We start from the raw sequence: 72,089 nt of genomic DNA, 5'->3' as shown, positions 1-72,089 counted from the left end.
ATTACTTTCTTTTTGCATCTGTTTTTGGGACAACAGACCAGAACAAGCAAAGCTGACAGACACAGAAATACCCCAAAATAAATACTGCCTAAGAGATTGACGATGTGAAAGAATACTGCCAGAATATAATTTTGCACAAAGCATTATAAACCCCAGTGCAGCAGACATGTCAACTGATTGACTACCTAACTCATCAAACCCCAGAACAGAACAAACAATCACCACACCTACAACCTTGCCCATCACACTAATCAAATGGCTAGACAGACAGATGTTTACCTCACATCACATCAGACCATAGCCAGACAACTTAATTAACCTTGCCATGCTTATTCATGTACAAGGTGATGTTGTCATTGATTGATCATGTCCTTAGTGAACCCTATCTGTCCCTGGTATCTGCCTGCCCTGCCCTTACCTTGCAGTTTCTTTTTCATAACAGCAGAGTGGAATTTCATCACAAAGGGTGATATATAGTGCAGGAGAAGAGAAAGTGGCAAAGGTCACAGGGATTGAACCCACAACCTTTGAGGTTCTAATACATGCTTGTATTAGTGGCGTTACCACTTAACCACACAGACACACAGCTGTACGTGTGATTGTGTGTTACTGCTCAAACACATAGGCCCTTACCTTGCAGTTTTTTGAGGACAGCCACCTCCATTTTGAGGACCTGTTTAGGCTGCTGGGCTGACTCTACCTTGAGAGCCACATTCTCCCTGGTCAGCAGGTCCAACGCCTCGTAGATCTCCCCGAAACCTCCCCCACCAATTTTCTTCAGCTGGGAATGGTGGCAGAGGAGAGACAAGGGTGGAATAAACAGAGTAGAAAAGTGAGGATTGTGGATGCCTGCTTCTTACTGTTTGCTGCCTGTTCTTTGAAGTGAACATTTAGAAAATGCTAGTTCTCCACTAACCTGGTCCCAGATCTGTTGGTGTTGTCTTGCCAACTTTTATGGTCACTGTCACGCCTAACAATGACCATATCATTTGGCAAGACAGCACCAACAGATCTGTGACCAGGCTAGTTCTCATCAGGTTAAGGAACATTCTAAATCAGGGACTCTCAACTCTTGCATTATGTGTTTCATTTTAATCAATTGCTTAATTATTCCACCAGTCACTCAGCTGAGAGTCAATTACATGGTCAAAATGTCTCTGAAGATAAAACCAAACTCACCACTTTCCATCGGTCCTTTACCAAGCAGTTTGGGGGCAGGATGTCCACCTGCTCCCCCGCTCCGTTCATGTTTTCGTCGGGCTGGGCGGCCGTCCCTACGCACTGCATTGGTCGGCCAGACAGAGACACAGCAGCTCCCAACTTGATTCAGCCATTTACCTGTGAAGAAGAACACAGTAATGTAAGCTACAACATACACAAATAGAGTATACAACACATACATTATGAATAAAAAAAAGCATACTCTAAACTGACTAACTCATTTTAAAACAAGGTACAAGCTTGACAATACAATGAGGCCACAAAACCAATATGTCAGGAAGAGCAGCAGATTTAGCCTCAGCCTTCAGATTTAGCCTCGGTCTCCTGGTAAACTGTCGACATGTCACTAACGTCTCTGAACCCCAAATATGTCTATGTGGTCATAAGTAAACAATTTGGCACCATGGACAGCACCGCTATCCGTGCTTAACAAAAATTCCGCACCACAGGCAGCACCGCTATACTCGCTTAACAACAATTCAGCACCACGGAAAGCACTGCGACCCACGTTTAAAACAAATGTGTTGGTCACAGATTCAGCACTAGGGACAGCAACAGTTAGCGCTAAAATATTAGATAGATTGCATGCAATTTTGCTACAAATGGAATCCATAGGCATAGGTGTGACTGAAGCTGTCTTTTCAGCACATTGGACAGCACCACTCATTACAGCACTGTGCTGGCCAAGGACAGCGCCGCAGCACCCCTCATTTAACACACTTGCTGACATTCTCTAGGCCAGTGTTTCCCCACTCCAGTCCTCAAATACACTTTTTTGTTGTAGCCCCAGACAGGAACACCTGATTCAACTAATCATCAGGCCCTCAATGAGTTGAATCAAGTGGGTTTGTCCTGGGCAACAACAAACATGTGTGCTGTTTGGGGTACTAGAGGACTGTAGTTGGGAAACACTGCTTTAGGCTTGTGCTGCCTGCCAGACAGCATACCTACAGGTAACTGCTAAAATAAAGGAAACACCAACATAAAGTGTCTTAATAGGGTGTTGGGCCACCACGAGCCAGAACAGCTTCAATGTACCTTGGCATAGATTCTACAAGTGTCTGAAACTCTATTGGAGAGATGCGACAATTTTTCCACAAGAAATTACATAATTTGTTGTTTTGTTGATGGTGGTGGATAATGCTGTATCAGGCACTGCTCCAGAATCTCCCACAAGTGTTCAATTGGGTTGAGATCTGGTGAGACAAACACATAGACACCCTTTAAATCCCTTATGCTCCTTTGAGACCCCTCTTTCAAAGTCACTCAGATCTCTTCTAGCCATGGTAGCCAAAATAATGGGCAACTGGGCATTTTTATACATGACCCTAAGCATGATAAAATGTTAATTGCTTAATTAACTCAGTAACCACACCTGTGTCGAAGCACCTGATTTCAATATAACTTATATCCCTCGTTTACTCGTGTTTCCTTTATTTTGGCAGTTACCTTTATTAGAACAGCTGGGCTAAAAGCATTCCCAAATCAAATGCAGAAGCAGGAGAGAACATCCTGAGCCTTACACTAGTGTGGAAGCTTCCCGCTGCCATAGACAGTTAATGTGCGGAAGGTACACTCAATGCAACAATGCAAAGTAATAAAGCAATGTTCAAGTTAATTAACTCTGTCATGCAATTACCTCGAGGTTCAATAATGTAAATTTACACTTGGGTGATTAAAGTAAAGTGCACCTGCATTGGGGACTTTGGATTGAACGACTCCAATACCATACACCCAGTGTTGGCAAAACACTTTTAGTAGGCCAATATTTAAACCATGTCTTTATATTCTTCTAAATCTATAACGAACCCCATCACAAAAAATAGACTGGTCAATTGCAACACCCAAAATCCATTATCATAGTAGGCTACTAAGAAAACCCTGTGATCATTTTCAAGTATGTAACTAGGCTACATTTTACAGCTACATTTATATTTAGAATTAGGAAAAGGGTGTAACATTTTAGTAGGCCACTGCACTGTCTAATGTTGGGCCTATGAATTACTTGTAATTTGCGCTCTCACCTTACTGCTACAATCACAGGGTGGGATCCGTTCTGTTTCCAATAGGCTTTCCTTAGATATCATTCCATAAGACACAACCTCTCCTCCATCGCAACTAACAGCAGTCCCCAGGCCTATAAACTCTACTATCATTCTCCTCCTACTGTTACATTTTCTCCGCACTGCAGTTTCGGCGCTCTCTCAACGGATAGGGAGGGTTACCATCCAAGCGGCAGGCGGTGCGCACAGCCCATACAGAGTTCTAATTCTAGGCTTGACGTTTTCCAAGTATCAACATTCACCATCGCCCTGCGCCCCTGGCCCAATGGACAGGTTGTGTACCTTTACTCCGCCCCTAAAACATATTTCAGGAATCACCCATTGGATCAATATCAGTCAATCAGCCGCCATGCAACGTTCCACTGCGTGGCAATCCGCGAGTTGCACTTTGGGAAATGTCGTTTATAGTCGGGAAAGCCGATGCAAAGGGACCCGACTAGATGGTTGTAAAAGACTACACCTCATGTTGTGAGCGACTCAAATCACTGACGTAAGTCTGCATTATGATGATTCTTTCTAAATTATTCATGATTCTTGTTATATAGATGTAAAATATACTAATTGCTTTGTTCAAGCTCCTTACGTCATCTGGCATCATTGCCAATAACTGTGTTGTGGAGTGACACTGCTTTATTCTCTAGAAACAGCGCATCGAAGTGGCGTTGCTCTCCCAAGTTATCATACCAAAGCGAGCGACCTTGTATTCAGCATTATTGACAAAGTGCCAATGCCTTGGATGTTCTTTATGTCCGCAAGATCATCTACATCAATTCAACAAAGAGCAAAACATTGTATCCAGACCTGATCTTCTGACGTCGTTGTAGGGCCTCGGTTCGCGAGGCATTTGAGAGGTGCATCAGTCCTTGTGCGAGGTCGTGTTAATGACATATGTGTCGGTTATCGTTGCACCATTCTCCATCCTCCCCGTTATACGCCTCTACTCCTCTGAATCAGCATCACCGAGATTCTCCCATTACGCAACGCGCGCGGTCTTGCATGACCATGGATGGTTGTTGCGTGGTAACGTGAGGAGCGCACGGCGCTCGATAAGCGCCTGTTGAGAAATTATGAATTGTGTGAAATGTTCCATAAATAGCAGATTCAGTAGCAGCACCAAACGAACAGTGTGTCTGTAGGATATTAGGCACTAGTGCACAATGGTCTCACTGAGTCACTAACCATGGCCTCCTCCTTTGTGTAGATTCATTTTACACGCAAGAGGGCACTGTTTTTCCACAGATAAATTCCAGTTCTCATTCGTACATTTAACCTTGACGTTTGGCCTTCAGGACCGAAGCGCCTCTGCCTATATGCAGATTACCGACTTTTTTTTTTGGAGGGGGTACTCAATTTACTGTTGAGTGTTAGAAAGGTAGAATAAACAAGGTGCAATTTCGACATTTGGTAGTGCATCAGCAGTTTTCCACTTGTTATGTCAGTCACTGATAGTCACTCAAATCTAAACCGTGTAGTTGACCTAATCATCAACAACCAGACACGTACAGTAGGGCATGCGCCCAGGGTCCTTGACCCCCAGCGGGCAGTCATTGATTTTGCTAGTCACACTCATTCAGATATCATGAACCTGGCATAAGTCATGGCAAAATGTGTAGAATTGCAGGAAATTAGCTTTAAAACTGCCAAAGTTTCTTACCACCACATGGGAAAAATATGTAGAATTGGCAGATATTACCTTTGAAACTACAATATTTTTGCTCAGCCCCATGGCAGAATGGGTTGAAATGCAAGCAATTTACTTTAGCACTAGTTATGTTTCCATCCAATTGGCAACATATTTTCATGTGAATATTCTAAACTCTGCATAAAAACAATATGCACATTTTCCCACCAGAGATGGACTTCTTGCAGATAAAAAGCTGTGTGTGTTTTTACTGGGTATTTTACTGGGTAACGTTCACTTTGACTTGAGTCATTTTCTGTTAAGGCATCTTTACTTTTACTCAAGTATGACAATTGCGTACTTTTTCCACCACTGCCGATATGATGATATTATTATGGATAAAAGTATGAGGTTATTTTTATTTGTCAAACAGCAGCCAAGCATCGATCATCATGTCACCAGAATAAGACCCTTGATATTTATTCAAAGGAGCATCAAGCTCATCACCGTGCACTTTCACCACCCTGTGAAGTTCATCATAACTTATTTCATCTGTAGCCTAATAACCATCATGCTATGCTTTAACCATCATGCTATGCCCGAGTCGTAGTGGGAAAACCACACAACATATCATCAAGTGACTCCAAGTTTACTTTGATATGATGGTTATTATGTCAATATTTGCACATAAAAGCGTTTCCACCTCCATTTCTCACATCATTAATTTCCCCGACACAAAAAGATCACATTTTGTCTCATTTATTTTGTATTTTGGTTAATGTTAAGACATTTTTAGGGATTCTGGAATTATATTTTGGATGTACATGCACATGCCTACAGTAGCCTAGTCAGATTAAAACATTGTGAGGGGTTGTGTTTATGCCACATAAAAGGTAATACATGCTAAAAGTTAAATTAAAGCATTTGGTTCTAGGTACGCGAGGAATAGCAGCTCAGATTGGAGAGGAGGCAGAGCCTGCATTAAGCTTGGCTGAATAACTGTCATGACAGTAAAATAGAGACATACGTGTACAAGCATGTATGATCTGCACATGTAAAATACAGAGTGCATTCGGAATATATTCAGACCCCTTGACTTTTTCCACATTTTGCTTTGTTTCAGCCTTATTCTAAAATTGATTAAATCGTTTTTTCCCCCTCATCAATCTACACACAATACCCCATAATGACAAAGTAAAAACAGCAACAACAACAAAAATTCTAATTTATAAAAAAATATATAAAAAAATATCACATTTACATAAGTATTCAGACCCTTTACTCAGTACTTTGTCGAAGCACCTTTGGCAGCGATTACAATCTAAAATCTTCTGGATGTGACGCTACAAGCTTGTCACACCTGTATTTGGGGAGTTTCTCCCATTCTTCTCTGCAGATAATTTCAAGCTCTGTCAGGGTGGATGGGGAGCGTTGCTGTGCAGCTATTTTCAGGTCTCTCCAGAGATGTTCGATCGGGTTCAAGTCCGGGCTGTGGCTGGGCCACTCAAGGACATTCAAAGACTTGTCCCAAAGCCACTCCTGCATTGTCTTGGCTGTGTGCTTAGGATCGTTGTCTTGTTGGAAGGTGAACCTTCGCTCCAGTCTAAGGTCCTGAATGCTCTGGAGCAGGTTTTCATTAAGGATCTCTATGTACTTTGCTCCGTTCATCTTTGCCTCAATCCTGACTAGTATCCATGCTTCACTGTAGGGATGGTGCCAGGTTTCCTCCAGACGTGACACTTGGCATTCAGACCAGAGAATCTGGTTTCTCATGGTCTGAGAGTCCTTTGGGTGCCTTTTGGCAAACTCCAAACGGGCTGTCATGTGCCTTTACTGAGGAGTGGCTTCCGTCTGGCCAGTCTACCATAAAGGCCTGATTGGTGGAGTGCTGCAGAGATGGTTGCCCTTCTGGAAGGTTCTCCCATCTCCACAGAGGAACTCTGGAGCTCTGTCAGAGTGACCATCGGGTTCTTGGTCACCTCCCTGAACAAGGCCCTTCTCCCCGATTGCTCAGTTTGGCCGGGCGTCAGCTCTAGGAAGAGTCTTGGTGGTTCCAAACTTCTTCAATTTAAGAATGATGGAGACCACTGTGGTCTTGGCAACCTTCAATGCTGCAGAAATGTTTTGGTATCCTTCCCCAGATCTGTGCCTCAACACAATCCTGTCTCGGAGCTCTACGGACAATTCCTTCAACCCTATGGCTTGGTTTTTGTTCTGACATGCACTGTCAACTGTGGGACCTTATATAGACAGGTGTGTGCCTTTCAAATAGTGTCCAATCAATTTAATTTACTACAGGTGGACTCCAATCAAGTTGTAGAAACATCTCAAGGATGATCAGTGGAAACAGGATGCACCTGAGCTCAATTTTGAGTCTCATAGCAAAGGGTATGAATACTTATTTAAATAAAGTATTTCTGTTTTTTTATTTTTAATACATTTGCAAAATATTCTAAAAACCTGTTTTCGCTTTGTCATTATGAGGTATTGTGTGTAGATTCATGAGAAATAAATTGTATTTAATCCATTTTAGAATAGGGCTGTAACATAACAAAATGTTAAAAAAGGGAAGGGGTCTGAATACCTTCCAGATTAACTGTATTTAACACTTGTTCATATGCCTTTTGATTAGATAATAGTAGATAGAGATACTGTATGTGACCAATGCCACAATTTCAATAAGTGGGTCTGGAAAAGTAGACACTGATGCATATACAATAATTTCCTAACTCTATTAACAGCACTGATGAAGGCTTAGAAGCCAACATGTATGCTCCTATTTTTAAGCACCTTGCACTTTTACCCTTTGTATTCTTTCGACCATGGTTTAAATTAAGTATATTATTTTTGTATTTCTGCCTCATTGCAAGTACCTTTTGAACTCTATTAACACACATTCTTCCCTTCAACAAACAGTTTGATACGGTCTGGAAATTGCGACATCCAGAGTTTGGTTTTAGATCAAGATTTCACAGATTTTCACAAAACAGAAATCACCATGGCCCAACAAATGTTCAAGTACTATGGTAACAATTGCCAGCAGAAATTACATCACATATTACTTCTGAAAGTAACCGGGGTCATCATTCACTTGCCACAACTTGGATGAAAACGGATAAAGTGTGCCATTGACTTCATGCACTCAGAAAACGTACTTACTTCGCTGGTATACTAGAACTAGAATTATAAACCGGATCATTCAAGCCCTGAATTCAGATTTTTCTGATTGGCTGAAAGCTGTGGTATATAAGACTATATACCATGGGTATGACACAAACTACTTGTTTAATGTTCTAATTACATTGATAACCAGTTTATAATAGCATTAAGGCACCTCAGGGGTTTGTGGTATATGGCTGTATCCAGGCACTCTACGTTGCGTTGTACATAACAACAGTGCTTAGCCGTGGTATTGTATATTGGCCATATACCACACCTCGTACCTAACAACACCCATGCCAATATATCCTCAAAACACTGGCTTCTCTGGCTTCTCTGGCATTATCAATTAATTATATGACGAGTGGGTCTTATCCTGGATGCTGATAGGTTAAAACTGCGTTTCAGCCAGTGTCCATTCTACAAGTTACCACCAACTAAGGCTATGCCATCGAAAGGCCTATTTCCATCTCACTGCGCAATCCACTGTCTCGTCAGCCCAACCAGGCATTTTATACACTTGATCTCCACTGTAAAAAAAACATCTAGACATTCTCTCCCATTTCTTTTAGACTATTATTTGGTTTGCAACAGTGGAGATTTGTATAAACCTTGCTGTCTGTTTCTCCGACCTTTGCAACATTGTTAAAATATTGAAATTCGATCTCCAATGTCCTTTTGAGGATTAACGTGTCAGGAGGTGTTGTCACTCATCATAATTGAATCTCTGCTAGCTAGCTACATGCATATGATTTGTTTCGCAACACAACATTGAACATAGAAGTGCCAGGACCATGGACAGTTCTTCCATTCCTGTGCCATCAACGGAAACGTCATTATTAACTTCACCAACTAGCTTGGTTGGCTCGGACTTGCCAACCATCATAGTTGTTGCCTGTGTAGGCCTATGTAATATTTACAAATGTGCTCTTTAACCCATAGGAGTTGAAATGTCATCTGTTGATCTGTTGGGGTGGTTTTCGAATTAGATTGGGTCCAGGGTGTCTGGGATCAAATCAAATCCAATTTAATTTGTCACATGCGCAGAATACAACAGTGAAATGCTTACTTTCAAGCCCTTAACCAACAATGCTTTAAGAAGTTTTAAGAAAAAACAAGTGTTAAGTAAAAAATAGATAAGTAAAAAATATAAAATAAAAGTAACAAATAATTAAACAGCAGCAGTAAAATAACAATAGCGAGGCTATATACAGAGGGTACCGGTACGGAGTCAATGTGCGGGGGCACCGGTTAGTCGAGGTAATTGAGATAATATGTACATGTAGGTAGAGTTAAAGTGACTATACATAGATTATAAACAGAGAGTAGCAGCAGCGTAAAAGAGGGGTCTAGGTAGCCCTTTGATGTTCAGGAGTCTTATGGCTTGGGGGTAGAAGATGTTCAGAAGCCTTTTGGACCTAGACTTGGTGCTCCGGCACCGCTTGCCGTGCGGCAGCAGAGAGAATAGTCTATGACTAGGGTGGCTGGAGTCTTTGACAATTTTTAGGGCCTTCCTCTGACACCGCCTGGTATAGAGGTCCTGGATGGCAGGAAGCTTGGCCCCAGTGATGTACTGGGCCGTGCGCACTACCCTCGGTCAGAGGCCGAGCAGTTGCCATACCAGCTAGTGATGCAACCAGTCAGGATGCTCTCGATGGTGCAGCTGTAGAACCTATTGAGGATCTGAGGACCCATGCTAAATCTTTTCAATCTCCTGAGGGGTAATAGGCTTTGTCGTGCCCTCTTCACGACTGTCTTGGTGTGTTTGGATGATGGTGTTGATGTGAGCCATGACCAGCCTTTCAAAGCATTTCTTGGCTACAGATGTGAGTGCTACCCTGGGATGATGGTGTTGATGTGAGCCATGACCAGTCTTTCAAAGCATTTCATGGCTACAGATGTGAGTGCTATGGGGCAATAGTCATTTATACAGGTTACGTTGGCGTTCTTGGGCACAGGGCAAGGATTCTTGGGCAAGGGTTCATCCACAAGTTTGCCTTTAAGCGCTTGGTACGAGTCTATAAAAAGTATTTGCCATTCTTAAGTAGTACTCCTTTCTCACAGTACACTCTGAATTACATCATGCATGCATACCCAAATATTAACAATCAAATCTCTTCATCTCCCTCTGTTAATGTGAAGTGAATTCATTCCAATATTTCTAGAGTAAAGAGCGATGCCAGTGGTCCAGTCGCAGCTGAGAGCAGAACACTTATTAGATGTGGCTGTTTTATGGGGTATTCTGTGTAGATTGATGAGGGGAAAAAACTATTTAATCGGTTTTAGAATAAGGCTGTAACGTAACAAAATGTGGAAAAAGTCAAGGGGTCTCAATACTTTCCCAATGCACTGTATACTGTATCTATGTACTGCCCACTCACAAACTACTGCAACAATTACATCTATTTCTTACTCATTTAACCATTTAGAGAGTTTAAAACGTCTCTCAAACAGAATTGAACTGGGTGCACTGACTAGAGCTTATAATATTATAGAGTATGTGCAGCTGCCTGAACGTTCGCCATCCCTAATTTCACAATACAACTTCTATTCCACTCAAATAGACATGATCTCTTTCACATTTTTCCTGTCAATTGTCAGAAAAGTTAAAGCTACAATCTGTAGTTGCTACATCAATTTTTGGACATATAACTTAATGATATAACCTACAAATTGAATAAAACGGCATTGATTCTTGAACAATATAACTTATAAATGCCTAGTTCAAATATAAGCTTATTATACTCTGTTTGTAAACAAAGTAATTATAAACAAACACTGTATAGCCTCAAAACATGGTTAGAACTGGAATTTTGATATTATGGATGGTCAGTCATAGCTCTCGCTTTGAATTTGAGAGTGGTTACATTTCTCCAAGCCCATCCTTCAGCTTTTTACCAAAACACAGGCAGGGTGGCCACTTTGTTATTGTTTCAATTAAGGATTGCAGCTTTAACTTTGTAATCAGTTAATTTTACACATGTAATGTATGGTCATTTTAGTGCCAGATGATAGCCTCATCATAGCATAATATGTAGATGCCACTTATCTAAGTGCTACATCACAGAAAGATCATCATTTTATCTAAAGATTGGTGATAATGAAAGACAATGGCTGTCTCTTTTCTGTACTTTACAGACATTTGTCAGTCCCTTGTTATCACAGAATGGTTCAAATGAATATGCTCTGCAGTAGAAGTTGCTTTAGATAAGTTCTCACTTCTTTGAAATGAGTACAGCAGAGTTTATATATACATCCAATCAATTATTATTACTACCTGGTTTTCAGTTGGAACTAAGAAGACTGACTGAAGGGGGAAAGAGTTGAATTCACACCATATTGCTTTTACCTCTCCAGCCATAACAAATCAGTGATCCCCAACAAGAGTAATTGAAGACAATTGGGACACAGCCTTGCACTTGATGTCATTCCAAGTCAGTGAAGGCTTCAGGAGACCTTTGTAGAGTACAGATGAGTAGTATGGACTGGATTGTTTTGATTCGTTTTTGAGCAGGCTGTTGTGGTTGTGTGAGTGTTTGTGTGTGTGCGTGCGAGCGAGCGAGTGTACAGATATTCGGGGGTCTGGTGTGGATCCTGTTGGCATCCACCCATGTAAAGACAGAGAACACCACAGGGCTGTTTGTGTCTGTGTTCTGCTTCATTATGACCTTCCTCTGGCTCGTCATCTTCGCCGCCAGAGGACACAAAAACAAGGGCGGATGGGCGGCAGCGGTAAGCTCTGAGGCAGGGTGTGTGTGTGTGTGTGTGTGTGTGTGTGTGTGTCTGTGTCTGTGTGTGTGAGTGGGTAAGTGTTTTGTAAGTTTGTCAGTATGTTTGTCAATTAATGTGATTTTGTGTGAGAGTGTGTATGTCGAAGGGTCTCATTTGTGTCTATCCAGGACTTTGCAATCCACGGACTGGCAGCCTTCTTTTACCTCACTGCATCAGTAGCTCTGGCGAAGGTCACCATTGATTTTAAAGACAATACAGACAACTTCAAAAACTACCAGATAGACATTGCTGCAGTGATAGGTTCTATATAGATAACACCATTATATACATTTGTTAATAGACCAATAACAATAACAATGGGAGTTCAATTGCTAATAACAGCTAGTTTTCACTCAGACCACTCCCAGACAGTCCTTGCTTGAGAAATAGTTTTTAGCTAAAAATATACCTTTGCCCATTTTAATGGAAATCTATTTTAGTAAACAAATTAATTGTTAGCCAGAAATTATTTTTGATAATGATATAAAAATGGTTTGGGCCTTTAAGGAACTCATCATCCTGTTGTTTATTCTTGTTTTTTTATATGCAATATTGTCACATGTAGTCCATTGGTGATATCTGTATGTCTGTAATTCCTTTTTTTAAAGTACACTTGACTAACCAAACAGCCACTGTCTGGGCACCCCATCTTTTACCATCACTTTACATACCAGTTCACATTTATACCAATGATATATGCTTTATAACTATTGCACAATTAATTTTATCAAGGCTATTGTATGTTTAATGTGATATGGTACAAAATGAATGAAAGGTATAGTCTTGCAACTGAAATTACTCTTTAGTTTAGCAATTCTTTATATGATATTCATTAGACTGCATAAAAAAACTATTTCAACATGCCATGCTCTCTAACTGGTTTTGTTAAATATGCTTAATTATCTTGATTGCATTTATATGATGTTGGTCAATTGTGTTATAAGTCATACTTGTGCTAAGTGTCCAGGTTTGTTAGGATAAATGATGTGTTTACTAAACAGAGGTAATGGGCTGTGCTATTTCTAAGCTAACCCTGTCTCCAACCATGATCTACTGTCTACTCTAACCCTAGCCCCAGCCTTCTCTCCAACCCCGAACTTAACCCTAACTCCAGCCATTTCCATGAGAGAGCGGGCATGCTGGACTGTATGTGGGGCCCCAGGGCCAAGTAAAGGTGTATGTAAATATTTAAATGGTATAAGTATAAGTGGGCCTCTGTAGGGCCTCACCCAACACAAAAGACCCAGGGGTAGAGTAAACATACCGGCACTGCTAGTGAACCATGGATCCTTTACACAGTCTGTGGTATCTGCTCAGCTAGCACTACACAAACTCAATCAGAGAATGGATATAGTTCCCACTGTTAACAATAAGTGTGACATATCTGCTTTTAGTCACATGTACTCCCTATAGGAAGCAACCTAGTCCCTCTGATGATACAGCTATTGTAATTCTTTACAATACAATACATCTACAGATTTTCCATGAAAGCCAAGGAACTTGAGCTATAAGATAATTCAATAGAGACATTTACGTTGTTTTTTTACATATCACTCATGACCAAAAAAAGAATCCTATCTGCATCTACAAATAAAGACAAACAATAATGAGAAGCCTGAATATCAGATATACTAGTAGTAGCACCCCCTGGTGGTGGAGAGGGCACATGACACAATGCACCTGTCCTGTGTAGGGTTGCAAATGGAAGGTATATTACCAGTAAACTACCAGAATTTTGGTAACTTCACAGTTTATTAGGAATTTATAAGGTGACATCTACTGGCCTTTTTTGGGTACTTCAGATTATCACAGGTGTCTGTAATCATATCTGGTCCTCTGTGGCCTTATCACATTTAAGATATGAAATAATTAAATAAGATGATTTAAAATTATATATAGAATGACAAAGCTGTAAAACATTACATGGTTTTAGCAGTGCCGGTATGTCTACTCTACCCATGGGTCTTTTGTATTGGGTTTAGGGCTCCCGAGTGGCACAGCAGTCTAAGGCACTGCATCTCAGTGCTAGAGGCGTCACTACAGACCCTGGTTTGATTCCAAGCTGTATCACAACCGGCCGTGATTGGGAGTCCCATAGGGCGGCACACAAGTGGCCCAGCGTTGTCCGGGTTAGGGTTTGGCCGGGGTATGTCGTCATTGTAAATAAGAATTTGTTTTTAACTGACTTGCCTAGTTAAATAAATGTTAAATAAGAAATGATATTGAACCATATGGAAAAGTGAATAGCTTAGTCAATTGAAAGTGACAAAATTAGGTTACTTCCCCTTGTCTATAGGTTGTAGCGCAGCCTCTGAATGTCAAAGAAATTAAACGTTGATATCCTGTTGCAACCTGGTCTAAGAGCATTTCATATTATTCTGTACATAAATCCGAAACACCCCATTTAGTATTATATGTTACGTTTGTAGGATGGTTGGTCGGGGTGGATGGGTGAGCGTATAACGTGAAAGTCTATCAACCCAAAGCTTGTGAGTTTGAATGTCATCATGGACAATTCTAGCTAATTAGCTACTTTTAAACTACATACTACTTTTTAGCTACTTAGCATGTTAGATAACCCTTCACCTAACCCCTAGCCTAGCTAAAGTTAGTGAGCTAGCTAGTAACATATCATACATTTTGCAAATTAGTAACATATCATACCTTTTGCAAATTCATAACATAATGTACGTTTTTTCAAATTCGTAACATACAATATGAATTCTAATTCGTAACATATCATTAGAAATGGGTGATGTACATCCAAAAATTAATACATACCATACGAAACCTAACATATCATACTAATTGGGTGTCTCGGATTTACATACAGAATATACTAAATGCTTTGAGACCAGTTTGCCCCATATGCATCGAGTCACCTCTTTCCCATGTATTTTACAGCTTGTTTCGAGCATAAAGCATCACGGACCGAAGTTACATATATCATTTATATTATTTTATTCAAAATCTTAAGTTAAGGAGTAGACCTGTGTAAATTTTTTTGGGTGGGTTGGGGTTTAATTTAACAGCCTTTCACTGACATGGAGGTAGGCTATTTAAAGAGTGCATGGTGTGTGGTGGAATTGACCGACATATCTATGGATATAGCAGCTTATAGCCTAATTGCATCTGTCAAACAGGTAGGCCTACCTCTTATTTCTTAAATAGGAAGTAACAGGCTCCAATGCAAAGCCCCCTTGTTGTTAGTCAATTCTAATTAAAATGAAGAGGTTTGAAATGAATTATGCCTACTCACATGTGTCTACTTTCAGCACCATGGGCGGTCCTTTTCCCATTTATTTGTGCCAAAGCTGCTGCTTCAAGTTTCAGGACCACAATGCAAATTACTCAAATCTGGCTTATTGTGAGGTCAATAACTCTGATAAATACATCATGGGCAATAAACATGTTTTTAAAGCTATCAAAGTTGACCTCCGGTCCTCCTCATCTTCGCGCTCTCCTTCTCAAACTGAATAGAACATAGGCTATAGGCTAGTCCGCATGCAAGATTTTTTGGACTAGGCCTAATAGCCCAGAAATAGGCCACCAATCCCGTAGAGATTAAACGTGTAAATGAGTAGTGTCCAGAAGAAGAATAAAAAGTATGACGAAGATTTAAAGTCCCACCCAATTACCAAAGTCACCATAGACATTTCTGTAAATGACTGGTAGCTTTGCAACCCTAGTCCTGTGCTACCCTACATTTTCAGCTGAAAGAGTTTACTACTTGTTTGAATCCAATGTCAACCACCAAGGTCAAGACAAATTCAAGATCACATTAATAGGACATTATTGAAATGCCTGTCCGGCTTAATTCAGATGGCACTATTGGTAGGATCCCTTCTTTGGAGAACTTCTCATTTGTGAATTAATGCTTCTTCATACTTCAAACCAAAGAGACTCCCTGCCACACACACACAGAATTATTTATAACTTATAAATTGACTACAGGGGCCATTAAAAGAGAATAATTATACATATTAACAGAGTCAGATTATAGTCAAGGAGAAAGAACATGGAAAGCCAGAGTAGGGTAAAGTATGGCAGAACTTAATACTTTGTGTTTACCAAGTCATTCACTGTTAAAAGCACTAGAGTCCTTTGAAGCCATTTTCTTGGTGCATTGTTACCACTGAGTTTCGTTGTCATGTTTGTAAAATGTGGCGAATACGTTAGAAGTGGCATACTGGAGTGTAGGCCGAAATCCCTGAAAAGCTAAAACATCAAGAGCCTCTGGGGCGAGCGACAGACAGACGCTGGGGAGAAACGGTATACACAAACAATCACTACAACTGTCATCTTAGCATAAAATGTCCCGACAGCTCTTTCAAAAGCAATACATCACAAGCCATTTTGGAGAGTTTCAATGTTTAATTAGACAGCTCAGATTTTCAGCAATGTCACATGAACAAGTGATTTTGAAACAACACTCTTCTTACAGTGCAAAAAAGATATAATCCATTGGTTGAGTTAAACTGTTTAGATGTGAAACTCTTTTGGGCGAATTTCACAACCTTTGGTGAAATACTAAGTCATGATGCTATACATATGCATACAGTAAATGTCTCGGTTTGATGATGTTATTTCCACTGGGGTCCAATCTTACGAGTCTTATGATGCCTGAGAGACAGGCTTCCTTCCTAGTAACACTCTCAACCCGAACCCAGCCAAACATCGCCCCAACCTATCTCAACCGGTCCACTGTTATGGTTGTGTTGTGGTCACCAGATGGTCCTCTTGACCCCGGCCCAGACGGAGCGTTTCATGCCCTGAGAGGCACGGACGTCGTCCCAGTTGAGCCGTGTGTTGGGGATCTCCTCCTCAGGTTCAGGGTCGGGTCGCACACCCTTCTTAGGGGTGGCCACGATGAGGGGCAGGGGCCCTCGCTCCGGCTGAAACTCTACCACGTGGAGCTGCTTCTTTTCAGCCAGGGACTGGTGGGTCTCCTACACAGAGAAGGGGAGAGGGTTAGTCTAAAGCAGTGTTTGTGTGCGTAAACACGTGTTTAGAGCTCGTCTATGTTTTTGCAGGAAGATTTCCTGCGATTGGCCCGAGAGCCAGCAGGTCTCCCTGACGATGTTGACAACGGCTCACCTGATTAGCCAGTCCGGTGAACAGAGCCCTGGTGATGTTAAGCAGGTTGACGGAGCCCTCTACCTTGGCGTACATGTCCTCTACACCAATCAGCTTACAGATGGTGATGACCGCGCGGTGACAGTGTAGTCCGTAACCTAGAGAGAGACAGACTAGCCAGACTAGTAGCCAACCTCCATGCCTATCACGGTGTTGTCAATCTTCCATTGCGAACAAATGACATTCACAGAAGCACATATACCCATAGACATGAAAAACATGCACGGTTAAGAGTATTAACTGACACCRAACTAATCTCTGATAAGTGATATATTTAGGAGAGGTTGTGCCTACATCGCTTGAGTCTAAGACTGTGGAACAGACACTAACACTAGTGTTGTGTGTGAGGACAAAGGTCTGAGTGGATACTACTCCAAAAGCCAGTGTCACAACTACAACTGCCTCTTAGGTGGTTTACATGACAGGGGGTAAATGAGAGAGAGATGTGTGGGTTCCTTTGTGTGAGTGAATAGATTTGTGACTGTGTGTGTATGTGAACATTATCAGAGAGACTGTGTGTTTGTGTATAGGGTATGAGAGCAGCATTCTCAGTGCACTGTCAGTTCAACTCTCATCAACTTGTTGCTCTTTTAGGTGGAACACATCCTGTTAGGGGCAGCCCTGAAAACAACACCCCCCTCCCCACTCTACCTTTATGCTGTTTCTTCATGAGTAGGGTGGTCCTCTTGAAAGTGGAATTGATATCATGGTAAACTGTTAAAAACAGAAGAAAAAAACCATCAAAGTCAACCCAGCTGTCAGTTCATCCTAGCCTGTCCTGCACTTTACCTCTCGCCAAAAAAGTGCACTAAATAGTGAATAGGGGGGCATTTTCTGATTTCTTCTGATTAGGGTTGTAAAACTACCAGTGACTATTGCTAATTTTGGTAATTAACAAGTAATCTATGGTAACATTGGTAATTTATACTTGAATAACTATATATATATATATATATATATATATATATATATATATATATATATATATATATATATATTATATCTGTCCATGAGTTTCAAGTGGATAGACTACAAGGTTCAAGAGATAATAGCATAATTAATGAAAAAAAGCATCTAAACAATATTTTTTTTTTTACTAACGCTGCAACTCTTCCAATTATTGACTGTTTTTATGCCAAAACATTGACAACAAATACATATTAACATAGTACAGATTATAAAAGTTTGTAAAAACAAATAAAGGATATTTTATGCTGAAACACTCATACACCAATGGTATTCACTAAGTTGATGGTTTATATTTAAGATAATGTTTTACAGCTTTGTCATTCATTTTTTTTGTAATCATCTTATTTTATACATTTAATTTTATGTGATAATGTCAGATAGCGGGCCAGAGATAATTACAAACACCTGTGACAATCTGAAGTACCCAAAAAGTCCCCTAGATGCCAGGTGATAAAATACAATAAAAAAACTTGAGTTACCAAATTCAGGTAGATTACCGATAAACTTTCAAAGTTACCAGTAATATACCCTCTGTTTGCAACCCTACTCCTGATGAACCTTGGATGATGAGTCAGAGCCTTGAGCAAATGTAACTGTGTGGGTTAGTGACGGCAGTCAAAGAGCCAGCCTGTGTTAGACTGGGTCACGAACCCATCACGAACCTTGATCATGAACCCATCACCCACAGAACAGAACATTTACAGTAGCTGCTGCAATAGGTCTGAGTCTGTTAGGAACAGCCTCTTACAGTGTGTGTGTGTGTGTGTGTGAGACACACTCACACAGACACAAACTTACAGCAAGAGAAATATGCACAAACCCCTAGAGTGAAAACACTTCTCTTTGATCTACCGATTTGTAGCAACAGCTCCTCTGCAGAAAGCCTTTAGCAACATGACTACTGTTGACATAGTTTGATTAGTCTATGCTGACGGAATAGCAAAGATATGATTTGAGCTCGCTCACCTGCAGTACCCGGGTTTGCATAGAACAAGCCTGGTTCGCTGTTCAGACAATAAGCACAAAAATCATTTTAGCCAGAACAGACCCCTATTCAACAGCCCTGTGTCTGAATGGGCCAAGAGGAGATGGAGTGGAGGAGTAAGAAGGATGAGAGAGGAAGCCTCAAACATTCTGATCTCACACTCAAACTCAATGCACGCAGAGACCCTCCCACAAAAATAGTGACTTACTAGTGTGGTCGTTGTATCTCTCAATGTAGTACAAATAGTGCACTGCTCGGTTCTTTGCCTGTTATGGTAAGAAGACCATTGTCAGTGTATCCACATTTCAACACAGCCACTTCCATTATTGAATTCGTACTGTATACCAGGGCTGCCCAACCCTCTTCCTGGAGATCTACAATCCTGTGGGTTTTCAGTCCAATCCGAATTTAACACAGCCGATTCTACTAATTAGCTGCTCAACAAGACCTTAACTAGCTGAATCAGATATGCTAAATTAGGGTTGGACTGAAAACCTACAGGACAGTAGATCTCCAGGAAGAGGGTTGGACTGAAAACCTACAGGACAGTAAATCTCCAGGAAGAGGGTTGGGCTTCCCTGCTGTAGAGTGCCCGTATGGGTATTTTCCAGGTAACAGGGAAACATTTTACCTTTCTCAGTGCAGTTTGACGGTCTGCCGCTTTACCCAAGGCAAAACCTGCAGGAGAAAAGATGGAAATAAGTATACAAAAATATATAATAATCTTAAGAATTATGTTTTTGGTTTCATCCACATCAGCTTCACTGCCTGTCATAGTTTCCATATCTGATTGCTTTATCGTTCATCTTTTCATGCTGCTGTAAACTTGTTAGGCGGAACCAGGCAGATTTCTTTTTAAATAATTCATTAAGCTGACAGCTTCTACAGATAAACCAATCCCATTCCAATCCATGAAAAGACACTTCTGGCTCGCTCATCTGTCTCAGTGAACTGAAAGCTTTCGAGTGCCACACGGAGGAAAAAGTAGAGAGGCTTTGCACCCTGAGAGTGTAGCTAGCTCAGGAGTGGCCACCACTTCTCCCTGGAGCTACTCTTCAGCAGGGTTTTGGACTCACCTGCTGCCCCGTTCCCATTGCCAACAGCTACCAGGCAGCTGATGGACCTCTTCCGGCCCTCTTTGGCTGTCATGTTGAACACGCTCTTCACCTGTCAATAATAAAACTTGAAACTCAAACAATAGCTTAGACTGACCACTAGAGGACAGTCAGAACAAAAACCACCCATTACTGCAGACCAGAACAATGTGAAACATGTCTTTATGGGAGGCAGAATGTCCGTGAATTCCATATACATCCTATTATAAAACAGAGGATGGGCCCTGGGGGAGAACTAAAGGGAGGCAGGCCCCAGGTTCATTGGATTTGGTGATAAACTTATTCCCTCTCTTTGTAATTGCTTTCCTCCTAAAAGTCCTATGAAAAAAAAAACAGACCAGAGTATAGTCAAACGAACAAATTATCAATTGTTACCAAAAATAATGCAGGTAGCACCTTATTAAACCTTTGGCTTTTTAAGAGGGATTGACCTTTCCTTCAAGGCCCCAGTCGCCACTTTGTGTCCGATGTTTCGACTGAGTAAAGTTCCTGCCGGTGTCTGGAGACGGTCTGTGGACTTGCTCCTGGGGAAATAGCCTATCTCATCCCTCCTAGACACCCTCTCAAGATTTAATTGCCTCCCATCGATCGGTATAGACAGACGAGTGCTGCCCTTCCCTGTCCATTCACTCTGTTCCCCTCCCTCCGGACAGATTTACGAGCTGCAGTGTGACCTGGGAGGCAGCAGAGGGCAGTGTGAGCATATGACAGGACCAGGGGACAAGACGAGGGTTAGCCATACATACAGCACTGGAGGAGAGACAACGGCTGCTCTACACACATTCACACCTGTAACACACAAACACATTGACATAGAACATACATTTAACACACACACACACACACACACACACACACACACACACACACACACACAGCAAACATACTGAGACAATATCCTCTGATATAGACCATCACTGCCACCATTTTAGGTTTTATTTATTCGCACCAAAGAAAATAAGTGAGACAAAACTGTACAGATTTTTTTTTTTAAATGCAAAAACGGTGCGCAGGTGAGATTAGAAGCCCAAAAGGTTATAGGAAAACCACACCACAGATGCAAGTAAAACCAATTTTAAAAAGTGTGTTCAATCAGTTAAACAAAGCAAATGAATTATAATTGTACATAATATAAGCAGTTAACAAGAATAAACATGTTTGATAATGTGCGTGTGCATGTGAGTGTGAGGTTACACGGAGGGGATTTTTTTCTGGAGTTTGTTTCACTGGAGAAAAACTCCTGGCACCTCCATGTGGTAGACTGGATGTGATACTAGTATACTCCTGGGCTTCCTACATCCAGAAAGTGTGAGTGTGTACAGTAAGTGTCAGTGCTCTTCAGTGTGATGTGGAGGAGTTTGATGAGACATAAAGAAGCCATGACAGCTTTCCCCCTGTAGGAGAGGCCAAACCCAGAAGAGGGAAAATGAGTGGCAAGATGGGTAAGAGACTCTTTAGAGGTTTAAGAGACAGGATTAAAAGAGAGACCAGTGAGAGATGAGATTGAGAGGCAGATACATAAGCGAGAGAGGGAGAACGAGAGAGGTACAGCATAATTATCATGCACCAACTCCCCTCCTCCAACACACACACTAAATCACATTGTATCCAGGCTGTATCACATGCGGTCGTGATTGAGAGTCTCATAGTGCGGCGCAGAATTGGCCCAGCGTCATCCGGGATTGGCTGTCATTGTAAATAAGAAATTTGTTCTTAACCGTTTTGCCAAGTTAAATAAGGTAAAAAAATGTGCGTCATAAACAGGCGTAGACTAACCGTGAAACGCACACACACACAGCTTATTCACCCAGTCCTAGCCTACCCCGTCCACTACTACTAGGTTACTGACCCCACCACACCCTAACCTATCCTACCAGTACCCTTATCCAATCTCTCCACTCGTTCCCTCCCCCCATGGGAGCTGGTACAGCTGGACAGTAAGAGATCCTCCCAGGGCTCACAGCAGTCACAGACAGAACCAGGACAGAACAGATGTAGAGCTGGTACCGGTCCAACTCTGCTCCTAACTCAACAACACTGACTTCAGAAGTTCCCCTTTGTGCCCCTCTGTCTAGGTGGGTTATGAGCCTTTGCGGGTCAGCTGTTCCCTATGTGACCGGAAACTGCCAGTGCCAGTGGCCTGCCAGAGAGACAACCCCATTGCAGATCATGTCTGTTTGAAGGTGTGTGTGTGTGTGTGTGTATGTGCGCATGAGAGAAAAAGAGCTCTCATTACAGCAATACATTAAAAGCCTGCTAAAACCTAAACCCAACATATTATGACTCCATTTAAAAGGAGGAAACCATAACAGCTGGGTATTTCACTATAAAAACATGTTGAGACCCACAGAGGGAGGGAGAGAGGGAGAGAGAGAAAGAGAGGGGGGAATAGCAAGAAAGAGAGTCAGACAAAGAGAGCTCCAGTTGCAAGCTGTGTCGTTAAGCCACTTTGCCATTATATTCTTGTTGAAATTTGCTGCTTATTTCGAAGTCGCAGAGAACTGTTTTCTATTCACCCGGATACAATTAGGAACCAACATTGTCTCTAGAACCCTCATACTTATTTAACTCGAGTTAGCGGGTGCCCCGGCAAATTGCATCGCAGAAAACATAATTGCAATAGTTAAACATGCATGAAGTCATAAAATGAAAGTTTGCCAGTGCAATGCGAGGCAGGGAGGGAGTGTTGGGAAGTGATATCTTAGAGGAGCTGGTGCTGAATGTCATGGCGAGACTTATCAGTGGTGTTTTAGGGAAACCGTTTACTGTTTAAGAACCAAAATGGAAGCAAACTATTGGAGAGCTTCTATTGGACAAATTCCGGTAGGTCCCTACCCTTTCGTTTGCTTCCATTTAAGAAACATTTTGCAACAGAAATCGTTGGAATGAATACATCCCTGGACTGTGGAGGAAGATTTAACTAAACTCTACTGCTGTGCGTTGATTAAGCCTGAGGAGGTGTGGTATATGGCCATTATACCACGGCTAAGGGCTGTTCTTAGGAACGACGCAATGTGGAGTTCCTGGATAAAGCCCTTAGCCGTGGTATATTGGCCATATATCACAAACCCCGAGGTGCCTTATTGCTATTATAAACTGGTTACCAATGTAATAAGAGCAGTAAAAATACATTTTGTCATACCTGTGGTATACGGTCTGATATACCACAGCTTTCAGCCAATCAGTATTCAGGGCTCGAATCGCCCAGTTTATAATTAACAATATAGTACTATAAACAGTGAGCCGTGTTGGCTGGCACAGGACTAATGGACCACACACAGTGCACCACTTCACTATGTGCATACTGGAGAAACACTGAGCTACTGTATGGAATGGATTAACGACCATGGGTATATAAAACAGAGCACACATTTCATTCTACTGCAAGAGTGGTGCGTCTTTTAAAACAAATCTTTGACTTTTGGGGATACTTTGAAGGTTGTGTAGCTCGTAGTTATACAATACATCCGTAATGGTATTCATCCCCTTTTAATGAAATGAGTTGTGAGAGGCCCGAGTCTCCGTGCCATTGGAGCCAGGCCATCTCCTATGGAAGTGCACTCTCCTGTCCCAACCCACTGACTAACTAATGACATGGTGCTATTGTCCTTGGGAAGAAATCCTCCCCCTTTCCAGGAAGCATTTCATATAATTCATGTATATTTATAGGGAGATGGAACTCATAAACTGATCCATCAGTTTCCGGGGGACACGAGTGTCTGTGGCTCTGTATTATTTATGTAAAGAGGAGCACATGCAGAGGCTGGGGAGGATTATCAGTGCAACGCATGCAGGACATATTTAATTAGTTGATTGCTGCAGGCCTGGGTCTATGCTGACCGCATTACGATATACGACAGCTGGGCACTGGGCCCAACCTCTGAATACAGCTGTCATAATGCTGTCTAAACAGAACATACAGCAACAAAACAGAACAGTAGGCCGACGTGGACCTCTAAGGCCATTCCAGCAAAATCTCTTACGCAAGAGAAACATCCATTGCGTTCCTTCACATCCCCTCGTTTCATCTTAACTCTGTATTTTCCCAACACTTTCCCCACTGTTTTTCTCTCTGTCTCCAAGTGCCCCTCTGAGCGGGACTCTCCCTCTTTCAATAGGAATCTATAGCGGTACCTTTATGGTGAAGAAGATTGTAAATACTGTACAGGCAACCACAGCTCACATGTTAAGGAATGAGTGCTTTAAATCAGCCTGCCAGGCTTTGAGGGGAATGTCAAGTACTCAGCCTAATGTTCAGATTCAAAATAAATATCACCACCATGTTAAGAAAACAATCACAGCATTGCGCTATCTTGGAGAAACAGAGATATAGGGACATCGCCACTCTGGCTTTCATCCAAATGCCTCATCTGCCATCTAAACATCTGCCAGGTGGCTTGCTACAGCATTCAGCCGCTCACTGGTCAATCACAGCTCAGGGACCTGATTGACAGATTGGAAAAGGGAGGTGTGTGAAACCTGGTCAGGCAGTAGTGTCTTTAGAACAGAACAAACACATAGATGTGGTAAAGGAGACAATGGAACGCAGACGTTGACCAGATTGGCACACATTCAACAAACCTGATCTAACAAAGTGGATATTCGTCAAATCCGTATTGATTTATCTATTATAACAAGCCCACAATGTGCTTACGTTTTGCTGAATAACATGTAGAAGTTCTCACTTTTCAGGTTTAGAAGAAGTAACTGAAAAATGCTAACTCCCGTTCGTATAAGATGGTAGCATAGCTAGCATAAAGAAATCATTGATGTAGTTAAAGTTGTTTTTAACTGTAATGCAGTTAATTGGCAACAATGACATGAACATGTGTTAGGGTTGACATCCATACAAGAATTATACTCAGATTTTTACCTCAACATAGTGAGAAATACACATATAAACAATAGCCTAAAATGTCAACATTCTAGGGCCTCCCGGGTGGCGCAGTGGTCTAGGGCACTGCATCGCAGCGCTAGCTGTGCCACCAGAGTCTCTGGGTTCGCGCCCAGGCTCTGTCGCAGCCGGCCGCGACCGGGAGGTCCGTGGGGCGACGCACAATTGGCCTAGCGTCGTCCGGGTTAGGGAGGGTTTGGCTGGTAGGGATATCCTTGTCTCATCGCGCTCTAGCGGCGGGCCGGGCGCAGTGCGCGCTAACTAAGGGGGGCGGGTGCACGGTGTTTCCTCCGACACATTGGTGCGGCTGCCCGCACGGGAGTTGTAGCGATGAGACAAGATAGTAATTACTAGCGATTGGATACCACGAAAATTGGGGTTGAAAAGGGGGTCAAATTTATTTATATATAAAAAAAAAWGTCAACATTCTTCTGGGGGGGGGGGGGGGGRGGGGGGGATGAGAAGACTCGGTATCTTTCCCCCACGTCTCTTTTCCTCCAGCGTTTCCATGGCAAATTCCATTGTTTTGGTCGAGTTCAATTGACCTCTTTACCGCATCTATTAGTGGCTCAAGGGTCACGGAGATGAACATCTAATGTGGACTGTAGCATCATGCTGAGAGTAAGGGGTCTAGCACTCACTTTGGGAAAAAGAGAAGGAGGGAGGGGAGTGCAATGGAGAGGACTGAAATGGAGAGGGCTGCAGCCTTCTCAGACCCATGTTATCCATCTTAAACCTGATACCCGCAGAAATGTCAAACCGCAACAACGATCCACAATGCATTATGCACCTGAACTCTGGGATGAAAAATTAAATGGCAACCAATTCGTCTACCCCTTAGGAATCACTGTGGAATTACACAGTAAAAAGGAAATGCGGTGCAGGTCCATTGTGGCAGGTATAAATGGACTTTATTACAATGGCTTAATGCCTTGAGGTGGATTTCAGTAGCTCTGTGTATAACATCCCTAGGCCCAGTTTTTAAACATTTTAATGATCTGCATTCTGTAATCCTCTTTTTTTAAATTCAGGATCAGATCAATCTGGCTGTTTTTGAGCCGGTTTTTCAGAAAATATTCAGATAAGATGATTCTGATCCATACCAAAATATTAAGCTCACAGAATGCGTATTTTCAGTGCTTTGAACAGTCCTACACCTTGCCATCTACTGGACAGGTTATGGTAGTACTTCTACACTGTCACTGGGAAACAGCGATGAGTAAACCACAAAAAAAGTAGCTAGATTAAAAATAATAGAGCCTGCATACATCCCTTATTAATACACATTTGACACTGCTCATTATAACAACTGACCTTATACCCATACTGCGGTCAATTTAACATAATTAACCTTTGGATTACCAAATCCAATTCTTCAGTTCTTTTGAAAAACTCTATGGATGGTCCCTGTTTGTTTGGGCCCTCCACAACATACATTTTTATTAAATTAGCCTAAATGGAAAGACCATCATTACCATGAGATCTCTTACGACAGGATGGGAAAGCTAAACGTAACCCTGAATCTCTGTAGCCCCTCTCTTCTCTCTCTCCGCCACATAATGAGGATTGATGAGGATGGCGAGGAGTTTGTTTTGGGGGACGGTTGGCTTGTTAATCTGTTTATCAAAGTGTTTTGTAATCGACTACGTCTATATTCCAATATCCTCTCAGAGGGGTGCCCCTGATAACAACGTGTTAGTAATATCCATATCGCCGCCATATTCATATCACCGTACTATCCTCCATTTACCAAAATAGAAAACGACACATCATTTCCTCGGTGGGTTGAGTTGCAGTGAGACCTCGGTGTTGACAACATGGCTATGTCTACAGTCTCTCTAATGCAGCCATGGCATAGAACAGTCCTTTGGGAGACAGAGAGCATGCAAGTGGAATCATGTTATGCTCTATGTTTGGAGGGTGGAAGGTGGGTTGACATTCCCTGTAGCCCCCCCCCCCCAACCACCCTTCAGTTTGTGCCCGAGTAGGAGTGATGCATGTCGAGGTGAGACGTATCGGTGAGTGTAAACATACGATTCTTTTGCCCTTTTTCACACTGTGTCTAATACACTGACTATAGCATGACTGTGGTAGGGCTTGTGTTTGTGTGCGTGCGCTCCATGGTCGTATCCTCTCCTGTTCATCTCTGTGTCTTAGCCCGGTGAGTTCCGCCGTGGGTCATGTTCTTCGATCAGGGAGGTTCAGAGGCCCGTCGGCACCCAGCTCCTCAACTAAGTGCTGTTCCTCACCGAGCAAAGATTTACGGCAAGCAGCAGAGGACACTCAAGAAAGACTCCCAGCCAGCCCCCGCGGATCAAACCCAGCTCTCCCAAGTCCCGGGAACATCAACCATCAAAGGGATCCCACCCACTTTTCTTCAAAGCCACCAAATAGCACTACGCTACTGCATTGTGTCTGCCCTGCTTTTTCAAACTACAGACTTTGCTAGATGCGTCGACATACCCTTTTGGGCTGGGTTAATACCATGGTAACCGATTCCAACATTTTTGGTTAGTATTTGATGAGCACTCACCTCGATCACTCGGGAGTCAAAGTCATCGTAAGTCTCTAAAAAAAAGAAAGGAAAATAAGGTAGTAAAAAACAGAGTAACATGGAGGTAAAAGGTGACTTCCAGTGGCATGAAATTACACGTTAACCCAGGTTACAGTTTCCAATAAACAATACATGTAATTAAAAATAAAAAATAAACACTTTATATGACCTTTATGAGAATAATTATTTGGACTGATAAAGTCCCTGTTTCCCCAATGTGAATACCTCTGATTGTATACTGTTAAACTGCAACATCACCTTCTATCAGACACTAAACATGACAAGGTTCACCTGTGCTGATTGGGTTTATGAGGTAAATTCAATCCAAACAAATGGGCCGTAGATTACGTGTAATAGGAGCCATAGAAGCAACTCTCAGAGCTAATCAATGCAAATTAGCAGTCTGCTTTTAGAGAGACAAATAAAGGGGTGATGAGGCAGATTTCTCAGAGGGAGAGAGGATAAGGTTTATTGACTTATTTGATGGCATGGGTAAATCGGACTTGCTTATTAGTGTACTCAATCGCTAAAACAGTAGGGAATGTCTGTGGTAAACCCATAGAAATCCAAAACAAATTGTTAACAAACACATGACATTCACTACATGGGGCTAGTTTAAATGGAAGGTTTTACGGTAGGTCACCATAACAGTATTCATTTTTCCACTTTTGATGGCAGGTAAATAAATCCAGTAAGGTAAATCTGTCAATGATTTAGCTCAAGTTTGCCTACAGCAACGTGTCAGTCATTCCCTCAATACACTCTAACATGGGATTCTAACAGAGACAGGGGGCGACAGGACATTTCCTGGATTTAAGAGCGAGGCTTGGTGAAGGTATCTGTGAGGAGGTGGGGTAACCCTAGCATGAGAAAGAGGAGGGTGAAGGTCAAAGGTCAAGCATTCCCAGCTCCTATCCAGAGCTGTGATTTAGGTTCCCGTCCACACCACTGCATGGTAATCCATCACTGTGGTGACTAGCAGACAGAGAGAGCGCAATCAGAAGGCAGGAAATGTAATAACCAACCCAGCCCTGCCCAGAAGAGTGGAGGAAATAAATATACTCTACCGTTAAAAGTTTGGGATCACTTAGAAATGTCCTTGTTTTGAAAGAAAAGCACATTTTTGTCCATTAAAATATCGAATTTATCAGAAATACATTGTAGACATTGTTAATGTTGTAAATGACTACTGTAGCTGGAAACGGCAGATTTTTTTTATGGAGTATCTACATAGGCATACAGAGGCCCATTATCAGCAACCATCACTCCTGTGTTCCAATGGCACGTTGTGTTAGCTAATCCAAGTTTATCATTTTAAAATGCTAATTGATCATTAGAAAACCCTTTGCAATTATGTTAGCGCAGCTGAAAAATGTTGTCCTGATTAAAGAAGCTATACAACAGGCCTTCTTTAGAGTAGTTGAGTATCTGGAGCATCAGCATTTGTGGGTTTGATTACAGGCTCAAAATGGCCTGAAACAAAGAACTTTCTTCTGAAACTCAGTCTATTCTCGTTCTGAGAAATGATGGCAATTCCATGCGAGAAATAGCCAAGAAACTGAAGATCTCATACAACGCTGTGTACTACTCCCTTCACAGAACAGCGCAAACTGGCTCTAACCAGAATAGAAAGAGTGGGAGGCCCCGGTACACAACTGAGCAAGAGGACAAGTACATTAGAGTGTCTGGTTTGAGAAACAAACGCTTCATTGGTCCTCAACTGGCAGCTTCATTAAATATACCCGCAAAACACCAGTCTAAACGTCAACAGTGAAGAGGCGACTCCGGGATGCGGACCTTCTACTTTTGAACAGTAGTGTATGTATAAAAGAAATCCTGGCCGTGCCGTGTGAGGACGACTTCAATTCAACAGAGATTGTTCTGTCTGTGGTGTTACCTTAATAACAGTGGTAGTGGGAGGGTGATGAAGAAAGGTTGGAGAGGCAGGTGAACAATACCCATTTGATACCAGTGTTACATTTACATTTAAGTCATTTAGCAGACGCTCTTATCCAGAGCGACTTACAAATTGGAAAGTTCATACATATTCATCCTGGTCCCCCCGTGGGGAATGAACCCACAACCCTGGCGTTGCAAGCGCCATGCTCTACCAACTGAGCCACACGGGACCAGTGTTCATCTCACAGGGAGATGAGGGGATGCAGAGACAGTGTGAAGACATAACTGAAAGAGAACTCTATGACAGAGGAACACCATCAATATGTTACTCAGGCAACTTACTTATATTCTCAAGTTCTGCAGTTCTGAATGTTTAAGCTTTTTGACTACTTTAGTATTCCAAGCCCTAAATAAGATGCCCCTCGGAGGGGTGAAGGGCCAGATGGACAGAGCTGAGAAACGAGAGAGGAGGGAAGGGGTGAGTGGGTGGTAGAGGGATTACTTTCTAAATGTGGTCAAAGCCGCACTGTCCCTTCTGTTAAATCTTGCTCTCCATCAGTCATGAGGTGCTAATGGGCCTGCATACAGGGCTATCCCTCAGACCTACAGACAGCCCCACTCATCCTTCCTCCTTTAAAATCACTTTTACACGTTATCTAGAATCTATCAACAGGCCTTGATCTCAAACATAATTTAAAAAAATGTCAAAGACCTAATATATAATTTTAAATGTCAAAGACTTGATCAAAATAATCTCAAAGTTATTTGATAATTTCATAGAAATATTATTTATATATAATGAATTTAAATCATCACAGGTTTTAGTTAGCCTTAGTGTTGCAAAGGGTTGGTGGGAGGGGAAGGGTCTCTAATGGGAAAGAGACCTGTCAGTCTGTCTGGCCTTTCATTGTGTTTCGCTAGGCTCTGTTGGCTCTCAGGACGTCAAGCAGGAAACTGCTAGCGCCAGGTGACATTTGCCCTTTCCAGACAGAGGTACGGGCTGTGCTCTCCCCAGTGGATTGAGCCTTTACCGTGTGGTGCAGCGTTTGAAAGGCGCCGAGTTGTGGAGGCTGTTGGCATTTGGAGCTTTCAGAAGGAAAAGAGTGACCCAACCTGCCATTTCACTACCACCAGGGGTATTGATTACCAGAGCAGATAGAATGCTGGGAGAAATGGCCCAGTGTTGTGAATATGTCTGGCTGGAGGAATACTCTCGGTCATTACTATAGTACAGCTAGGCCAGAGGTGAAGCATGGAAGCAAGTCAGAGTGTGTATGATGAATGCAGAGCTCTTTGCTTCAATAATATAGCAACAATATTCAATCTGATCCAAAGCAATGCTACTACACAATAATAGTGATTGATGTTTGATGGAAAAACAGACCTTCAAAGTATGTGCAATAGGAATGTGCATCTTTCCCTTTCAAAACGATTTGATACGTATCTAGAAACATGGGCTTCCATACAATACAGGAACGATATGTTTTAGTTGGAAACGATTGTGTAATTCGATTTGATTAGGGAAACGATTCAATGCACTAACATTTGTTGCATAAACACATTCATTCTCCATTCGAAATGTAAATCTGCTGCTGATGGAGCTCATGAGCTGGGCCTTTGAGCAGGATCTTTCTGAGCGGACGTGTGTGTGTGTGTGTGTGGGGGGGGGGGGGCATCTACCACCCCACTGTCAGTTAGGGGGCAATGTTTGCCTTTTGCCCCCCCGCACATACACTTTTGATCTGAAATCACCATCACCCATTAATTTAACATTTTTGCAGATTAAAAGTTTGAGCTAGTAATATTTATCTTAAAAAATGCCATAGCCAATGAATACAAAGCACAACTTTGGATTTCACCCCCATCTCATAATCGAATGGTTAAGACCGTATGGGAGTGAGTGTCTCTTCTTCCACTTCGACCACGCAGTGCGGGCAACAAAAGTGATTCCGGTCCTCGTTAATAAATTATCAATCAAAGGATCTCTCTGTGCTCCGTTCATCTTTGCCTCGATCCTGACTAGTCTCCCAGTACCTGCCACTGAAAAGACATTCCCACAGCATGATGCTCCCACCACGCTTCCCCGTAGGGATGGTGCCAGGTTCTCCAGATGTGCCGCTTGGCATTCAGGCCAAAGAGTTCAATATTGGTTTCATCAGACCAGAGAATCTTGTTTCTCATGGTCAGAGTCTTTAGGTGCCTTTTGGCAAACTCCAAGCGGGCTGTCATGTGCTTTTACTGAGGAGTGGCATTCGTCTGGCCACTCTACCTTAATGGCCTGATTGGTGGAGTGCTGCAGAGATGGTTGTCCTTCTGGAAGGTTCTCCCATCTCCACAGAGGAACTTTAGAGCTCTGTCAAAGTAACCATCGGGTTCTTGGTCACCTCCCTGACCAAGGCCCTTCTCCCCCGATTGCACAGTTTGGCCAGGCAGCCAACTCTAGGAAGAGTCTTGGTGGTTCCAAACTGCTTCCATTTAAGAATGATGGAGGCCACTGTGTTCTCTGGGACCTTTGATGGCGCAGACATTTTTTGGTACCCTTCCAAAGATCTGTGCCTCGACACAATCCTGTTTCGGAGCTCTACGGACAATTCCGTCGACCTCATGGCTTGATTTTTGCTCTGACATGAACTGTCTACTGTGGGACATTATATAGACAGGTGTGTGCCTTTCCAAATCATGTCCAATCAATTGAAACACGATGCAGATGAGCTCAATTTCAAAATTGAGTCTCATAATAAAAGTGTCTGAAATGTTATATAAAAGTATTTCTGGATTAAAAAATATATTATAATAATACATTTACAAAAAATTCTAAAAACCTGTTTTCGCTTTGTCATTATTGGGTATTGTGTGTAGATTGCGTCGGATTTTTTTGTATTTAATCCATTTTAGAATAAGGCTGTACCATAACAAAATGTGGTAAAAGTCAAAGGGTCTGAATACTTCCTGAAGGCACTGTATGTGCCAGATCAGGAATAGGCCTACCTCTCGTTGGTCAGCGTGGAGTTTGACTAGGCTATTGATATTGCCTGGGGTTGTTCAGCATGCAAAATTACTTCTAGATCAATGACTGTCAACATAATGACATGCTTAGTTTGACAGTGAAGGAGGGGACGCGGTCGTCACAGAAATGAGGTATTTTCGGAAGGTAGAAAAAAAGTAATTTGAGCTAAAAACTGCCAATTCATAACATTTAATCTATTTCCTTACCGATGCATGCTACATTTGGATCGCTCATATTTTAAACATTTGAACCGGGGACCGATGTGTATTGGGGAAATCATTACATCCCTAATGTGCATGCTTTACACGCACAGTACCTCCGTTGGGTCCAGGGTCAGGGGGCCCCAGACTGATGCCGCCCCAGGAGTTGCCAGTCCACCCTCGCTCCCTCTTCACCCTCATCTTCCTCCTGCGATCCCATTCGTCGCGCTGTCGCAGAAGCTCTGCCTGCAGTTCCTGTTGCTCTGACTCCCCGCGGCGAGACATGCTCTGTATGGTCCCGCTCTTCAGGATGGGCGAGTTCAACCCCGGCCACAGGAACCCCCCGCGCCCTGAGAGAGAGACAGAGAGAGGGTAGGGGGTTTATTATGGGAAGGAGCATTAATTTGTCCTAATCGCTCCACTGCACTAACTCAACTCAAACGAAGCACTAACTTCAACTTTATTATACGTTACAGACTGTATAAAGAATAGTCTTCAGAGACAGACAAACTGACGGGAGAAATGGGGCAATGATTACAGGGAGTAGACAGCACTTCAACCAGTGTGACGAGGTGCAGCCAAAAATCACAAGAACATTGGAAGAGAAGTCACGCCTATTCTCTTCTAATGCGGCACTGATTACACAATATTGTCACATCTGTAGGGTTTGATGGATTTGAACAGGGCCAGAAAAGAAAGAGGGAGACTGACTGGGCCGCAGACAGCTCAGCAGTAAAACACAATGAATTTCCACTTTTTAAACGGCACTGAGATAGATGAAAAGAGAAAGAGGACTAATCTGTTCATTATAAATTAATGTAATTAATTAAAATACTACTGGTAACAGATTAATAGTCTACTGCCCATTAACAGAAGGAAATTCAGATCAAACTTTAGCCATCAATATTCAAACTCGAAATCAGGTTTGGCATTAAAGACAGAAATATACATGATACCAACCAATCGTAGTGGGTATAATCTTTCTCCAACAAAGTCAAATGTTTGGGTTACAGGGTTATATAAATAACTATGAATGAAATAGATCTAAAATAATATATCCATCGTACCCTCTCCGATGTTCTGGCCTCGGTTCAGATCCTTCTTCATCTTCCTCTTGGTCCTCTTCCCTCGGCCCTTTCGAGCACCGGCACCAGTCTCTGCCAGAACTCCCCTCCAAAGCTCCTCTGCTGTCACTGCAATGATAACACACAGAAAGGGGAATTTAATTGCCAAATCTGACTAATCTGGCAACCTCAATGCAGCATCTTTGTCCAGAATATTGAAAACCATCGTCTGGTTGCCTGTAGGACACTGATAAAAAAAAAGTTATTTAAAAAGGGGGTGCTTATATTTGTACTGTTTCACACACCTGTACAAGTGTGTGGTGTGAAATGGAAATGTGTTTTTTGCATGTCTCAATCCCCATGAGACACACTCAGAGAGTGGGGTCACGACCAGGGATCATCCTAGCCTATGTATGTTTTACCTACCTACAAAACTCTAGGAATAGAAAATTAGAACAACGCTAAAGAGTTTGAAATATATTGAACCTTCTCTTTGATGTAGCTTTACTTGTCTAGACCGAGAGAGTAAACAAGGAAACTTTAGTTTTAACGTCGCTACAGGCCGCCCTTGTCCTCGCATACCTGAGTGTCTGAACACAGTCGGCATAATATTACTATTTGCATGTACAAAATTGTTTTTCGACTTTAGTTTACAGAAGCAGCACAATCTCTCTGCAACAAGCCTGGGATCGACCTCCAACAAAAGAGCCCAGAAATTACAATCTGCATCTACAGTCATGCACTAATCAAACCTGCTAGAGCGCGCTATGCATTCCAGCAAACAAACACCTGCTATTACTCAGAGAGCGAGAATGCTAGATTGTTTTTCCCAAATAAAATCTATTTTCAGCCGGGCTGCTTGCTTCTCAAGGATTTAGAAGGAGATGCTCGGTGCCGCACAGAGAATGGATTAGGAGTTCATTAAAGCATGTGAAGGGAGATGTAACCAGTGTGTTTGAGAATTTAATGGAGCTTTGTACTACAGTAAAGCAACAAGGCACTAGGCTAATAAAAGCTATGATTGTCAAAGAGCCAAACCTTGCTTGAGGCTAAATCTCGTGTCCTTGCCGTGAGGAAAGTCTGAAAAGGGAGACCTAGATAGATAGTGTGGAAATGAATCCATACTAGATCAATGCACTTAACAATACTACTGGTCAATCAAAAAACTGGAACCTATGGTAGCAGCGCTTCAATAGTCTCACTCCTGGGGTGTCAATGCCCACCAACTTTGATTATTGTCCTCCATCTCTCCTTTTGGATGGCACAACTATGCTACAACAGATGCCAGTCATGCCACTAAAGGGATGAGGTATATAAAAACGCTGAAAGGCATAAGAACAGGCCAGGCTTCCCTCTCTTACAGTATGCACGTTTGTTTTCCCTCACTTTGCCCATGGCAAGGAGACTTATTTGCTACAAGACTTAAAATAGGACGCAAACTAAAGCAGCTAACAGGCATATCTAATCCAGTAACGTTTGTTCAGAGACAAAATATAATCAAACATGATCTCTGAACAGAGTTCTGAGTATTAAACAAAAACATTCCAGCTCATCTCCAACAATGTCATGAACTAGTGGAAATATTATCTTCAAAGCACCAAGCCCTCGAGCAGAAGTCTGTTGAAAAGTTCATCACTCAGTGATACCTTTTCACAACAGTTCTTACATTGACACTGTGTACAAGCAGAGGGACCCTGTTTTCCCTTCTCCCTTGATTCCTTCTCTGTGGCCAGTCAGTAAAGCTGGCCACTCAGATGTCTGACACCATCATTTGATTCTGCAATTTAAAATATATATATATGCATCAGCAGCATCTACTCTGCCACCAGTCAGTCAGCCAGTATTTTTCATTTGCAGTAGTAATGATCCTGTGTTCGGCTGCCACGACCAGCTATTAGAACGCCTGGCGTCAGGCAGAGAAACAATCATTTTCGAGTCCCACTGGGACAATTCATTTCCCTCATCTTTTTACATTAGTAAACCCAGCATCACATCAGCCTAGGTTTTAGCTCAACTTATGTGATAAAGGTAACTAACTAAAAGTAACATAGAATCTAGTGATAATTCTGCAATTCCACATCTTGTGGAAAAGTGGACCTTTTCCAATCAAAAAAAGAACCAAAGCAGTCTGCCTAAAGCAGTTCATCTGGATGTCAGTCAATTGTGAAAACCCATTGCTAAAAAATTATTTGCCAACAAAATCTTTTAAAAAAGTGTTCCAGAAACATCATAGTATACACCAAAGCAAAGTCTGATGATACAAAGCAATCAAAGTAACAATTTCTCTTGAGTATGTACACTGTAAATAGAAATATGTGCTGAGAGAGTGTCAACTGAAAGTGGCAGGTTAATAAAGTGAGAGGAATGGTGGGTGTTTTTGGGTTTCCATGCATTGGCTGAGACGGAGCTGGTGGTGACAGATGTAGCATGAGTAATTATCTCAGTGAGATGCTGCAGGAAATAGTGTGGCTGCCTGCCACTGCTGTGTTGAGCTGATAGACACACACCTTCCCGTGGAAGCTCTGCATTTGACAGGTTCAACCACTGTGAATAGGTATCACTTAGCGAGCTCAGGCCATTTTAAGTGAGTCCTATTAAAATGCTCAAGTAGTTATGCCTATATTATAGTGCTGCCTCTGGTAATACTGCGGCAGTATCAAGATATTACAGTCGTAGACCAGATCGGACTCAGAGATGATTAGCATTGTGAATATCAGCAACATTTTTGTGAGGGTTGAGCACATGTCAGAGCTGATGTCAGCAAATAATTATTTGATTTGTTCACTTGAAGAGCTTAGCTGACAATGATTGTATTGATTGGAAAGCTTCAATATTGGTGCTCTATCGACTCTAGAGAGTTAGGGAAAACCAGCACTTACGTTTGTTGAAGAAGCTGCTATGTCTGGTCTGTATCCAGGTAGCAGGGGCTGGTGGGGTAGCAGTCCATAGAGAGGCAATGGGTCTGGCTAGGTGAGAGAGAGGCAGGGCGCCCCCTGCTGTCCAAAGTGGTGCTACCCCTGAAACACAGAGAGGTAATGCCATTTACTAGTGTAAAATGACCTAGAACAGTTATAAATTAGCTAATGCAAATGATTCTGTCTTGTTTATTCTGGGTGTTAATGATAGGTCCGGGACGATATCAGTATCGCGATACTCGTTAGTATCGTGGCAAGGAAACAAAACACGAAGCGGATTTAACTTGTTTAGGAAAATATCCCTAATGTTGAAAACAAACATCATTATGTTGTCATCCAGAATCACATGTACAGTCCCTCCGGAAAGTATTCAGAACTCTTCACTTTTTCCACATTTTGTTACATTATTCTAGAATGGATTAAATCGTTTCCCCCCTCATCAATCTACACACAATACGCCATAACGACAAAGCAAAAACAGTTTGTTTTTAGAATTGGCAGTGATTACAGCCTCGAGTCTTCTTGGGTATAACGCTACACTGTATTTGGGGACTTTCTCCCATTCTTCTCTGCAGATCCTCTCAAGCTCTGTCAGGTTGGATGGGGAGCGTTGCTGCACAGCTATTTTCAGGCCTCTCCAGAGATGTTCGTTCAGGTTCAAGTCCGGGCTCTGGCTGGGCCACTCAAGGACATTCAGACTTGTCCCGATGCCACTCCTGCGTCGTCTTGGCTGTGTGCTTAGGGTCGTTGTCCTGTTGGAAGGTGAACCTTCGCCCTGTCTGAGGTCCAGAGTGCTCCGTAGCAGGTTTTCATCAAGGATCTCTCTGTACTTTGCTCTGTTCATCTTTACCTCGATTCTGACCTCGATTCTGACTAACTGCTTCCATTTAAGAATGATGGAGGACACTGTTCTTGGGGAGCTTCAATGCTGCAGACATTTTTTGGTAACCTTCCCCAGATCTGTGCCTCAACAACAATCCTGTCTCAGAGCTCTATGGGCATGACCTCATGGCTTGGTTTTTACTCTGAAATGCACTGTCAACTGTGGGACCTTATATAGACAAGTGTATGCCTTACCAAATCATGTCCAATCAATTGAATTTACCACAGGCGGACTCCAATCAAGTTATAAAAACATCTCAAGGATGATCAATGGAAACAGGATGCACCAGAGCTCAATAGCAAAGAATCGGAATACTTATGTAAATATGGTATTTCAGTTATTTCTAAAACCACGTTTTTTCTTTGTCATTATGGGGTAGTGTGTGTAGATTGATGAGGAATTTTTCTATTTATTTAATCCATTTTAGAATAAGGCTGTACCGTAACAAAATGTGAAAAAAGTGAAGGGGTCTGAATACTTTCCGAATGCACTATATGTATATTTCACACAAATCTGAATATAATGCTTGTATGGATGTCAACCCCAATATATGTTCATGCCATCATCACCAATCAACTGCATTACAGTAAAACGACTTTGGCTACCAACACCGATTTCTGTATTCTTGCTATGCTACCAGCTTATAGGAACAGGAGTTAGAATTTAGCAGTCACTTCTTCTAAAGCTGAAAAGGGACTTATAAATGTTATGCAGCAAAAAACAAATATATCAAAATCGAACTTCATTATCCACATTGTTTACCTGTTACAATACATGAATCAAATCAAATTCAAATCCAATTCATGATGGGTTTGACGAATATCCAATTTGTTAGACCAGATTTGTTGAATGTGCGCCGATCCGGCGTCCTTCTTCTATCCCCACGGTCTGCATTCTATTGAACTCTTTACCGCATCGATGTCATGATATTTCTGGAATGTTTTATTCTCCCTGTCTATTTTTTTTATTTTGGTGATAGTTCTCAAAGATGATCTTGTTTAAAAATATATTGCTCCATTATATTTATGACAATTTATCTGGTTTTAGCCATTTACAGTTGAAATCGGAAGTTTACATAGACTTTGGTTGGAGTCATTAAAACTTGTTTTTCAACCACTCCACAAATTTCTTGTTAACTGTAAGTATACACTGAAAACTTTTAGCAACCTGAAAATTATTCCCCCCTCCAATGGCGGTGCGCCGCTGCTAAGTGCATAGAAGGGAAACACTGGCATCCATTTGTGTGATTGGAAGGCACCCTTATAGCTCGCTCTCGTTCCAGTGTATTCAGTATCTCTATCCATCTCGCTACATGTGCTACAGAGAGAATATTCCATGGACCTCCAGAGCCTTCTGACCAACTACCTGCGATCTCTCCAGAGCAGAGAAGCAAGCTCCTCTGGTGGCAATGTTTTATGCACTATGTAAACTTCCTTCACTATGGCTGTTTGTCTGTGTGATGAAATACACTCACCAGACAGTTTATTAGGCACACCACCCCGTTCAGGTAAATGGATCGCTCCTACAGACAGTGAGTCATGTGGCCATGGCTTACTATATAAAGCAGGCAGACAGGCATTCAGTTACTGTTCGATTGAACGTTAGAATGGGCAAAACATGGGACTTAAGTGACTTTGAGCATGGTATGAACGTCGGTGGCAGGTTCGAGTGTCTCAGAAACGTCCGCCTCCCTGGGCTTGTCTAGGGTTTACTGAGAACGATGCAAAATACAAAAAAAAGGAGAATGCGAAGAATCGTGCAAGCTAACAGGCAGGCCACAAACAGACATAACGGCACAGTACAACAGTGGTGTGCAGAACCGCATCTCAGAACGCACAACTCATTGATCCTGCTGCTATTGCAGCGTTCTGAGATGCCGGGTTCCTCTCCTATCAGCTAAAAACAAGAAGAAGCGGCTCCAGTGGGTACCCGATAACCAACACTGGACAATTGAGGAGCGGGAAAAACATTGCCTGGAACATGACAGCGAGTTCAGTTTATTTGAGGTACCTGCACAGTCCCCAGACCTCAACGCAATACAGCATCTTTGGAATGAGACGGAACAGGCTGTTCACGTCAGCATGGACCAATATCCCTGTGGAATGTTTCCAACATATTGTAGAATACGCCGAAGAATTCAGGCTTTTCTGGAGGCAAAGCGAGGTACGACCCAGTGCTAGATGGGTGTACCTAATAAACTGTCCGGTGAGTATATACCAGATATGGCTAAAGATTAGGACAAATAGACATATGAATATATACTGAACAAAAATATAAAACGCAATATGCAAGATTTTACTGAGATACAGTTCATAGAAGGAAATCAGTCAATTAATTTGGCGCTATCCTATGAATTTCATATGACTGGGCAGGGGTGCAGCAATGGGTGGGCATAGGCCCAACCATCAGCCAATCCAAATGAGTTTTCCCTACTAAAGTGCTTTATTACAGACAGAAATACTCCTCAGCACCCCCTACCAGGCAAACCGTCGACCCCCATAATACCTTAGCAAAACAACTATTAAAGTCTTGTCTTCTCATCAGTGGAATGATAACGGCAAGGAGAAGCAATCAACATTTAAAAATTAATTGGTAAATAGTTTCTCATTATGTTGACCTCCCCACATTATAAATGAGAAGAACTGTGAACTCTTACATAACCTAGTAGCTAGAAAGGTAACTCAAAACACATTTTCGCCAAGCAGCTGTTTAAACAAATGTTAGCCATGTGTTGGCAAACATTTATGTCCAAGTCAAGAAAGCTTACTGGTAGCCAGCGGCACTTGCCACACTGGTAGCCAATTCGCGGGTGCTTTTTCAAAGCCTATGTCAGACACTCCAGTGAGTGTAATACCAAAGACAGTAGCAACTCTAATTTGATCAATATTATTTGAGAAATAAAAGGTGACATCGTTAAAATAAATTGTTTTTTCTAGTGTAGGTATGTAATTAAAAATTTGTTTATTCTGTTGTTGCTAGCAATATTCATAAAAACATAGCACTTTTTTCCACTTTTTTATTTATTAACATTTTTGCGGACTCCGTGCAGTACCTTCGTCGACCCCCGGCTGAATACCCCTGGCCTAGGCAACTAGTCATTGTCGTCACGCGATGGACCAGGCATTCATCAGAAAGCGATCCAAACGAAATACGGATAAGAATCCCATTATGATGGAATGGTTAGTTTTACATAGCTAGCTGGCTGTCTGGCTAAATGACATGCCGAGGATGACAAGCTATAGCTAGCTAGTATTAACCATAGCATAGTGTGCAGACTTTGTCTATGAAAATATACATTATTCCAATAGACTACACAGTTCAGTATACAATCCGATTACATATTCTAGGGCCCTTTTTGGGTAAAACATCTGTGTGACAGTAATTGAGGAAATATATTCACCTCCCAGCGTAATTCGGAGGGCACAGCACACCCGTATGGACGCCGCCATCTTGATGTTGTGAAAGGTCCTGAATAGCATAACAGGTAGGCTGAGATGTGCCTGTTAAGAATGAATATGATTGAGTTTGTAACTTTGTAATTGGGAAAAGAGATAACGTTACATTATTGATAAACTACAGGTAAATATGTTTAAAATGCATTTAGATGAAAGCTATATGAAATGTAATGAAAGTTATAGCTAATGAAGTACAGTGTTTTGATTTTACGTGTATAGGCTCCATCTGTTCCACATCTGATATTGGTATATGGCTGACTGACTGACGTATATGGCTGACTGACGTTTAAAAAACATTTTTTATCAGGTTTTAAATGCTAATTTCTATAGATTTGTATTTTTTAAAGGGAAAGAATACAGACAAATCTTAATTTACAAATGGGCAAATTTACAAGGCTAAGGGGGGCCTTACAGAGGTACAGTCCAATCAGTCTTAGTACTATGGCCATGAAACACTGTACTGAATACCAGTGTGAATGTTAATGTTGATATATTAAATTAAACAACCATTTTGTACTCTTTCCCTGCTACTGATTAATGTCCTAGTATTTTTCCCAATTCCCCTGTCAGGTTGTTACTACTGCTGCTCTACATACTGTATGGTTTCAAATTTAGCATAATATTTTCAACTTAAAATCTAGTTATTATACTTGAATAATAACCAGCAACATACACAGTCAAAAACTTTTAACATTTTTTTTAAAGTAGGCAAACTGAAATTATTATCAAAAACTATATATAATATATTCATGACTGCTTCTCTCTTGCATTAAGTTAAGTCATACAATAATTCAGATTGTGTCACAGTCTGTTGATTCACACTATCTTACCTGTTGGTTTGTGGCCTCTCTCTCTGCCCGTCTCTGTCAGGATTTCATATTTTCCTGTTATTTTACCAATGGTCCAGCCCGAGAATAAAATCTAACATTTTCTTATTGCATTTGTTATCATTAAAGTTATTGGTCATCTCTCAAGATCTTGTTTTAAATGTTTTATTTATGTCGTTGGATTTGAAACTGACTGAATCACAGAGGCAAAAAAATAACCGGTTCAAATGAACAAAACACTTTATAAAACAAATTAAGGGTACATCAAGGCGTTCTTTGTTAACATAGGCATAGGCTATTCATAGAAATGTTATGATAATTAAATAAATACAAATAAATCAAGCTTTTCACCAAATCAAATGTTCGTCAAAACACATAGGCTAGCCTACATCCTATCCAAATATAACCACAATATAAAATAAAATAAATGTGAGCCTTCTGATGCTGAAGAAGATGGGGAGCATGAATAAAACTGCACCCAAGCTAAGAGGAGACCTGCACAGCACAGTGAAGAAAGTAAGGAAGATTGTGTGTCACTTTCACAAGTCAGGGGTCAATGATGACAAGCTACAGGGGTAGGTTATATGAAGGAAGAGTTAAGGAATGAGTTTAAGATGAAATTGGACTGCAGAGCTCAAGATGAAATTGGACTGCAGCACACGATGGAACAGTCTGGCAGATAAGGTAGATCTTGTGTGTAGCACAATGCTGTTTGCAATGGCATGGTAGGGGAACCCATCACTCGCAGCCATTTCTGCTACAATTTCATCCAGTGCTTGCGTCGGATTGAGGTAAAACTGCATCTTTCTAGGATGTTTTGCTGCAGTAGCTGAAGCGCCCTGTCTGCACTTGGGGGTGTAGGCCTGCATGTCAGATTAGTCCACTTGTCGAATATATAGGCTACATTTTATTCTGCACTTGCATTTCTTAAAGTGAAACTCTGCTACACAGTAGGTAGGCCTACCCTACTGGTAGACAGGGGCAGTTTTAGAAGGGTACGTTTGTTAAGGCAGTTTAGCAGTATTGTGGGCTGACTTTAGAACCATGTGGATGGCTCAGAGCCGGTGGGAAGGCTGTTTGATTGGCTGGCTGGCTGTCTTTAGGACTTTGAAGAGCACAGCTGCAGTTGTCGAACAGCACAACTTCTCTCACAGTTGAGTAGACGAAAGCAGTGCAGACAAGAAGATGGCAAGACAACTGCTGTTTGACTTGAAAGGAAACTAAATTCGGTTTTAATCACGGTGCTGAGCTAGCTAATAGCTAATTTCTGTATGTTTGTTATAAAATGTTATGTATGTTCCTTATCGACTGAGATGAATGACACTACAGCAGCTACGGTGATAATGGCTGGAGTAATTTGTACTTGTTCTCCACAAAGTTTTTGAGAGCTTTTACATTTAGCAGAAATGCAGTAACGCCGCTTCCTTTGGGGGGCATCTTCCTTGGTGTCCTGCTCTAGATGGCACAGTAGAATTAGCTTCACAATGGAGACTGAAGTACTAATACTTTTAGCTTTATATCTGAAGCATGGTAACGATTAACACTGTTAACGCAGGCACACTTCAAACTGTAAGACCGCTCATTTACATATCCCCTTGTCCTTCAATCTCGAGTGATACTGGTTGGCTGTTAAACACAAGGGAGTTATGGACTATCATTAAAGGTGTATAGCTCCATCTATTACATTTGGAGGGGGAGTCAACACTCAACATGTATCTAACTTTAACATGGATCAAATGTATTTATTTTAATAAATTAGGGCACATAGAAATTAACAGTTGATTGTAGTTCAATCCAATTTTCAATGCTATTTGTGATACAATTTGCTGATTTCCCATGGCCCCCCATGACTGGTTTTTGGTCCCCCATTGGCACCCCATCAGAAAATTCCTAGAACCGCCCCTGCCAGTAAGTCAAAACGGGGAGACAGTTTTAGGCCTATTAACTGCATTTCAAAGTAGTGTGTACAGTTTCAGCATAAACAACATGCATAAACAACAAGTAAATAAGATATGTTATTACAACAGAGCACGCACTCATAGACACACTGAGTGTTGATGTATATAGCAGAGCAGAAAAGGCCATAGAGAAGCCAGATTTAGACCAAATAATTTAACAGTTCCATTTCACATCACGCTATACATAAAAATAATTTATCATAATTTACTGGTTTCTCACAGTTATTTATCCTGGGAAACGGGAGTGGGTTTGGGCGCGAAATCTCTGTGACCTGGTTCCCGCCATTAAATCCTAGTCTCTGTTCCTGCCATGATCATGATAGCACCAAACAAAGTCTTAACACATGGAACACACCTTCATGACCCATAATCACTCTGATGAAGTTAAAGACATCTACAGTGCCTTCGGAAAGTATTCAGAACCATTTACTTTTTCAACATTTTGTTACGTTATAGCCTTATTCTAAAATTGATTAAATTGTTTTTATTCCTCATCAATCTACACACAATACCTCATAATGACAAATCAAAAACTGGTTTTTAGAAAATGTTGCTAATTTATGTATTTAAAAAAAACTGCTATAGCATATTTACATAAGTATTCAGACCCTTTACTCAGTACTTTGTTGAAGCACGTTTGGCAGTGATTACAGCCTCGAGTCTTCTTGGGTATGACGATACAAGTTTGGCACACCTGTATTTGTGGAGTTTCTCCCATTCTTCTCTGCAGATCCTCTCAAGCTCTGTCAGGTTGGATGGGAAGCGTTGCTGCACAGCTATTTTCAGGTCTCTCCAGAGATGTTTGATCAGGTTCAAGTTCGGGCTCTGGCGGGGCCACTCAAGGACATTCAGAGACTTGTCCCGAAGCCACTCCTGCGTTGTCTTGGCTGTGTGCTTAGGGTCGTTGTCCTGTTGGAAGGTGAACCTTCACCCCAGTCTGAGGTCCTGAGTGCTCCGTAGCAGGTTTTCATCAAGGATCTCTCTGTACATTGCTCCGTTCATCTTTGCCTCGATCCTGACTAGTCTTCCGGTCCCTGCAGCTGAAAAACATCCCCACAGCATGATGCTGCCACCACCATGCTTCAACGTAGGGATGGTGCCAGGTTTCCTCCAGATGTGACGCTTGGCATTCAGGCTAAAGAGTTCAATCTTGGTTTCATCAGACCAGAGTATCTTGTTTCTCATCGTCGGAGAGTCTTTAAGTACCTTTTGGCAAACTCCAAGTGCATTTTATTGAGGAGTGGCTTCCGTCTGGCCATTCTACCATAAAGGCCTGATTGGTATAGTGCAGCAGAGATGGTTGTCTTTCTGGAAGGTTATCCCATATCCACAGAGGAACTCTAGAGCTCTGTCAGAGTGACCATCGGGTTCTTGGCCACCTCCCTGACCAAGGCCCTTCTCCCCCGATATCTCATTTTGGCCCAGAGCGGCCAGCTCTAGGAAGAGTCTTGGTGGTTCCTAACTTCTTCCATTTAAGAATGATGGAGGCCACTGTGTTCTCTGGGATCTTCAATGATGCAGAAATGTTTTGGTACCCTTCCCCAGATCTGTGCCTCAACACAATCCTGTCTCGGAGCTCTACGGACAATCCCTTCGACCTCATGGACCTTATATAGACAGGTGTGTGCCTTTCCAAATAATATCCAATCAATTGCATTTACCACAGGTGGACTCCAATCAAGTTGTAGAAACATCTCAAGGATAATCAATGGATACAGGATGCACATGAGCTCAATTTTGAGTTTCCTAGCAAAGGGCCTGAATACTTTTAATACATTTGCAAAAATGTTTTCACGTTGTCATTATTGGGTATTGTGTGTAGATTGTTGAGTATTTTTATTTATGTAATCTATTTTAGAATTAGGCTGTAACAAAATGTGGAAGAAGTCAAGGGTTCTGAATACTTTCCGAAGGCACTATAAGCTGAAAGCACTCCAATTTGCCAGCTTCCAAGAACCTTACTAACAGTCTTTTGCCTCCTTTGAAAAAAACCTCTTATGTCATCTTTCTTTTCTCTTCTTGTCTGGTAGCACATCCATTGCTAACTTGCTGACCCTATAATGAAGACTGAGACAGTGATTGTGCAAGTCATGTAGGTAGCAAGTTCTTGGCTTCAAAACATTCACCATCAGTTTTCCACACAGCGAGAACTACCCAGCACTAGCTAGTTAGATTAAACCTGACACAGCAAAAAATGACTCAACTGTAAATGTAAAGCTATGTCACGTTGTATTTTAATACTCCACCCAAAAATACAACATGCCAAGAAAGACACAGGGACGAATCCCAAAACAAACATGTATACAAAAACACAGGGAAGTAACCCAAACAAAGAGCGAGGTTAAACCTCTAATAAATACACGGGACGAGACCCGTAATAACAATACACGGGACGAGACCCGTAATAACGAGTACACAATACACGCAGCACAAAAGTAGAAACCACAAATCACAGCTACACTTAAGACGGACGGACATGGGAACAGTAACCTACAAGACAATGGTGAACAGATATACAGATATACAACAGATATACAATATACAATTACTAATCAGGGGAAATGGGAACCAGGTGTGTGTAATGAAACAGTTCAGTGAAGCCTAGAGGCCTGTGACGTAGACCTCCGGAGCTGGTGCACGGAATGAGCAGCAGTACAAGAGGAATCCGTGACAAACTAGCTCATAGCCAGGAGAAAGCTAATAGTTGCTGACTTTCGTACTAACATATAAAAGTTTATTCACATTCATACATTTTTTACTTAAACTTACTTTGTTGTTGCCATCAATTACTTTACACGGTGCGGTAAGTAATGATGGTGGAGGTGCACAGTGCTTTTTCTCCCATTATAGTGTCTGTGACAGCATGGGCAGCACTATTGAAGCTATCTCCATTTAATGTAGTAAATGTTATACTTCTTCATTGGCTGATTGTTCCCAACTCATAGGAATCGCCACACAGTTGCCCACTTTAAATTGTGGAAGCCCTCAGTGGCAATCTCCATGCTAATACGGGTTATATCCATGATGAGTCCTCTATCTACTGTATTTCTATGACAACAGGCACAATTCCGATGTGAAGTAATTTTATCAAATGCCAAGTTTGTCCACTTATATCAGTGCATTTGTAACAATATAACCATTATGAAACTTCTATTAAATCATATAAGCCTCACGTAGCAAATGAGCAATAACATTTTTTGTTGACCCGGTCCCCCCCGGCTTATACGCCCTTGTTCACAGGTTCAACTCAAAGAGCATGGCTCCTGCTATGCTTATTGCCACTGTGTGTTCTAATTACAAAGGTTTCAGCATTTAATGAGACTTCTAACACCTGCAGTAGGCAAGAAGTGAAATGTGAAAATAAAAACGTCTTCTTAGCCAGAATATCCTGTTACAGCTCTTGTCTCTCTTATTGGTGACCCACTGCATGGAATGGAAAGGTGAATTTATGTACAGTACCAGTCAAATGTTTGGACACACCTACTCATTCCAGAGTTTTTCTTTATTTTTACTATTTTCTACATTGTAGAATAATAGTGAAGACATCAAAACTATGAAATAACACATATGGAATCATGTAGTAACCAAAAACGTGTTAAACAAATCTAAATATATTTTATATTTGAGATTCTTCAAAGTAGCCACCCATTGCCTTGATGACAGTTTTGCACACTCTTGGCATTCTCTCAACCAGCTTCACCTGGAATGCTTTTCCAACCGTCTTGAAGGAGTTCCCACATATTCTGAGCACTTGTTGGCTGCTTTGCCTTCACTCTGCTGTCCAACTCATCCCAAACTATCTCAATTGAGTTGAGGTCGGGTAATTGTGGCAGCCAGGTCATCTGATTCTCCTTTTTGGTCAAATAGCCCTTACACAGCCTGGAGGTGCATTGGGTCATTGTCCTGTTGAAAAACAAATGGTAGTGCCACTAAGTGCAAACCAGATGGGATGGCGTATCACTGCAGAATGCTGTGGTAGCCATGCTGGTTAAGTGTGCCTAAATAAATTACAGACAGTGTCACCAGCAAAGCACCATCACACCTCCTCCCCCATGCTTCATGGTGGGAACCACACATGCAGAGATCATCCATTCACCTAGTCTGCGTCTCACAAAGACACGGCGGTTGGAACCAAACATTTCAAGACTCATCAGACCAAAGGACAGATTTCCACCAGTCTAATGTCCATTGCTCGTGTTTCTTGGCCCAAGCAATTCTCTTCTTATTATTGGTGTCCTTTAGTAGTGGTTTCTTTGCAGCAATTCAACCATGAAGGCCTGATTCACACACTCTCCTCTGTACAGTTGATGTTGAGATGTGTCTGTTACTTGAACTCTGTGAAGCGATTTCTAAGGGAAACGATTTCTGAGGCTGGTAGAGTGCTTCACTTCTGTTGTTACTACAGAACGCTCGGATCATCCCTTAAAGAGATGTGTGGGGCTAAAACTTAAGAGGGTGTGAACGATGCTGAATGGGCATAGACAAAGAAGGACTCTCCAGTAGTAGTACCAAAACATTCAAAGGCCATTTTCTCAAAAGTGAGTTTACAAGTTTATCAACTTTCAAAGCAAAATTACTTTCCCATTGTTCCTCAACTGTAGTAAATGATATACTGTTTTGTAGCTCTGAGTCTCTACTTTTATCCAATGTAAAAAAAACACAATTTAACATTTTGCTTCATAAGACCGATTTGAGCCGGTCGGTCACATATAAAATATATTTTGATTTGTTTAACACTTTTTTGGTTACTAGAAGATTCCATATGTGTTATTTCATAGTTCTGATGTCTTCACTATTATTATACAATGTAGAAAATAGTTTAAAAAAAATGAAAAACCCTGGAATAAGTAGGTGTGTCCAAACTTTTGACTGGTACTGTATGTGCATTTTCTTGTTGCCATTTTGACAATGTATCTACCTACCTACCTTGCCTGCTGTTGGACAAAGAGAAAGAAGGAAAGCTCAGGAAAGGAACCTGAGTATGTGAATACAACTCAACATAGCTCCATCAGCATGATAAACTTCTGTCCAACAGGATAAGCCTCAGTACATCACCAGACCCAGGCTTCTGCAACAAATTAAGATTCTTGAAGGTTCCTCTCCCACTGTCAGTGCAACAAGGACAGTTCAAGCTTTTCCCCCTTAAAATGAATTATAAAATCTACAGGGTTCGAATAAGGCAATTATGGAGTACAATTGATGAAAATACTTCAGGTTCCACCATTATCTGCTCTTCCTGGGATCTTGATTACAAATGTACAGCCTTTTTCTAAGTGTAAATGTGAGTGTTTACTCGTCTGACTGTCAGACCTGAGTGAAGCTACAACTCATATGGGACAGTGTAGGAGGCAGGAGAGCTATATCTTATCATATTGATGCAGGTGTTGCATAAGCATAATGCACTAAGAATCTAAATGAACAAATAGTTCCAAGTTTCTCAAACTCCCGGCCATCCGTGCTTTATTTAAGTGATAGAATGGATATCTTTCCAGTGCCAATTATACTCCACAGATTATCTTTTGATCAAGTATGACACATCGCTACTTTGATTATTTTGGAGCAAAATAATGAACCATATCCATTCAAATATGTTCTGAAACATTGTCAATATCACTGTGCAATGACGCATGACTGTAATGACACTGTAATTACATTGTAATGACTCTTTTTTTACAAGAGGGACAAGTCTATCACTTCACCTCATCTGTCTGGCCCAGCAGGCTCGGGGGACTAGAGTGGTGGACACTTCAAGCTTCAGTCTAGTTTAGAGCTGCATGCTATTTTTCATCAGTTCCCCAGGCCTTTCGTCCTGGTCTGTGATAGACACTTCCATAATCACACTCTATTCACCCTGCTATGTATAATTACCCTTCCTCGGGCTACCGGCTGGGTCCTTTTTTGTGTGTGCGGCGGGTCACCCATCACTCCTGGCGTATGGCTCAGCTGTAATTGCTGTGTGGCGAGGCGGGTAAAATATCCACGGTGTGATTCGCAATTGCATGCTATTCAGTGTAATTGTCACTGCATTACATTGCTTTTCTTCGTTGCAATCAAAGGAGTGACAGTGAAAGCAATAATATCAAGAATTTTTTTTATGGAAGGGGGTTAACTGCTACGGTTATCAAGATAAGTGACACACACAGAGGGCTTCTTCACAAAAAGACTGACTAAAAAAGGTGAGTCAAAACCAGTTTTGAAACATTAAATTAGCACACACATGCAGACAGACAGACAGACAGACAGGTATAGTATATCCATACACACAGTCACCGTCCCTCCTATCCATATCCAGTCCAGAGTCTACTGTCCAGGCCAGGCTATTCCTGAAGGGATCCTGAAGGTGTTGATGGGGAGCAAGCCTCCTGCCCTCACATTGATTGATATCAGCCTGTAATCTCCAAAGCCACCTTTAGAAGTCTGATTTAGTGAGGCCACTCTGGGTGCAACCTGACTGGGATCGATATGTGCCTGTTAGCACCATGCAGCTCTGGACCAAGCCACTGACTCTGGTAGCTACTGAGGAAAGAGCTGGAAGGAGGGGAGGTAGGGAAAGAGAGATAGAGGGGCGGAGGGAAGTAGAGCGGGAGAAAGAGAGAGAGGCCCCAGGGATCCAACCTTTTTCTACCCCTCAGGAAACTCACTGAACAGAATCTACCAATGATGGGAACCTTTCGATCCAAAAAGGTTTTTATTAGGGAAAATGGCAAGACCATTGTAAGAAATCAACTTATAATAGGGGCTTGTAGTAGAGGTCGACCGATTATGATTTTTCAACGCCGATACCGATTATTGGAGGACCAAAAAAAGCCGGTCCCGATTAATCGGGCAATTATTATAATAATTTTTTTTAAATTTGTAATAATGACAATTACAACAATACTTAATGAACACTTATTTTAACTTAATATAATACATCAATAAAATCAATTTAGCCTCAAATAAATAATGAAACATGTTCAATTTGGTTTAAATAATGCAAAAACAAAGTGTTGGAGAAGAAAGTAAAAGTGCAATATGTGCCATGTAAGAAAGCTAACGTTTAAGTTCCTTGCTCAGAACATGAGAACATGGTGGTGGTGGTTCCTTGTAACATGAGTCTTCAATATTCCCAGGTAAGAAGTTTTAGGTTGTATTTATTATAGGAATTATAGGACTATTTCTCTCTGTACCATTTGTATTTCATTAACCCTTGACTATTTGATGTTCATATAGGCACTTTAGTATTGCCAGTGTAACAGTATAGCTTCCGCCCCTCTCCTCGCTCCTACCTGGGCTCGAACCAGGAACACAACGACAACAGCCACCCTCGAAGCAGCGTTACCCATCGCTCCACAAAATCCGCGGCCCTTGCAGAGCAAGGGGAACAACCACTCCAAGTCTCAGAGCGAGTGACGTTTGAAACGCTATTAGCGCGCACCCAGCTAACTAGCTAGCCATTTCACATCGGTTACACGAGCCTAATCTCGGGAGTTGATAGGCTTGAAGTCAGCTGCTGGCAAACGCACGAAAGTGCTGTTTGAATGAATGCTTACGAGCCTGCTGGTGCATACCATTGCTCAGTCAGACTGCTCTATCAAATCATAGACTTAGTTATAACATGATAATACACAGAAATACGAGCCTTAGGTCATTAATATGGTCGAATCCGGAAACTATCATCTCGAAAACAAGACGTTTATTCTTTCAGTGAAATACAGAACCGTTCCATATTTTATCTAATGGGTGGCATCCATAAGTCTAAATATTCCTGTTACATTGCACAACCTTCAATGTTATGTCATAATTACGTAAAATTCTGGCAAATTAGGCGGCCCAAACTGTTGCATATACACTGACTCTGCGTGCAAAGAACGCAAGAGAAGTGACACAATTTCACCTGGTTAATATTGCCTGCTAATCGGGATTTCTTTTAGCTAAATATACAGGTTTAAAAATATATACTTCTGTGTATTGATTTTAAGAAAAGCATTGACGTTTATGGTTAGGTACACATTGGAGCAACGATACGCACCACATCGATTATATGCAACGCAGGACACGCAAGATAAACTAGTAATATCATCAACCATGTGTAGTTAACTAGTGATTATGATTGATTGATTGATTGTTTTTTATAAGATAAGTTTAATTTTAGCTAGCAACTTACCTTGGCTTACTGCATTCGCGTAACAGGCAGTCTCCTCGTGGAGTGCAATGAGAGGCAGGTGGTTAGAGCGTTGGACTAGTTAACTGTAAGGTTGCAAGATTGAATCCCCCGAGCTGACAAGGTAAAAATCTGTCGTTCTGCCCCTGAACGAGGCAGTTAACACACTGTTCATTGTAAATAAGAATGTGTTCTTAACTGACTTGCCTAGTTAAATAAAGATGAAATAAAGGTGTACATTTATTTATTTTTTTAAATCGGCCAAATCGGTGTCCAAAAATACCGATTTCCGATTGTTATGAAAACTTAAAATCGTCCCTAATTAATCGGCCATTCCGATTAATCGGTTGACCTCAAGCTTGTAGATGCTTTAGTGTATTCACTTGCTCCTCATGCATAGAGAAACTATTTCAACCAGGTGGAGTCTCATGGGTGAAATTATGATTTATGATTTTAACTTCCTGTTGGCCTTGATATCTTCCCAGGCGTATGCTGTTTTCCTCTCCAGGGATATCACTCCATAGCCATTTAGCTTGAGACATTTTATTTAACATTATTGATATGAAATAATTGCTTTTCTGGGGAAAAGCAATTATTTCCTCCCGTTCCATTTGGAAGAAAATTTGTCTGTGTACTTTGTAAGCTGGAAACACAAAGTACATTTAACTGAAGTGATATCCAGCCATAATGAAATTGAAGGCTGTCACATTAGGGCTTGGCAAAACATGAGACAAAGTATTGGCAGGTCCTCTGGCCATTTCCTGTGATTTTTTTCGTCCCTGAAACACCCATTACAAATATTAGTGCTGAAGAAAGCATCAGGCTGTGGCTGTGTCATTCCAGGCTTTGTCATTACCGGCTGTGACCGGGAGTCTCATAGGGCTGTGCACAATTGGCCCAGCGTCGTCCGGGTTAGGGGAGGGTTTGGCCGTGGGGGCTTTACTTGGCTCATCTCACTCTAGTGACTTCTTGTGACGGGCCAGGCGCCTGCAGGCTGATTTCGGTCTTCGGTTGAGCGGTGTTTCCTCTGACACATTGCTGCAGCTGGCTTCCGGGTTAAGCGAGCGAGTGTTAAGAAGCGCCGTTTGGCGGGTCATGTTTCGGAGGACGCATGACTCGACATTCGCCTCTCCCGAGCCCATTGGGGAGTTGCAGTGATGAGACAAGATTTTAATCACGAAATTGGGGAGAAAAAGGGGGTAAAAAAAAAATGAAATCTTAAGTCCGACATGATTGTGTTCAAGTGCTTTTTGGAAGAAATCTTCAACCAATCAAACTAGCTAGCTAGATAAGCTAGCTAACATTGCTAAAAAAGTTAGTTTGCTTGAGGTATCTGTCCAGTGTTCCAGATTTCTATGAAGTATTTGTCACGCCCTGACCTTAGTTATCTTTGTTTTCTTTATTATTTTGGTTAGGTCAGGGTGTGACGAGGGTGGTATGTGTGTTTTTGTCTGGTCTAGGGTTTTTGTATGTCTAGGTTGTGTGTAGTCTAGGCATACGTAGGTCTATGGTGGCCTGGATTGGTTCCCAATCAGAGGCAGCTGTTTATCGTTGTCTCTGATTGGGGATCATATTTAGGTTTCCATTTTCCAGTTTAGTTTGTGGGTGATTGTCTATGTTGATGTTGCATGTCTACACTCGTTATTCTTAGCGTCACGTTTGTTATTTTGTATAGTTTGAAATAGTTTGTTTCGATGTTCTTTCATTGTCATTAAATAAGATTTATTCACATCACGCTGCGCTTTGGTCTCCTCACTACGACGATCGTGACAATATTACCTCAAATGTATTACAATATGAATCAAATGTTTAAAAAATATAATTAAGGTGTAAGGGGTGCGTACTGGTGGCAGAGAAGTCAGGCGCAGGAGAGCAAAAACTGTGTACAACGGCGCAGTTTAATAATAAAAATCACCGTAAACAAAAACAATCAATACAATGGGTACAAAACTAGTCGCACACCAGACATAACGTGCACAAGCACTTACAATAAACAATTCCGGACAAGGACATGGGGGGAACAGAGGGTTAAATACGCAACATGTAATGATGGTATTGAAACCAGGTGTATGGGAAGACAAGACAAAACAAATGGAAAATGAAAAGTGGATCAATGATGGCTAGAAGACTGGCGTCGCCGAACGCCGCCCGAACAAGGAGAGGAACCAACTTCGGTGGAAGTCGTGACATAAGCAGTTTTTATCTCTGCCCCTGCTTTGCCTGTTACGAAACAACAAAGTAGTTTGTGCATATACCAGTCAAAAACAGCTGATTTGCTCAGCCAATGAGATGCGCATACACCTGGATGTTAAAATGTGCTCCCACGTGGGGACAGAGAGGCTATACGGACACGCCTGGTGCTCAAATTGATGATGTACAGTATGTCGCACAGCTGAGAATCGAGTGGAGACGAATTAATTCGGTTCAGTTATCCTGATGAGCCCTTCCCAGCTAGCTCGTTTATGCTTGCTAGCTGGCTGCAACAGCAGGATGGCACTAATTAAAACTTGTAAAATAAGCGTTTATTATTGGTCACCATCTGGATGTCACCGTGACATGCCAATTAGCTAACGTTACGACAAGCCGGTGCAAATGACCAGTGCAACTATGTTGTATCAAGGTGCTTGTTGACTTGAGTTGTTTCCACTGGGCAGAAGTTGCTTCCCACTTGGCAGCTGTATCACATGTCGCTGGTGGTAGCTGACGTGGCCAATTATTTCCATCCCAATTGATTTTATTTTGAGTAAGATAGCAGCCTACATGAGAAATAACTTCTAATATTGGTAGTAACCATCTGGATGTCACCATGATACAGTCTACTGCTCAATGGGGAGAGTTTGCGCTGCAAGCCGGCATCACAAAAACACTGGGTACAGTGTCTTTCGCTTCCGCTTGCCGAGCACTGCTGTATTGTAAGCAGAGGGAAGTAGCTAGCTAGTGTAGCCAATATCAGGCCATGGTGACAGTTAAAGCAGATTTATTGTAGCTAGTGATTTTCACTGAAAATGTACAACTAGACGTATGGCATTAAAAAACTGAACAATTACTCAGATAAAACCGTAATGTTTCTGAACAGTCTCTGAAGTCCCAACTTCAGCAGACAAGCTTCACATTCTCGCTAAAGTTTCTAGCCATAAGCATGAACTAGTTAGCTGAAAGGGCTCAACAGCATGACCTACTGACCTGAATCCTTTTGTCTCCACTTGACTCTCAGCTGCGTGACATACGTCATCAATTTGGGCACCAGGCATGTCCGTATATCCTCTCTCGGCGAAGTCACTGCCGAACTGCCCGACAGGCTTGCCCTTTCCCCAGGTTTAGCAAACCAAGTAAAATAGTATTGATGGATTCAGGATTTGGAAACGCACGATGGAACTACTAGGGCACTTTACTATAACAGCAATAAATACAGACTGATTATTTCACATTATTGTCACTATTCCATTTTAGTTGTTAGCTAGCTAACTAGCTAGCTAATCATGTTCACTAGCAGCTAAGCTAGCTAGCTAACTGCCGCAACCTAGGTAACTAGGTTTCCTCTTGACATCCAAAGTTTAGCTACAAACTACATCATTTGAAATAGACATGGCTGGCAAGATAGTTGTGTAGGAGTTGTCCTTTTTGCTAACACCAGCTGTGGATTGCTTGGCTTGCTAGCTAGCTAGCTTGTGTCCTGTGCGCAATCCTGAGTCTGTGTATCCCACCTTCTTCACACCAGAGAATTTGGGGGAAAAAAAGGAAAAACCTGCTGGACATTCGACAAATCACAGATGGGCCTGTCTTGGCCAAAGAGGATAATGTCATGTTTCAAGCAAATTTAAAGCATTTGTTTCAAATACAGTTTGAGATGGGGTTTTACTCTAATTTATGCTTTGGCCGTAACTAAAAGTAAAGGATGAGTCAACAACATTATTTGGGTATGAGCAAACAGAATATGAGCTTTTAAAAATGAGATTTTCACTGGACAGTTACTTTAAGATTGACAATATGGTCAAAATATCTACACATTATGCACACTGATAAGTTTGTAATTGTCAAAATAGGATTTGCTTTCATCTTTTGGATGAAAATGTGAAAGGTTAGTGGTGAATTGTTGCAACTCGGGTAACAACTACTTATCTGAGTTTCCCTCTTATAATTACAACTTGGAGGGTCATTCAAGTGAAACTTCCCAGTCGGAACTCTGAACTTACGATAACTCCGACAGCACGTGAACTGATATTAGCATATTAACCAAAACAGAATGCATTAAAAATAGCTCTTCTCTTTGATTTTTTTCATAACTAAAAACTCTAAAAAGCACTCTCACATCGGAGTTATCTCGTTTGAGGTGTGGGAACAATGCGATTACTTCAAAGAAAAGAGAAACCTGCACGCTTCTCATATCCCTTTTTTAAATTCAATCTTAAAGGTCGGCCTCATGGCCTTCGTCATAGATTTTGTAAAAGTTTGTAGTCTCATTTCTTCATAATTTAACACAAAGTTTGAAGAAAATCACACATGGCCGATGAATAATTGAACCAACTCTATGTCAGATTAAATATTAATTGTGAAAAGCGACGTAATATTAATTGAAGTGAGCAAAGTTGGAGGCAAACATTGGCCTGTTCAAAAGAGAGATCCCGTAGAGCAGGGCTCTCCAACCTTCTTCCTGGAGAGCTACCGTTAGGTAGGTTTCCGCTCCAACCATAATCTAGCGCACCTGATTCTAATTATTAGGTGGTTGATAAGATTAATCAGATTCGTTACAACGGGAGTTGAAATGAAAAGCTATAGGAGGGTAGCTCTCCAGGAATAGGGTTGGAGAGCCCTACTGAACAGCAACACAGTGTTAATTACGAAGGAAGATGGGGAATAAGAGGGTTTGATTTTTTTGCATGTATTAAGCATATTTTAAATGGCTTCAATATTTCATCAGATGAGAGCGACAGTGTCACTGATTAATCACATCATCGGAGGGATTGACTGAGAGAGAGAAAAAGCCTAATGGACCAGAATAATTCTTCATATCAGTAATATAGACAATTGCACATTCCTGCACTGTAGGGCAGAATGAGACACAGTCAGAGCAAGTACGTAGGAGGTTGGGACGAAAGGTGATATGAGAGAAGGTGATGGAGAGGAAATGAGAAAAAGAGATGAGCAGAGGGAATGAAAGGTTGAAAATGAGAGAGGGGGAATGAGGGGGTTAGGGACGTGAGTGTGTTGTTAGGAGGAAGGTGAGCGGGGCTGTAAGAACAGCAGGAGGGGGATCAGAAATGACAGCAGACTAACTGGAGACGAATGAAACAGGAGCAGAGGTGACCTACAGAGACAAAACCCAGAGCGAGGACCGACAGGAAACAGAAGGAGGTAGAGGAGGAACAGACAGATACAGAGAGAGCAGATACATACATACAGATACCCAGAGAGAGCAGATACAGACATGCGGACACCCAGAGAGAGCAGATACAGACATACGGACACCCAGAGAGAGCAGATGCAGACATACGGACACCCAGAGAGAGCAGACGCAGACATACGGACACCCAGAGAGAGAGAATAAAATACAGAGAATAAAACAGACACGAAGAGGCAAAGAGAGCAGAGACGGATCCAGTTAAAATCCATACACAACAAACAATCCATTCAAATCTATACACAGCATCAAATATTAATTGATGTCTGGGCACAGTCAACGCTGATGGGACAAACAGGCATTATAGGTCATGCAATGATTCACTTTTACCTCTGATCTAAAGGACATTGGACTGGGTTTGACATTGGCGTAGACAAGCAGAAGCCACAGTCATGGCTTGATGATTTTATTGAATAAGTACATCTCTTTTCAAATGGATGAATTGAATGGACATGACTCTAATGGGCTGGATGAATTAAGGGACTGTGGGTGTAATGAAATGGAACTGCTCTCCTGGCGAGCAACAACTGCACATAGAGCAACCGCACCGTGAGGTCATCATCACTGGCCAGGAGGAGGAGGACGGAGGTCATGTAAGGGTGGAACACTATTTGTACTTTGGTATTTTATTAGGGATCCCCATTAGTTCCTGCCATGGCAGCAGCTAGTCTTCCTGGGGTCCAGCGAAATTAAGGCAGTTATATACTATTTTAAATATGACATTACATTTCATAACACTTTACCCAATACATTTAGTGTGTTCCCTCAGACCACTACTCCACTATCACATATTTACAATACAACATCCATGTGTACGTGTGTGTAGAGTGCGTGTCTTTTCATGTATATGTGTGTCTGTGCCTGTGTGTGTGTCTCTTCACAGTCCCCGCTATTCCATAAGGTGTATTTTGATCTGTTTTTTAAGTCTACTGATTGCATCAGTTACCTGCTGCGGAATAGAGTTCCATGTATCCATGGCTCTATGTAGTACTGTGCGCCTCCCATAGTCTATTCTTGACTTGGGGATTGTGAAGAGACCTCTGGTGGTATGTCTTGTGGGTTATGCATGGGTGTACAAGCTGTGTACTAGTAGTTTAAACAGACACCTCAGTGCATTCAGTATGTCAACACTTCTTACAAAAACGAGTAGTGATTAAGTTAATCTCTCCCCCACTTTGAGCCATGAGAGATTTACATGCATATTATTAATGTTAGCTCTCCGTGTACATTTAAGGGACAACCATGCTGCCCTGTTCTGAGTCTATTGTAATTTTCTGAGGTCTCTCTTTGTGGTACCTGACCACATGACTGAACAGTAGTCCAGGTGTGACAAAACTAGGGCCTGTAGGACCTGCCTTGTTGATAGTGTTATTAAAAAGGCAGAGCAGTGCTTTATTATGGACAGACTTCTCCCCATCTTAGCTACTGTTGTATCGACATGTTTAGCAGTTTAGTCACCTCAACTTGCTACATTTTCACGTTATTTATTACAAGATTTTGTTTTTGTTCCAAACACAATGCTTTTAGTTTTTGAAATATTTACGATTAACTTATTCCTTGCCACTCATTCTGAAACTAACTGCAGCTATTTGTTAAATGTTGCAGTGATTTCACTCGCTGTAGTAGCTGATGTGTATTGTGTTGAGTCATCACATATGTAGACACACTGGCTTTACTCAAGGTCAATGGAATGTCATTAGTAAAGATTGAAAGAAGTAAGGGGCCAAGACAGCTGCCCTGGGGAATTCCTGATTCTACCTGGATTATGTTGGAGAGGCTTCCATTAAAGAACACCCTCTGGGTTCTGTTAGACAGGTAACTCTTTATCCACAATATAGCAGGGGTGTAAAGCCATAACACATACAGTTTTCCATCAGCAGACTATGATCGATAATGTCAAAAGCCGCACTGAAGTCTAACAAAACAGTAGCATGTAATAGCTCTTGGACATGTCTAAATAATGATGAACTCAACAGTGGTACCTGCTCCAGGGGGAGTTAATACCAAAGGCCTGATCTAGGATCAGCTTCTCTCAACCTCGCTTGAACCTTCTTTTTTAGGAAACAAAATCGAAATATATTATTGCCTGGATCACATTCTGGGGAGAAACAAATACTATATTTTGCATCTGCTGTTTGGTCCAAACCAATGTGACATTGTTGCCGCCCGTAGCATTGAAGGCAAGGGAAGTCAGCCAATTTATTTATCCAAATATATAAATTGCAAATCAGCGTTGAGCTAAACTGAGCAAGTTCAACTCCGAATGGTTCTGGCGCACCAAAATAAAATGTCAAGGGAAGCCTGCTTGGATTTGGCGTCACTCATATCAAATCCCATTGAGAGCTAACGTTATTGACAGAAAAACTTGAATTGTTTCATCTAGTTGTGTTATTGTCCTCTGGCCTACTAGCCAGCTTCCTAAAATTGTCCCTATCTTAAATTAGCCATGGACGGAGATAGGGATTTGGACTTGTGGTTTTACTTAATTCTCCGTACTTGTCAATGATTATAATGGCGGTTCTGATCCAACCATTAATTCATACATTGTTGTGCCCCTGGCCTGAGAGGATGGAAGTTCAATATGTAGCTAGGTGTAGAAGGCTAATGTTAACTAGCTAACATTGCCCATGAATGGAAGTTAGTCTAGCGAGCAAGCAATTTAGCCAGGTAGCCTAGGACAACAAAAAATAAAAGCATGTACTGTATGAGTGATAGACCGTTTCGTCAACATGAAAGAGAGGAGGATGGCATTGGCGAAGTAGGGTGAGTCAACATGTTTTTTCTACTTGCAGAAGGCACACACACACCACACACACACACACACACACCACACACACACACACACACACACACACACACACACACACACACACACACACACACACACACACACACACACACACACACACACACACACACACACACACACACACACACACACACACACACACACACACCACACACACACACACACACACACCAACACACACACACACACAAACACAAATCAGAACCATGGACAGCCACATCATAAATAGCTTGCGTTGATTTGACTAAATAGTTTTGGGTATCTTTTAGTTGTCACCGTATTAGACTAAGCAGAGGTGATTTGATGATGTTGAAATGGTGCTGGAATAGTGGTGGCAGCTCCTGTTTTCTTTGCAACTTGCGGTAACTCTCTGTGGTTCTCAATCAATAGTTGTTTAGTGGTCCGAAAATGTCGGAACATTAACTTGCTTGACCATGCTGTAGGTCATGTAACTGTCTGTTATTGTACATGCAATATACCTTGTGGACTTCACTGGACAGAGGTTGCTATCCGGTTTTGTGATAAAAATAAAGGCGTTGTTGAATTTATTCTGCCACTGTGTCTTCTTATTGTCTCTGCCTTTAGGCCTATATATTACGGTGTGGTGGTAATTTCCTGTATTACTCAATGATGAGAGAGCCAACCACACACAAGTCAGAGTTATATTATAAAGTCCATCTTTAATAATATATAAGTTTCACCATAGCCCTTTTTGACTCTCAGATCAATTCAGTGTCTATAAATGAATTCTCTGAGAGTGCTTACAAAACAATTCTTAGTTTCATTTATAGCCAAGATACACCCCTCTCAACTTACAAAGAATCCTTTACCCGAAAGAGGAGTATCCCATAGCTAGACAGCATCAGCTATAAATTATCGTTCAGTTTGGTCTCCCAAGACAAGGTTCTAATCTCATTCTTGGTACTTCACTGTCTACCAAAACATTACCTCATCCAATGGCATACATCAATTGTCAAGTCTAGATACTCCCATCCAACTTACAACCCCTCCTGGATAAGCTCAGAAAAGACAGTGAGCCTCTTAGGTCATATACCAGATCAAGATAAGGGCAACCTCAGAGGGGACATACAATGGTTCCAAACACTGCCTTACTCCTTCCCCTCATGAGAAAAGTAGGGAGTGACTGGCGTACAGACATTGTATGAGATAACTAACTGGTTCCCCATTAATAACGCCCTTCACATGGTTTAGGAATAGTTACAGACACATTCCCATAAGAAGACAATGTTCAATTCTGTCCTCCTCCCCTTCTGATATTCTACATAGCACCACATAGTTTAACAGATACATTGACATATGAAGACAAGCCTGACCTCTCCCCTCTCTGGGCCCCAAGTGACTAAGCCCTAGCTCAGAAGGGAAAATGCAACTGCCCACAGTATCTCACAAACATATGATAAAAATAACATCTTATCTATCTATGTTACCTAGCTAAATCTGATTCTGCCACGACAACGGTCGCAAGGCATATGAATTAACAGGTTATAGAGCAAACATCCCAATTATCACATATAGGTTGTAATATGGCTTTGTTTGTCCATATTCCTCAGCCATTTTACCCTATGCACCGCTATGGGTCTCCCATTCAACAGCTAACCTATCCCTAGCCATCATAACTTCTTAAAAGCTGCATCTGTAACTGCAAGCTAAAAGCATTCCAGAATTTCTCCCTGACTGTACATTAATGATTAATTACTGTAACGATTGTTCTCCTCCTCGTCTGAGGAGGAGCATGGATCGGACCAATATGCAGCGTGTTGTGAAGACATAACGAATTTATTTAATAAAGACGAAAAAACACTTAATAAACTACAAAACAATAAACGACGTTACAAGACCTGAACATGTGAACTTACATATAACGAAGAACGCACGAACAGGATCAGACTAAACAAACGAAACAGTCCCGTGTGGTACAAACACTGACACGGAAAACAAACACCCACAAAACACACGTGAAACCCCGGCTGCCTAAGTATGATTCTCAATCAGGGACAACGATGACACTGCCTCTGATTGAAATCATACCAGGCCGAACACACAAAATCCCAACATAAAAATCACACATCGACAACCCACCCAACTCACGCCTGACCATACTAAATAAATACAAAAACAAGGGAAAACAGGTCAGAACGTGACAGAACCCCCCCCCCCTTAAGGTGCGAACTCCGGCGCACCACCTAAAACTCTAGGGAGGGTCTGGGTGGGCGTCTGTCCGCGGTGGGGCTCTGGCGCGGGACTGGACCCCACTTAAACAATGTTTTTCCCGCCTCCTTAATCGCCCCCTGTGGCCTCCTAACCACAACCACCCTCCATATCAACCCCACTGAACACAAGGGGTAGCACCGGACTGAGGGCAGATCCTGGCTGGCGGGCGGCTCTGGCATACCTGGCTGGCGGCGACTCTAGCAGATCTCTGGCTGGCGGCTCTGCAGGTCCTGGTGCTGACGGCTCTGGCTATCATGGCTGGCTGACGGCTCTGGCTGGTCATGGCTGGCTGACGCTCTGGCTGGTCATGGCTGGCTGACGGCTCGGCTGGTCATGGCTGGCTGACGGCTCTGGCTGGTCATGGCTGGCTGACGGCTCTGGCTGGTCATGGCTAGCTGACGGCTCTGGCTGGTCATGGCTGGCTGACGGCTCTGGCTGTCATGGCTGGCGGACGCTCTGGCCCTGCTGCTGCTCCTCTGGCGGACGGCTCTGGCTGCTCCTGTCTGGCGGAGCTCTGGCTGCTCCTGTCTGGCGGACGGCTCTGGCTGCTCCTGTCTGGCGGACGGCTCTGCTGCTCCTGTTGGCGGACGGCTTCTGCGCTGCTCTGGCGCCCTGTCTGGCGGACGCTCTGGCTGCTCCTGTCTGCGACAGCTCTGGCGGCTCGGACAGACAGACACTCTGACGGCTCGGGACAGACGGACAGCTCTGACGGCTCGGACAGACGCACAGCACTGACGGCTCGGGACAGACGGGACAGCTCTTACTGCTCGGACAGACGGACAGCTCTGACGGCTCGGGACAGACACAGCTCTGACGGCTCGGACAGAACGGGACAGCTCTGACGGCTCGGGACAGACGGACAGCTGACGCTCGGACAGACGGACAGCTCTGACGACTCGGGACAGACGGGCAGCTCTGATGGCTCGGGACAGACGGGCAGCTCTGACGGGCTCGGGACAGGCGGGCAGCTCAGACAGCGCTGGGCAGGCAGGCAGCTCAGACAGCGCTGGGCAGGCAGGCAGCTCAGACAGCGCTGGGCAGGCAGGCAGCTCAGACAGCGCGGGCCACAGCAGCTCAGACAGCGCTGGGCAGCAGGCAGCTCAGACTCTGGCTGCGCTGGAGAGGAGGAGGCTCTGACAGCGCTGGACAGGTGGGAGCAACTGAGAGAGAAGACGGAGAGACAGCCTGGTGCGGGGGGCTGCCACCGGAGGACTGGTACGTGGAGGTGGCACCGATATACCGGACCGTGAAGAAACACGAACACGAACTCCACGAATGGTCCCCGTAGCCCTGCCAGTGCGCGAGGTGGAATATCCCGCACTGGCTATGCTGGCGAACCGGGGACACCATTTGTAAGGCTGGTGCCATGTACGCCGGCCCGAAGAACGCACTGGAGACCAGATGCGTTGGGCCGGCTTCATGGCACACGGCTCGATGCCCAACCTAGCCCGACCAGTGCGGCGAGGTGGAATAGCCCGCACTGGACTAAGCACGCGTACTGGACACCGCGCGCTCCACCGCATAACACCGTGTGTCTGACCAGGACAGCGCCCTCTCACTCCACGGTAAGCACGGGGAGTTGGCTCAGGTCTCCTACCCGCTTTGCCACACTCCGCGTGTGCCCCCCCCAATACATTTTTGGGTCTGAATCTCGGGCTTCCAACCCGTCGCCGCGCTGCCTCCTCATACCAGCGCCTCTCTGCCTTCGCTGCCTCCAACTCTGCCTTGGGACGGCGATATTCCCCTGGCTGAGCCCAGGTGCTTTGCCGTCCAGGATCTCTTCCCAAGTCCACGAGTCCTGTGTCTTCTGCCGCTGCTGTCCTTTCCCACTCCGCTTGGTCCTTTGTAGGTGGGTGATTCTGTAACGATTGTTCTCTTCCTCGTCTGAGGAGGAGCATGGATCGGACCAATATGCAGCGTGTTGTGAAGACATAACGAATTTATTTAATAAAGACGAAAAAACACTTAATAAACACAAAACAATAAACGACGTTACAAGACCTGAACATGTGAACTTACATATAACGAAGAACGCACGAACAGGATCAGACTAAACAAACGAAACAGTCCCGTGTGGTACAAACACTGACACGGAAAACAAACACCCACAAAACACACGTGAAACCCCGGCTGCCTAAGTATGATTCTCAATAAGGGACAACGATTGACAGCTGCCTCTGATTGAGAATCATACCAGGCCGAACACACAAAATCCCAACATAAAAATCACACATCGACAACCCACCCAACTCACGCCCTGACCATACTAAATAAATACAAAAACAAGGGAAAACAGGTCAGGAACGTGACAATTACATTATAATCCTGAGGAAAAAGTGTTTATCTTCCTCTACCATTGTTATCCCAGTAATCCCAATAGTGACAATAATTGAGAGAGAACTAGAGGGAGAACTTCCTTTCATTACTGTGCTCATGTGTTTATCTACAGTAACTGTCTCTCTATTGGATGTGATGGGGGCTAACAATAATAAATGTGTCCAGGGACACATGGTGTAAATCAGGGTCAGTGGTGAGACAGTGACCTCGCCCCAGCCTGGACCCGCTCTGTCATTAAAACAGGGACCATCAACTAGATTCAGCCGCGGGACCATTTTTTTCTTGAGCAGATGGTCGGGGGCCGGAACATCATTTCAAATCATTTGTGGACTGCAAATTGACCACAAGAATCCCAAACGGATATAATATTTGATTAAAACCTAATTTGTATACTATCACGTGTCTTTCTATAATGTCTGGGAATACTTGGGAACAGATTTCCTAAATTAAAATCATTTGGAGCTGATTTCCTGCTGTTTTTACAGTCTTTGATGTCCAACAATGAAAATAAAAAAACATATACTTTTTTTGTTTTGATGTGCTCAGAAAACTTGGGGCCAAATAAAACCACCTTTGGGCCAAATTCAGCTCACAGTTGGGGAACCCTGCTCTAAAATGTCAGCTCGTATTTATACACTGCCAGGCATCAAGCTATACCATTCCTCAGAAAATGTCCTTTTAAATTATTGTCACTCAATTATTTATTAGTGTGCGTTCAGGACTTATTATGCGTGTTGAATAATTCAAGCAGGTTAATCATTCAAAATTAGATAAAAAATGGGCTGGGTTAACTCAGTTATCAATTAGCTTGGGAGAGTAAGGCTGCATGCATACAGGCAGCCCAATTCTGATATTTATTTCACTAATTGGTCTTTTTACCAATCAGATCAGCTCTGACTGGTCAAAAGACCAACTAGTGGAAAAAATATCAGAATTGGGCTGACTGTGTCAACACAGCCTTAGAGAGCCACTGACTGACTGTTTGTGAACTGTGTGACTAGTCATTTATTATGTCTGTGATGCTGTGATGATGCTCTGATATTACATAGCCTATGACTTGGAACACGTTGTTGACATTGTGTTGCTTGACATTTTTTAAATATTATCTAGTCATAACAAACTTAGTTATACTAATAGCAATATGACTAAGATGTTCTAACTCTTGTCTGCAGGTGATCTGTCTTTCTCTGTCATTTGTCTTCATGTGGGTTCTTGGCTGCAACTGTGTGTGTGTGTGTGTGTGTGTGTGCGTGTGTGTGTGTGTGTGTGTGTGTGTGTGTGTGTGTGTGTGTGTGTGTGTGTGTGTGTGTGAGAATGAGAGTCCGCATGTGCGTGAGTAGCAAATAAGGATGGTGTGTTGAAAATAAAACAGCTCTTGTCTAGTCATTATATTGAATTAGTTTTGAGGAGTGAGAATATGTGTCTCAGAGGAGGAAGGGGAGGACAGTGAAATCCTCCTCAGTGAAATTTAATAAAAATATAAATAGTGAAACATTAAAAATGTTATCCTTTTAGATAACACTATACTAAATATTCATATGTCACCAAATAATTGATTAAAATACACTGTTTTGCAATGAAGGTCCACAGTAACTTCAACAGCAATGCCTGGGGTAGCACCATGGTGTAGACGAAGGACAGCTAGCTCCGTCCTCCTCTAGCTACATTGACTTCAATACAAAACCTAGGATGCTCGTAGGCCTCACCCCCTTTCATAGACATACATGGTAATTATGACCACTTCCGGAGGACGTCCTCCAACTAATCAAAGCTTTTGCAGTATGAACTGACATGTTGTCCATCCAATCATAGAATTAGGATCAGAGAATTAACCTAATGTGTTGTATTGGGATTATGCCACAGAGCATTATGTGGGTTCTATGTGTTGAGAAGCTTGGTGACATTGTTGGATAGAGATTAAGAGTGAAGAGTAATAGTTGAGCATTTTTTTGATATTATTCAATTGAAATTCGTTTTTTTAAATTACAGGAGATGAGGAGGTATATTATGAATTGTTTTCTTGGTTTTAGATCTTTATTTTTGTGTTCAGTTAGTGTAATTTATTTAAATTTGCCTTGCTAACTTCAGTAGCTAGCTAGCTAACAGCGCGAGTGTGCAGTTTTCTCCGCCAGAATGGCCGCTGCCAAAAACGTTGTGGACTTTTTGTTGAAGAACCCCCATTCTCTGGGGTACACGGAAAAAGTGTGAATTAAACTGAGGGTGGACCTCTGCCTGAGATCAGTTTCATGAAGAAGGATGAAAAGGTGAGGGCGTTCAATACCAACTGATATCAAAAGTATATCTGGCTAACAGGCAGCCTATCATCAAGCCACCTGTTTTACTGGCCTTGCCTGCTTTTTGGAAAGTCGATCCTTGGTCGAAAGGTGGATATAGTGACCTGAAGAACAGGTACAGTACAAGTCGGAAGTTTACATGCACTTAGGTTGCAGTCATTAAAACTCGTTTTTCAACCACTCCACAAAATTCTTGTTAACAAACTATAGTTTTGGCAAGTCGGTTAGGACATCTAATTTGTGCATGACACAAGTAATTTTTACAACAATTGTTTACAGACAGATTATTTCACTTATAATTCACTGTATCACAATTCCAGTGGGTCATAAGTTTACATACACTAAGTTGACCGTGCCTTTAAACAGCTTGGAAAATTCCAGAAAATTATGTCATGGCTTTAGAAGCTTCTGATCAAAGCAATGTAATGATGCTAATCACAATGATCACAATGCTGATCCAAATTATGCAATGACTCAGAATTTGATTGTTACTTGGAACTGTGATCAAGTTGTTAGTCGAATATTAATATTTTTGCTTTGGCCAAATAATGAGAATTATGGTTGAATTGTCAACATAATGAGATGTCATTTGAGTCAATTGGAGGTGTACCTGTGGATGTATTTCAAGGCCTACCTTCAAACTCAGTGCCTCTTTGCTTGACATCATGGGAAAATCAAAAGAAATCAGCCAAGACCTCAGAACAAAAATTTGTAGACCTCCACAAGTCTGGTTCAACCTTGGGAGAAATGTCCAAATGCCTGAAGGTACCACGTTCATCTGTACAAACAATAGTACGCAAGTATAAACACCATGGGACCACGCAGCTGTCTTACCGCTCAGGAGGAGACACGTTCTGTCTCCTAGAGATGAACGTACTTTGGTGCGAAAAGTGCAAACCAATCCCAGAACAACAGCAAAGGACCTTGTGAACATGCTGGAGGAAACAGGTACCAAAGTATCTATATCCATATTAAAACGAGTCCTATATCGACATAACCTGAAAGGCCGCTCAGCAAGGAAGAAGCAACTGCTCCAAAACCTCCATAAAAAAGTCAGACTATGGTTTGCAACTGCACATGGGGACAAAGATCGTACCTTTTGGAGAAATGTCCTCTGGTCTGATGAAACAAAAATAGAACTGTTTGGCTATAATGACCATCGTTATGTTTGGAGGAAAAAGGGGGAGGCTTGCAAGCCGAAGAACACTATCCCAACTGTGAAGCACGGGGGTGGCAGCATCATGTTGTGGGGGTGCTTTGGTGCAGGAAGGACTGGTGCACTTCACAAAATAGATGGCATCATGAGGGAGAAAATGATGTGGATATATTGAAGCGACATCTCAAGACATCAATCAGGAAGTCGCAAATGGGTCTTCCAAATGGACAATGACCCCAAGCATACTTCCAAAGTTGTGGCAAAATGGCTTAAGGACAACAAAGTAAAGGTATTGGAGTGGCCATCACAAAGCCCTTATCTCAATCCTATAGAAAATTTGTGGGCAGAACAGAAAAAGTGTGTGCGAGCAAGGAGGCCTAAAAACCTGACTCAGTTACACCAGCTCTGTGAGGAGGAATGGGCCAAAATTCACCCAACTTATTGTGGAGAGCTTGTGGAAGGCTACCCGAAACGTTTGTCCCAAGTTAAACAATTTATAGGCAATGCTACCAAATACTAATTGAGTGTATGTAAACTTCTGACCCACTGGGAATGTGATGAAAGAAATAAAAGCTGAAATAAATCATTCTCTCAACTATTATTCTGACATTTCACATTCTTAAAATAAAGTGTTGATCCTAACTGACCTAAGACAGGGCATTTTTACTAGGATTAAATGTCAGGAATTGTGAAAACTGAGTTTAAATGTATTTGGCTAAGGTGTATGTAAACCTCCGACTTCAACTGTATGTTCGCAAGCTTCTTATCAACACCACTGCGTTTTGGGGTATGCAAGAATTTGCTTTAAGAGGACACGACGAGAGGGAACGTTCAGCCAACAAGAGCAACTATAAGGAGCTTGCAGAAGTAATTGCACGCACGGTACGATGCTTTACTTGCTGAACCTATCGAAGTTTCGACTGTCTTTTCTGGGATGTCGAAAACAATTCTGAATTATTTGATGGCTTCCATCGCATCATCCATTAAAAGTTAAATTAAAGAGAGAGGTTGACACACCACATTATTTCGCGTGAGCTCAAGTAAGCTTTCTACTTTCCTCCGGTACTCATATAGCAAAGATGATAACACAATCACTCCGGACAGAAACTCATTACATAAATGTTGCAGCAGCCTAGGCTACACCTAAACATCCCATGCAGCATGTCAGAAATCTGACATGTTGTATGGGATGAAAACGAGACTATTTTTCATTCTGATCAACTGTAGGCTACTAATAAGAGCAGCTGCATACAGCCTATGCTGTGTCAGGAGAAAATGTGATCAAATTTAGTTTATATACAAAATTGGGCTGGCTAGGCTGCCGATACGTTTTTAATCCAAAATTATTAACTGGAATTAATCAATCAACATAATAGTGATGACAGATGTGATTTAAATGTTGCATAGGCCTGCATGATGCAAACATGCATAAAGCAAGCTCAGCCCTGTGAGTTCTATTGTCTATCAGTTGTTGTCTATGTGTCTGGGTAGAGGAAATCCCCCTCCTAATCTAGTCTAAATGTAATTTATATGAACAAATATAAGGCAGCTGCAGTTTGACAGGTTTTCACCCCCCCAGGGCCAGTTTTTTAAAACCATGTGACCTGATTAGGAAAAACGGGTCCCATCATAGCCCATATAAAACATTTTTACAACAGATTAATCACTGACATACGTCCAGAGTTTTCCTAGTTAGTTTAACATACAGACTAACCGGTGCCCCCGCATATTGACTCTGTACTGGTACCCCCTGTATATAGCCTCACTACTGTTATTTTATTGTTGCTCCTTAATTATTAGTTATTTTTCGTATTTTTATATTTTATATTATTTATTTATTTTTTACTTCAGTTTATTTTAGTAAATACTTTCTTAACACTTGTTTTTATCTTCTTAAAACTGCATTATTGGTTAAGGGCTTGTAAGTAAGCATTTCACTGTAAGGTCTACACCTATTGTATTCGGCCCTTTCCAACACTGTGTAAGTAGCCCTCTCATTCCCATTCCCCACAATATCGTACTATAAAGGTCTTTATTAAATGCTTTGATGATTTTTTGTCATCTCTGTGCGTTGTGCGCCTATACTGTGGGTCCTTTTTCAAGTCACCAGCCTCCACTGGTGTGTGTGTGTGTGTGTGTGTGTGTGTGTGTGTGTGTGTGTGTGTGTGTGTGTGTGTGTGTGTGTGTGTGTGTGTGTGTGTGTGTGTGTGTGTGTGTGTGTGTGAGAGAGAGAGTCCGCGTGCACAAGTGCGTGAGTAGCAAATAAGAATGGTGTGTTAAAAATAAAACAGCTCTTGTCTAGTCATTATACTGAATTATTTATGGAGAGTGAGATTGTGTGTGTGTATGGTGTGTGTGTCATGGGAATGTTTGTGTCATGGGAATGGGATTAGTCACATCTCACCTCCCTCCCACCCCACTGCCAGACACACACACACACACGCATACCGGCATACCTGCACACACATACGGGTTAGGGCCAGAGTTCATGACATGATATGTCTGTCTTTTCTCTCTGATTGATTGATTGATAGTACAGTAGGTATTGACTGTGGTTGAGGTGATAAGCTGCAGCACAGTAATCACATACACATCCCTAGAGAGTGTTGAGGCTTGGAGAGACCATCTGCTGCTAAACTCAGGGACCCTCAGGATCAGATCAGAAAAGCCTTGCTATATCCAGTATCATTACAATTGCTCATTAACAGACTAGTGTCCCCTCATATCTAACTGTGTGTGTGTGTGTGTGTTACTGATCAGGTTTCCAGGGTCCACTGGAGCATGTGAAATTACACTACAAGAGCCACTAATGACTCATGCTGGTGCCACCTTTCCCTTTCTATCTCAAGTGCACACACACAAGCACACAATCATTTTACACAATGCACATAACTTTAAAAGATGATTAATGGTCACCCCTTATCCACAAAGACTGATTATCATATTGTGTTGAGATGAATGTGGTCAAAGCATGGTGCAATCAATACTGTATAAAAAGATGTGTGATCATTTATCCATGTAGTGATTCATATAGCCTAACATGTCGTTTTTAATTATCCCTGGCTGCTGGCATAAATCAAGCTGCAACCATTAATGGTTTGGGAGCAGTAGAAGAGGACAGCTACAGATGGAGCTTCTCTCTCTGAATGGGCCTATAGAAGCTAATGTGAGCGCTATGAAGCCTGGCAGCTATTTATTTCCTCTATGAAATGCATTCATCTACATACAAAACAAGCTGTCAGGCTAAAGAAGAAAAAGAAAGAGAGAGAGAAAAAAACTACAGCCATCAAACATGTCACCAAGGACATGGGCTTCGGCGTGGCTGACTGATTTGAGGAGAGCGGAAAGCTTTAAAATCGGAGAGGTAAATCGTTGGATTCTGCAGGAGCCTCTCTCTCTCTCAGTCAAAGCAATGTCTGCCATTATGGTAATGAGAGGATGGACGCTACCGCTGTGTCCAGCCTGGATTACAGCGGCTCAATGGTTTGACTAAAAATAAATGAGAGACTGACTAAAGGTGCTATCAGGCCTTCTAAGAGGATGTTAAGTTATCAGTAAACAGTAGGGTTAACGATGGGTTTTGTCATCCATGAATGAAGTACAATGAAGTTTGTAAATGGTGACTGGTAGGGCGATTAACTTGGCTATTTCATTGCTATTGAACGCCATAGACTTACATGGCTGATTTGATAGAGACACCAATTTCATTGAAATTATCACAAATAAGGTGAGATACTCATGTCTAGGTTGTAGGGATAAGGGAAGGACACACAAACACTCACACACACATTCACACACACACACACTTTTTGTTTCATAGATGGCTGGGTTGGACGGGGGGTCAGCTGGAAGGATAATTTGTTTTTGCTCTGTGGTTGATGGAGCCGGTAGGACTGCCTGACTGCTGAGGGCAGAGAGTTGGGATGGTACAGTCCACACGCGTGAACCCCTACTGCCTCCAAACACAAATGTCACCCACACAATCAGTCTCCTGGATATTAGACCATGAGGACTTAATGATCCC

The 72,089-nt window shown here is 42.2% G+C and overlaps 2 protein-coding genes across 6 annotated transcripts in view; both read right to left on the bottom strand.

Annotated features, from left to right (window-relative positions):
• Positions 1 to 4,408, bottom strand: part of LOC111978321 (tau-tubulin kinase 1) — a 39,781-nt gene extending 35,373 nt beyond the window's left edge. Inside the window, exons 1-3 of one of the 4 annotated variants that reach the window (XM_024008317.1) lie at positions 4,086 to 4,408; positions 1,180 to 1,338; positions 634 to 781 (exon numbers count right to left, since the gene is read on the bottom strand). In XM_024008317.1, the coding sequence (XP_023864085.1) occupies positions 634 to 781; positions 1,180 to 1,287 (256 nt within the window). In that variant the 5' untranslated portion in view covers positions 1,288 to 1,338; positions 4,086 to 4,408. The other 3 variants (XM_024008318.1, XM_070448548.1, XM_024008320.2) reach the window with 3 other exon arrangements.
• Positions 4,409 to 16,189: 11,781 nt separating this feature from the next.
• On the bottom strand, positions 16,190 to 40,949 carry LOC111977863 (small ribosomal subunit protein uS5m). 2 transcript variants are annotated; one of them, XM_024007617.1, is made up of 11 exons: positions 40,857 to 40,949; positions 36,538 to 36,675; positions 33,662 to 33,787; positions 32,711 to 32,944; positions 27,468 to 27,502; positions 20,002 to 20,092; positions 19,557 to 19,603; positions 19,134 to 19,191; positions 17,623 to 17,685; positions 16,933 to 17,084; positions 16,190 to 16,784 (listed from the first exon to the last, which is right to left on the bottom strand). In XM_024007617.1, the coding sequence occupies exons 1-11, from the start codon at positions 40,933 to 40,935 to the stop codon at positions 16,560 to 16,562; spliced, it is 1,248 nt and encodes a 415-aa protein (XP_023863385.1). In that variant the 5' UTR covers positions 40,936 to 40,949; the 3' UTR covers positions 16,190 to 16,559. The 2 variants fall into 2 exon arrangements, with proteins under 2 accessions (XP_023863385.1, XP_023863386.1); XM_024007618.1 differs by having other exon boundaries at positions 16,933 to 17,069.
• Positions 40,950 to 72,089: the final 31,140 nt, after the last annotated feature.

This window comes from Salvelinus sp. IW2-2015, linkage group LG18 (genome assembly GCF_002910315.2).
Source record: "Salvelinus sp. IW2-2015 linkage group LG18, ASM291031v2, whole genome shotgun sequence".
Classification (NCBI taxonomy): Eukaryota; Metazoa; Chordata; class Actinopteri; order Salmoniformes; family Salmonidae; genus Salvelinus; species Salvelinus sp. IW2-2015.
Note: the sequence above shows the minus strand (reverse complement) of the source record. Positions and strands in the feature narration are given on the sequence as shown.

Coding starts and splice junctions, on each gene's coding strand:
- LOC111977863 (XM_024007617.1), bottom strand. CDS start 40,935: ATGCTATTCAGGACCTTTCACAACATCAAGATGGCGGCGTCCATACGG. Junction 36,676..40,856: donor CCTCCGAATTACGCTGGGAG/GTGAATATATTT, acceptor TCTGTGTTTCAG/GGGTAGCACCACTTTGGACA. Junction 17,085..17,622: donor CATGAAGAAACAGCATAAAG/GTAGAGTGGGGA, acceptor TAGTCTGGCTAG/TCTGTCTCTCTCTAGGTTAC.